We start from the raw sequence: 72,089 nt of genomic DNA on the forward strand, positions 1-72,089 counted from the left end.
CATTGCGGAAGGGTTGAGAGTAATGCAAGAACGAAGGAATTTGATTTAAGAACACTAAGTCAAGGTTACAGTGCAAAGTTAACAGTAAGGATTGCACGGCAAGTTCAATAAAAACATTTATTAGGTTTAGACCTGACACTCTGGTAGGGTTAGATTAAAGCAGGATTCGACTTTGAGAAAAATAAGCTTAAGATCATGGTCAGAGGAGAAGGTCAAAGGTCAAACTAACATACCAAGATCATCATAAACAGATCTGAGCTGACTCACTCTGAACTTGATGGAAGGGTTGAGGGTAAGGCAAGGATAAAGTGATTCGATTTCAAGGACAGTTGGATAAAGGTCAAGGTCTATAGGCAGCGTCAAAGCTTCGACTCTGTACCTCAAAGTTTTCATTCGATTTGAATAAAAACTGATCGAAGGGTTGAAGATCAGGCACGGTTCAGCAGATTCGGTTTGAGAATTGGCCTGATAATCAGAGGTTAAGGTCATGGGTCAAAGTCAACTCAGTCATTTTTTAGCCAATTTAGACCAAACTTCATAGATGGGTTGAGGACCAGGAAAAGGAGAAGTGCTTTGATTTTGAGGACAGTTGGTCGAACATCATTGGCACAGAGTAAAGTCAAATGTTCGGCCCTTCTGTCAATGTTCCTTCTTGTTTATATTGTATTCTTGTGCCACCACACGATCTTAATTAATTCAAGATGTACATCTATAGTAGTTATGAGCTATTTAAAGCTATTTCTAATTCCTCTAGTTTGTACGAAGCTGAATGCAGTTGTTTGATTTCAGCAATAACAAAATACGTAATATGTTGTAGGAGCGAAGTGGTAGATAAAAAGAAAAAATAGTACCGAGGAGACTACTGATGCTCTGCCAGGAGATTACCGAGCTGCATGAAGGGGACGAGTGAGGGAGAGGGAGTAGAGGAGACAAAAAGACGCGAGGATATGCAATATTTATGAGTTACTCCTTGTGCCTCTGTATGCTTTGAAAAGCACAATAATACCGGCACAACAACAATACTGAGGAATGCCTAGAGATTTCCGACAGCATGAAGGGATCAGGTGAGGGAGAGACAGGGTAAAGGTGGCAAAAAAGACAAGAGAACATACGGCAATTTAACAGTAGTACTTTGTGCTGCCCCTGTGATATGGTGCTCATATAATAGCAAAGCCGAGAAGCTGTACTACATTACCTCTTGCTTTGGATTACCGAACTTTAAGAAGGGTGGGGTCGGGTGAAGGAGGAGTAGAGTATACTGTAGGTGAAAAAAAAAATAAAATAAACATGCAACACTTATTATTATCAGACATAATTCTGAAACATCAGCAGCAACACAAAAGATTACTGATATCTTGCCTGGAGATTGTGGAGGTGCATGAAGGGGTGGAGTGAGGAAGAGAGGTAAAAGTGGCAAAAACAGACGCTTGGACTTGCTATATGTATGAGGTGCTTCTTGTGCCTCTGTGTGTTGTAGTTCCTACAAAACAGTTGTACTGAAGAAAACTACTGATATCTTTGGCTAGAGAGTTCAGTGCGTGAAGGGTTGGGGTCAAGTGAGGAAAGGAGGGAGAGGAAACAATGGCACAAAGACGCTTGGACATGCAATATTTATCATTTGCGTCTTATATAATACAGACGCAGCAACAGCGCAAAGATTAACTACTGATATCTTTGACTGGAGATTACCAAGGTGCATGAAGGGGTGGAATGAGGGAGAGAGCTGAGGAGGCAAAAAAAGACACGTGGACATGCAGTATTTATGAGGTGTTCCTTGTGCCTCTGTATGTTAAGCTGGCGGACCCCTGACGCATACTACTAAACTGCTGAATATTCCACTTGGGATAGTCCGGCTCCGGCCAGGAATATGCCACCGATTTATCGCCTTCTCTCATGCTAGCACCCGGCGATTTCACTTATATTAACCCCTTCATCACGATGACGGTATATATTTGCTCTGTTCTTGCTACTTCCAAATGATTTTATTAAGGTTGGGAGAACATGTTTGATTTTGTTCACCCTTCGCAACGATGACCGTTCTGTTTCGTATTTACTCTGCAAACACCTGTCGATTATATTTACCTTAACTCCTTCTGCCAGATTAGCGCCAGTTTTGCGTTGCCACAGTTAGATTTTTTTTTTTTTTTTCAGATTCCATTTTCCAGCTTTTTCTTCCTATTGCCAGACGATTTTGTTCAGCATGGAGGGGAATAAGCGAGCGAGATATCTCCTTTACTGCGACGACAGCTGTTATGTCTTTTAGACTTGTTGACACCTGGCGATTTTATCCATCTTAAACTTCAACCAGATTCTCTGTAGTTTATTAGTGCTATTCCCAGATGATTTTAAGATTAAGGGGATTCAAACTAAACTGGAACGGTTGCAGATTGTCTTCTTTGACCCGTTCGCTACTGGATATCCATCCCAAATTTACTAAACTTACCTAGTGGTGGCTTGATTAAAATTTAAAAAAGAGACACCATCTGATTGGAGAGAGAGAGAGAGAGAGAGAGAGAGAGAGAGAGAGAGAGAGAGAGAGAGAGAGACCTTCGTACTGACAGTTTGTCTCCTCTAATAAATAATCTCTATTAACCTCATCAGTACGAGGCGTCTTTTATATTATTATTACCCTAGAACGATTTTGTTCAATTAAGCGAGACCTGTCATCGTGAATGAGTTAGACCTTTTTTTTTTTTTTTTGTATTTTTGGTACCCTGTGTTGAAGTGGCAAACAACGATCTCCATCAGTCCAATCAGCATAAGGACGTAGTTCAGCTTTTTTCTTTTTACCTTCAGATGTTATATTCATATATGAGAGGCTTACTGATCTAGTGGGGATTGGATGAAGTCTTCTTTTGCTCCGCTGTCTTATTTGTGACCTTCCCTTTGTTGAGTAGAATCGACTGATGGTAACAGGATGTATGGTAGTATGAAAGACGTCCACATACTACAGGGGGCAGGCATACAGAGGCAGAAAAAGTTCCTAAGTAATGTTTCGCTCTCTAGCATCCGCCAACAGAGAGATATTTGTTATATTTTTGTCATGGAGGGGTTTCACCTGAGCTGAATATCATCGTCTAATAGCCAAAAGAAAGTTGGAAAGACTTTCTCAGGCTGAAAGGAAAAATTTACAGTAGCTGATGTATATATAAATTAAATAACCTGGCATGGGTCTCTAGGCCCCTCACTCAACTGACTCATTATTATCGGAGCAACGCATCGGTGCTATTCAGCACTGTCGTTGTGTTGGTATTACAGTAAAAAGCATAAGAAGCACCTGATAAATGTTGGATGCTTTCACGTCATTTTCTACTCTTGCTGTCTATCTCTCACTCGACCCCTGTTAATGGCTTAGTAATCTCCAAGCAGCTCTTGTTAGTAGCTATCTTCAGAAATGCTGTTATGTCGTATTATTTTGTCTTACGAACATAAAGGAAGCCCAAACAACAGCTAATAAGTACTGGACATTGTTGTGTCTGGCAACCTGTACTCTCTATCCTTCCCTCATCCTACCCCTTTTCTGAAGCTCGGTAATTTCTAAGCATGTCATTGGTTACTGTCGTTAGTACTGTTGTGTCTGAATCATATTAGAAACAGCTGGTAATAATGCATGTCGTCGTGTCTTGTACCCCAAAGAGTCACTCCTTCCGTAATTCACCCCGCTTCCTCCTGCAGCTCGGTCATCTATAAGTCTTCAGTACTGTTGCTGTGGCGGGAATGTTATGCCTCACTATGCAGGCCACAAAAGGGATACTTGATAAAAATTCATGTAGATGCTCTCGCATCATTTAGTACCACTGTTCTCACTTTCAGTTCACTCCCACCTGCACTTGCGTAACCGTCAGGCATGGTATCAGTAGTTCTTATCAGTTGTTTTTTCACGGGTGTGTTGGGATCGTTGACTCCCTTAAGCTTGATATACAGGCTGCAGAAGGACCATTTGGTTGACATTGATCTCTCGTCTTTTGTTATAAGGACTGTCTCCCATATCCAACATATTCCTACAGCTGCATAATTTCCAGCTATGGTATCAGTAATTCTTCTCAGTACTGTTGTTGTTTTGGTATCCAGCGACAGAAGGAGCGGTTGACAGATAACGTTAATATTTCCATTCTCTCTCTCTCTCTCTCTCTCTCTCTCTCTCTCTCTCTCTCAAGTATTCTTGAGGTTCTTGCATCTTTTTCACCTGGAGCTTTGATTCTGTCTCAGTTTCTCCTTGCACAACCACCTTTACCTCCGTCACATGCCGTAGTACTTTCCAAGAAAATACGGTACAGTAGCTCTCCTCTCTGCTGTATTACTTTGCCGGTATAATTATGGCAACCCATTCACTACGAGAAGACTTTCCTGACCTGAATATAATCACCAGTTCAGTAAGTTTTACTTATCTTTTGTTTTTGCCTCCATAGAGTGAAAGAGTTAGAAACATATCTCCATTACTCCTTTCGTAGATGAACTTCTGTTCTTTACAGTCATGCTAACTTTGAACGAGTTTATTCAGCCTTGGACACACTTTTTTTTTTTTTTTTTTTTTTTTTTTTTTTTTGTTACATACTATCTCCAGTACATCAGCAGGATAGTTAATGCATTACTTATGTCTAAGGATGGTGGTTTTCACCGTATATGACCTCTCCATTAACCCGTTCTGTACTATGGCGCTTTTTAATGTAATCTGAGTATTTAATTCAGTTTTGAGGAAACCCCTTTTATTGTGAAAGAATGATAAACAGCTTCCATGATCTCCTTTATCACGATGGCCATTTTTTTTTTCTTTTTTTCTCCTTGCTGCGGCCAGACGGTTTTATCCACAGACTTGTAGCAGTAAGGGTATTGGAAATTATACTGTTATTATGCAGTCGTTCTAAACCCTTCCAGTACGTTGACCATTGCTCTGTTTTAAAGTACCGCCGCCAGACTATTTTGCAGAGCTTAGAGAGAAATTTTACTGGGGGGGATGACTGCCTATGACAAATTCGGTCACCTGCCTTAGTCATGACATCGACATAATATTTTGCTTGGCTTAAGAGGGGCATCCCGCAGCGAAGAGACTAACGCACATATAATAATGAAGTCACTCAACACTGAGCCTTTTTATTGCATTCTTAAGGGTGATAATGACGGTGATGATAATTGTGAAGTTGACGAAGACGACGGTGATCATTATGAGTATGATGATGATGATGATTACAATAACGACTATGATGGTACTGATTAATCATGATAAGGATGATGTTACTGATGACGAATCTTACTACCGCCAGGTGATTTTACTGAGCCTATGTTTGGACCTCTCATGCTGAAAGGGTTTAACACACTGGTCCTGTTATAATGGTCTATCTGTATTACGTCAGTGGGGCTGTGATTGATGGCTGCTATAGGACGTCTGCCTTCACATCAGGCTTGGTTAACTACTCAATTATTCCTCACTCACAGCCAATATCAAATTGCATTTTGAATCATATATGGATGCAGATAAATATTTTTTTAGTGATATTTGGATACAGGGAATAGTCTTTTTATTCTTTTATGAAGTTTCAAGATGACATTTTCTCGTGTGTTTATATATATATATATATATATATATATATATATATATATATATATATATATATATATATATATATATACAGAGAGAGAGAGAGAGAGAGAGAGAGAGAGAGAGAGAGAGAGAGAGAAATTGATTGATTGATAGACTGATGAAAAGATAAATACAGGTACTATTGTTTTGTATGCAGAAGCAGAGAATAACGTTGATTCATGCGGATACAGAGAGAGAACATTTATACTTACACATGCAGAGGGATGTAACATTTTTACTCGTACACATCCAAGAACGAAGTATTTTACTCGCATTCATAGAAAGTTACATCTCATTTACTCGTACATGCACAGGATATATTTTTTTATACATAATATAGGGATGCATTATTTTTGCTCATACAGATACTAATAATATTGTTACTCGTATGGCAGATATATACAAGAAGCAGTACTTCTGTACAGAGAGAAATATTTATCGTATCCAGGTGCAGCATGGGCGTTACTGAGGACTGGGCTGAGGCTAGCAGCTTGCGCAAAATATAATCCCTGAAAGTAAATGAAACAGAGTATGTGCATCAGCTTAAGGTCTAGCGAGAGAGAGAGAGGAGTGGGGGAAGGCAGCAGCTCGGAGGCAGCAGCAGCAGCGCCGTATACCTCCACTCTGGAAGGCAGCGCGAACCAACTTGTGAACAAGATCGGATACGACGAAAACACAACGTCCCCCCTCCACTCTTCATTTTTGTTTACCTTTTGACGACAACCGTCCGTATGCCTGCCGGTCAAAGGATTAAGGTCCACGAGGGTCGGAGGAGGGTTCGGGCCGGCGGGGTCACATGGGGGAGGCTTTTTCTCCCCTGTTTGATCCTTTCCTTCCAACAAATATTTTCCTTCCAATATGACACCCTTGATAATCTGTCAGGGGAGCGACGGTGGAGGGCCCCCGGCGGCCAGTGAACATCCTGATCCCAACTTTTCTCTCTATAGTTTCAATTGTATTTAGAAAACGTCTGTCGATGCCTCTCTTTTGATGTATGTGTGATACCTGAGTTCTGCCTCTGCCTCTCTCTCTCTCTCTCTGTCTCTTCTCTCTCGCCGGCCTGCTTGCCTGTCTGCCTGCTTATGTGCTTGCCTACTTGGTTGCTGCCTGTCTGCTTACGCCTGCCTACCAGCATGCTTGCGTGCCTTCCTACCTACCAACGTATCTACAGTACTTCTCTGCTTGCTTAACTGCTTATACCTAACTGCATCTGTGTTTGTCTCCTAGCTTACTTATCTATTTGCCCTGTCTTCTTAGTAGTATGGCTTCAATGCGTAAAGAGTGAAAACAGATGTTTATGCTTAAGTTCTACGGTAGAATAAATCTCCTTTAATTTATTCAGCTCAGTGACGCCTTTAATATTTTTTTATTGCAAATAACAAATGATTTTAAGTAGCTTAGAAGAAGGCTGTTGTAGTGAAGGGGCTATAATCACATATCTTAGTTCTCTGTCTGATGTTTGAGTATGTATTTTATTATACTCCCTTGAAGTCAGTACCTCCTCTCGGTTAACTTCACTGTGTAAGTCTGGAGTGTGTGTGTGTGTGTGTGTGTGTGTGTGTGTGTGTGTGTGTGTGTGTGTGTGTGTGTGTGTGTGTGTGCTTTTTTTTTTTTAAGCCATATGGAGCGACTAGAGAGTGAGATATTGACCAGGAGAGTGTATGAGAGTCCAGGGGAGGGCGGTAGAGGGAGGAGAGGCAGACCCAGAAGAAAGTGGGAGTAGAAATAAACTGGATAGTTTAGGCTGTGTGAGGGAGGACGGAGTGGCGTGGGAGAAGGGGTCGTTGCTGAGTAAGAGCAGGTATCGGTACACGGAGATATATTTGTTAACCCAGTGAATTCGGTCATCTTTTTAAATTTGTTCTTGTCACTTCCGAACGCTTTTATTCATCTGGGAAAAGTCCTTTCGTACTGAAGAGGTAATGAAGGATGTGTTTGTTCCCTCCATTTCGAGAAGTCTCTCTTTGCTGGAAAAAAAAATAGTCTGGTAGCAAGAATAAAATGTAAACAAGTTCCTTACCAATGGGATTAAGGGATGTGGTATCATACAGTATTGTATATGCTTTAATAATTGTCAACAAAGTTATACGTTCCCTAGTTCACCTAATACCCAGTGGGATTATTGCGTTACCTTTGTCATTGTTCTTGTCTCTCGAGTTATCGTGACATCCTCAGCAATTTAAAGAATGAACATCGTTGCGGCTGCCATAGTCTGTCCAACTGTCTGGACGTCACATTCAGGGAGGCGTAATTTCGAAAATTTTTCCAGGTAAAGTATGTTAGTCCCGACACAGTAACATTCTTCTTCAACGGCAACCCACACCATTCCGTAAAAGCTAATCTCTTACCTTGTCTCGTCACCTTCTTGGTATACCTCTTCTTTCGCTAATCATCTCCTCCTAGGTAGTCTTTCACTTTCCTTTCGTTCCATATAGTCAAACCCCTTCAGTGCACTTCATTGTCTTTAACTCATTGACTGAAAAAAAGTTTCCATTGCTGAAAAAAGGCTGTTAGCTGTAAGGGAAAAAAAAATGTGACAGTAGATGAAAAGGCTAAAACAATTCCTTTGTATATCTTCCTTCACTTGATATTTACGGCAGCTTGTACATGAGAGTTAGTTTGCCATCATTCTTCAAGTCGTTTAGTGTGATATTCAAGACGATTAATATAATAGGATTAAATATATTCGGCTTAACCTCTCCAGTGCTGTGACGTCTGTCGTAAATTTATTCTTGCTACCACCAGACATTCATATTCAGCTTACAAGAAACGTCTGGTAGCGGAGGGAGTGTTTATTCAACCCCTTTGGTTCGAGACGCCTTTCCTTACCCGCGTGACAGCAGTGAGAGGTAAGTAAGGAAATCACTATTATTGTGGTGGAGATAAAAGACAAGTAGTATCTTTCCTTAGCCCGACGATTGTGCGAAGCATGCATGTCAGTACAGTTATTCCTCTCTTCAGCTTGTTAATTGAGGCTAGTTAGCATTACCCTAATATAAATCCTACTGTCAGCATATCTTGCATGATCTGTGAAATTATTCAGGCATTAACTTATTACAATGAAATCAATTTAATTTGCAACCTTAGATGTATTCATTACCTTTAACCAGATCTTGTCTCCTATTTTCACATTAATTTCCCTTCTTCTTCGTCAGCAGCATAGTTAATTCGTGAGTATATGAGGAGACTTAATTTACATGGTGTCTTAGCCTCGTCATTACGGGTTCCATTTTAATGCTGCTGCTTTTGGAAGATTATATTCAGCTCCTGAGAGATTTCTGAATGGGATGTATTTATAATTTACCATAACCTCGTCAGTACGAGAAATGATTCCAAAGTTAAACAAAACTGTCTGGGGATAGCAAGACTGAAATATAGCAAGACACCATTGTAACCATGTAGGTTGCACAGTATCATAAGTATCTTCTTAATGTTAAAACTATCGCCTCAACTTCTTCAAAAAACAGTGCCTTTTTTTTTTGGGGGGGGGGGATGGTGAGTATACGCATTAACCCCCTTCAACAAGATACTTTTTTTTTTCTACATTTTTCTTGTTACCTCCTGACGATTTTATCAGCTTAGGAGAGTCCTTTGGAATTGGTTGAGTTGTGAAGACTGTATCTCCTCCAATCCCAAATCTTTCACCAAATGCTGCCGTATGAAGAGAGGAAGAGAAAATTATAGAAGACATCTTCCTAGTTATGGGACACTTTACTTGGCATCTCCAGCCATTTTCTTATAAGCACCATTCCTGTTCACAGTTCGCTTCACATCATACATATACGAAGGGTGATCAGAAAGTAATGACAGTTCGTGCTATAACATGAAAACCTTGAATGATGGGTGGTAGGGGAGCAAGGAGAGTGCAGAGTTGCCTGTCCTTACGAGTTTGAACTTGTCGCCGTATGCCTGACTTTTCTTGTTTTATTGTTGTGAGTGAATGCTTCACTCTTGTTTTTGCGCTCTGGCCAGAAACATGGATTACTCGAAAGAAGGCTGCAGGTTCTACATTTTTACGAGGTGGAAACTGGGAAAGAAAGCAACAGAGATTCGAGGGGAATTATTACAAGTTTATCCAGACACTACTCCTTCCCTGGAAACTGTTTCCCGCTGGATTCGTGCTTTCACAGCAGGAAAAACTGAATTGAAAGATGAACAACGGTCTGGACGCCCTCGGACATCCGTGACCGAAGCAACAACTGTCCGTGCACGGTCCATCATTGAGGAGGATCCAACTGTAACTCTTAGGTTCTTAGCCTTGGAGCTTGATATCAGTTATGGGAGTGCATATGACATCGTGCATGAACAATTACACCTGAGGAAGAAGTGTTGTCGATGGATACCCCATTTGTTGACTGATGAGCAAAAGGCTGAACGGGTGAGGATTTGTCGTGTCTGGCTTGCTGAATTTGAACCAAATGGTCCAAAACGGTTCTCAGATGTTGCTACTGGAGATGAGTGTTGGATTTCATTCTTCACAACCCATGACAAGCAGTCAAACATGGTGTGGTTGGGCGATGAAGACCCTCGACCTCAGATTTTGAAGGAAGGATTTCGCAGCCGGAAGCGCCTTTTCACCATCTTCTTCAATTCTCAAGGACCAATATGCGTGGATGTGATGCCTGAAAAGTCCACTATCACAGCCCAATACTACACATACCAGGTCCTTCCACAAGTCTTGGAACACAAGGCCAACACCGCACCAACCCGCCGTCGGTCTCGCCTTTTGCTGCACCACGACAATGCTGCACCCCACAAAGCTCGCCTCACTATGCAGTACCTGGAACAACAAGGTATAACTCTGCTCCCCCACCCACCCTACTCCCCTGACCTGGCTCCCTGTGACTTTTGGTTGTTTCCAAAAATTAAATCTGCCATCGCTGGGAAGCAATTTCATCGCATCCAAGACTTGGCACGGACCGTCAATTCAGAACTCCGAAGTATACCGTCTTCAGAGTACCACGCTTGCTACATGAAGTGGAGAAAGAGAATGGAACACTGCATAGAGGTTGGAGGGGAGTACTTTGAAGGAATGTGAGTCATAGTTTGATAGTTATTCATGCTAATAAAAGTTTATGGACTCACTGTACCTCATCCTGTTCAGCCATCAACGCCACTGTTCCCCGAGTGAACTGTTTATCCCCTTCAGCACGATAATGTCTAGTTTATTAGTTCTTGATGTCGTCGGGCACTGATAATCACTTTAGGGGAGATGTCTTGAAGTGAATAGGTTAATGAAGACAATACTTTACCCTGCAGTTCGAAAAGAATTCACTGAGCTGAATAAAATCGCCTAGACGAAATACGGCTTAAGTAAATAATATATCAAAATAGAGTCGTAGTTAACAACCATCTCTTGCACCAGATAATTTTATATAGTTTGAAAATTCTCTCTGAAAAGCCGTCTGCAGAGGACACGAATAAAGTAAGAATGAAGTATTAGTAGTTAAGGAGTTGACGCCTTTCCATTCACCAAATAATTTACATTTTAACGTCGGCAACTCCATCATTATCACCAGTACCAGTCCTGTCTTAACATTACTTTCCAGTTTGATGAGTCTCTAAGGCTGAGTGAAATCGTCTGGCGAGGGCAAAGGTGGTTAATTTTTTATTATTTTCACTTGACCCCATTTCATCATCCAACTAATAATTTATTCTATCTTAAGCTACTTTTTCGTCATTACTAATACTAGCCTTACTTTCATGATTTGATTTTTACTCAACACACCATTATTCGGTGGTCGCACGTGTATCTGTGTATTATTTTTATGGATATACATTCATTCTGTCATGCTCGGAACAACCTTAATATCCTCTTTCAACAAACTCCATGCGATTTTATTCAGCTGAAAGAGAGGCATAAAATTTTGGGTATTTGGGCGTTGAGTTCTCCAGTATGACGCATTTTTTCATTTTGGTTTTTCTCTATTCAGACGATTTTATTCAGTTGTAGGGGACATTTGGAACTGTTGGAGTTAGAGATAGCCTGCAATAACGCTTTCACGTATAGAGACCCACCCCTAGTTGAGTCAAACCGCCTGGAGGTAAGATAATAATAATAATAATAATAATAATAATAATAATAATAATACGTCCTCGAACTGAAAGGGTTGACCACTTCTTCGAAACAAGCTGGATAATGTTTTAGACGATCGTGTTCATTACGTTCACCAGCGAAGTTGAGGGGAGGTTATGTATTCACAAGAGTTTGTCTATTTGTTTGTCCACACGATATCTCCAAAACTTCTCAATGAATTGGAATGAAATTTTGTTGAAGAGTAGGCCATGGGCGAAGAAAGAATTTGTTAAATTTGGGGGCGGATACAGATCCGGATCCTGTGTATGCCGCACAATATCTCTAAAAGTTCTCAGTGACTTTCAATTAAACTTCGTTGAAGAGTGGGCCATGGGTCAAGGAACAACTGATTAAATTTTAGGGCGGATCCAGATCCTATGTATTCCACGCACTATTTCCACGGATCCGGATCCTTTTTAATGGCAATGGCGGGGGTATGCACTTCCTGGGTGCTTTCTAGTTTATACTGACATCATCTTTGTTCCTAAGGCACTGCATGTTATATTTTTGTCCAGCATTTATTACATCTCACCATTAATTTTTGGTTATGCAGAATAACTCCTTATATATTATTTGTGCATTACCTTCGCCAACGATGTTGGTGGAGGTTATGTATTCAGCTATATTTGTCTGTTTGCCTGTTTGTCCACAGTATATCTCCAAAAATTTTCCATGAATTTCAATTATTTTTTTTGGAAAGGGGGGTCTTGGGCCAAGAAAGAGTTCATTAAGTTTTTGGGCGGATCCGGATCCGAATCCTACCGCACAATATCTCTAAAAGTTTTCAGTGAATTTCAGTGCATTTGTGTGGAAGGGTGGGCCATGAGTCAAGGAAGAATTGATTAAATTTGGGGGCGGATCCTATGTATTCCACGCATTATTTCTACGGGTCCGGATCCGCATCCGGATCCTTTTTAATGGCAGTGGCGTTGGCGGAGGTATGCACTCTCAAAGTGCTTTCTAGTTTATTTATGTACTTATTTGTCTGGACATTGCTACTCCTCACTCTGCCCTAGGGTGGGAAAGGAGGTCCGGATAGTGATGATTTATTAAATACTTACAAAACGCGTCTCGTAATGAAGGGGGTTTATGATGGCTGTATCAATTCCCTATTGATTTCAACGGCTTCCTTAAGATCAGTATAATTAAACTTGTGGTATTAAGAATTTGACGTAAAGACGCCAAAGTACCGAAGGAGTTAACAAATTCATTATCACTGACACCAGTCTTGGTCTGTGTTCATTTTTTTCATTTTCCATTTCCTTTTTTCTTTTTTTTGTGTGTGTGTGTGTGTGTGTGTGTGTGTGTGTGTGTGTGTGTGTGTGTGTGTGTGTGTGTCACGTCTTCATTCACTGACCACAGTATTAATTACTAGACTCTAGTCACTTTAGCTAGAAGCAAAATTGTCATCTTCTCATCCTGAATGTTGAGCCATAACAAGATTTTAACAGTAGAATCTGATGTCGGTCACGAACAAGCTCTGTAGAAAGCATGTTGGACCGTAATGTTGTCTGACTGTGTCTCTGAGTTAGGGGAAATACGATAAAAAATGACGAAAATCACTGCCTTGTTAAAATGAATTAACATGTTTATAGGTATAAACAGGCCTATACGGTAATCTCTTCACTCCAAGAACGCCGTTTTTTATTGTTTCTTCCTACAAAAGAATGTTATTTTGTAGGGTATACGTCAGATAGTGGAGGTTAATAAAAACTATAATGAACCCCTCCAGTTTGTAAAGTCTCTCTAAAACCGAATAAAGCCGTATGGTGGTAACAAGAATTTAGTATAAAAGACGAAATGTAATAGAAGAGGTCTGTTCATTCCGTCCAGTAACTATATCCTTATTAAACATCGTTCAGTATGATACCATGTTTGTTCCCAATCCCTATTATGGATCTACCCTCAGCCCCTCTCTCAGAATTATGCCCCATAATCCCAAGTATGGACCTCATCATTCACAGCCATCTTTATTTTCATGCTTACCTAGATGACTCTCCGAATTACCACTAACACCAACATTCCAGTCACTTATTTTTAGAGGTCTATTTCGTTATCACCATCATCACTATCGTTTTTCCCATCGAGGATGGGATGAGGTAGAATCCTGAAACAGAGAAAGAGAAAGTACTAGAGAGGTAACTTTCAGTAACATACCCAGGCAATCATCCATTCATCATCTGTTATTATTATTATTATTTCTTTGTAGTGTGTCTCTACCTTCAAATTTTCTCACCAAGAATGATTTAGGTCTCTGAGTATTAGTATGGGTTGCCTTGTGGTCTGTTGTTAGAACCCTCCAGTCATAGTGAGAGCCTTGCATACGTTCGATCAATGATCAGAGGGTGGAAGTATTTCGATAGGTAATGCTATCAAGGGAAGTGGGCTGATCATCTACCCATAAATGTATTGAGCCTGCATAGCTTAGCCTCGGGACCCTACACCTCGAGGGGGATAATATGGAATTGTGTGTTACCTATTACCGTTATGGAATTTGCGTGTACACTGTTCCACCTGGCCTTAGTCTGCACAGGTTAAGTTACTCTGTGATTACTAGCAGCGCCATTCCTGACCCCAGTTCCCTTCATTTTACATCTCCACCCTTACCTTTTTGCACCAACTATGCCATTAATTCTTGGGCAATAACTGTGCGTGCTCGAGGCGTCCATTAATCGGTAGCTAATACACTTAAGTCCTGATATGCGTCGTATTGTTCACAGTATCTTTTATTAACTCTCTCTCTCTCTCTCTCTCTCTCTCTCTCTCTCTCTCTCTCTCTCTCTCTCTCTCTCTCTCTCTCTCTCAGCAAGACTGTAAAATAAGTGTATTATTGATATCAACCTGTTCAGTTTCAGATCTCTTTCTCAGACTGAATGGCTCTGTGGCGTTAAACATAAAAACAGTAATTTATATGGTGGAATCAATGTAGATGGTTTCAGAACCATCCACAGAGGTCTGGAGCTGAATTAGGTTGTTAGGTATTAAAGTACTACCACCACCACTACTACTACTACTACTACTACTACTACTACTACTACTACTACTACTACTACTACTACTACCACTACCACTACTACTACTACTACTAATAATAACTTGAAAGCATTTAGAGAGCACACATCTCCTCAAGTGCCATTAAAAAGGATACGGATCCGGATCCTTTGAGATATTTTGGAATACATAAGATCCGGATCCGACCCCAAATTTAATCAGTTGTTCCTTGACCCATGGACTACTGTTCCACAAAATTTTATTGAAATTCATTGAGAGACTTTTAGAGATATACATAGGATCCGGATCCGCCCCCAAATTTATTAAGTTCTTACTTGGGCCATGGCCCACTCTTCCACCAAATTTCATTGAAATTCATTGAAAACTTTTGGAGATATCGCCTGGACAAGTAGACAGACAAACATAGGTGATAACTTCCTCCAACTTCGTTGACGGAGGCACAGGATTTTAATATTATGGCTGGATCACCTGGCTTGAACGGTAAGATTTGCTTGATCTAGGTACTCTCTCTCTCTCTCTCTCTCTCTCTCTCTCTCTCTCTCTCTCTCTCTCTCAGATGAAATATGTCGGTGCTTTCCATCAAAGGCGCAGCAGTGTCTTAATAATGCATGTGTGTGGCAGGTAATAATGACAGGAGCACGTGGCACTTTACCTGATTGCCGTGCGGCCGAGATCCCCGCTGGCACACCAAGATGCATGGCGGGGGAGCATGACACACTGGACGCTCTTTGATAGCTATTTTCAGGCTCTTATTCCCCGCCGCCTAAACGTTGAGGACATTGGTTTTCCTTTAGTACAGTTAGCTTTCGGGTTTAACTGGTTATTATTTCGAAGTTTTGGTTCTTTTTTGATTATATGACCAGCGTTTTCAGGAACATAAAGTAATGACTGTATGGGGGTTTTACTTTTCGTTGAGTTGTTTATAGGACACAAACAACCGTTATTATGCTGTTTTGTTTTGCAGTGCTTAAAATATTGCCTTCTTTACTTTGCGTCAAGGTAGTTTTACTGCATGACTTATGGTTATTTTGAATGTTTTGGGTATTTGGTGATATCTGGCCATCGTTTTGTTGTGCTTCTTTTCTGCTGTGCTTAGGATAATGCTTGTTGCAGCAGTTTGCTTGGTATGGCCTAGCGGAGGGTTATACTTGGTAGTTTGTATGCCGTTGCGCTTTTTTATTAAGATATTTGGCCTTGGTGTTGTTGTGCTCCTGTTTTGCTGTGCTAAGAGTAATGCTTGTTTTAAGGTTTTACTTCACCTTTGGCGCCGGAGAGGGGAGCCTTCGCGCGGTGGTAGTGACTTAAATGGACATGCCAGCTGCATGGAGAAGCACACGCTCCTTAACTCCTTCCGTACGCCCTGAAAGGCGGCTGGTATACTGAAGGAGGGGTAGGCAGCTTCAGCCTGCAGTATACTGGGTCACATTCCGATGAACCTGGGGTTACAGTAACTAGTGCTGTTCCCACTACCGCTACTATTACTGCTACTACTGCTGCTGGTGCTGCTGCTGCTGCTGCTGATAATGATGATACTACTACTACTACTGCTACTACTACTACTACTACTACTTACTACTACTGTTGCTGCTGCTGCAGCTGCTGCGGCTACTACCACTAGTACTACTACTACTACTGCTACTACTACTACTACTACTGCTGCTACTACTACTACTACTACTACTACTACTACTACTACTGATAAGCCTGATTTTTGTCGTAATTGTTCTTTTTCTTCATTTGTTTTGGCTGTGCTTGAGTTAGATAGTGGATGGCTGGGTTCACTTTGCTGTGCTCATGTTCTACTGGGCTAAGAATGATTACCTTAGAAGTTTGCTTTATTTTGAGTTAGTTTTAGAGTGCATAGATTTTAATCATTGTTTTTTGCATGTGCTTAATGGGTAGCCAACGGGTCTTGCCTAACGTTTTACTCCTGATTTGTTGCATTTAACGTTCTGCATTGATGGCAGTTTTAGAGCATTTCACTTTTTCTGCTACTGTGCTTGATTATAGGATGACAGTTTCCTACGATTTTTTTCTTTTGCACGCCACTCTGTCATGCTTTGGATGTTGCATGATTTTAAAAGTAACCAGCCAAAACTGTACTGCACAGCGGGTCTGTAATTACTTTTATTGATATTTATGCTTAGTTCTGAATACCCCCGATACGTTTTGTGTGTGTGTGTGTGTGTGTGTGTGTGTGTGTGTGTGTGTGTGTGTGTGTGTGTGTGTGTTTAATTAAACAGAAGCTGAAGTATATGTAAAAACTTAGGTCCTTTTCTTTTTAGGTTACTTTAATTATTGATCTGTGTCCGGATCTCACTCACCGTAGTAGTAATGGTAGGAAACAGTTATGATAATGGTGATGGTCATGAAATGGTGATCGTTTAGTGATAATCATGATGATCACTACCTTTTCCGTGTGTTGTGTGTAGCCATTCACAAGGGTATCTCACAGTCTTCGCTTTGTGGGTTGATGATGGTGATGGTGGTGGTGGTGCTAATAGTGTTGAATGTATTACAGGAAACTACAAGCGTACCGGTATCATTGTGTATTATTTGTATGAAATTTTGAAGATGGTTTTGGTGAGTAATGGTGATAATCAGTGTACTATTATGTAGCCAACACAACCATGTCCGCAGTTTCCTCTTTGTGATTTGATGATGATGATGATGATGATAAGTGACAGTTCTCTGTTAAGCAGCCAGACACAAATATGTATTGTGTGTGTGTGTGTGTGTGTGTGTGTGTGTGTGTGTGTGTGTGTGTGTGTCTTTGAGATGAATGTACTTATACTGTTTATATCACACTGTCCTGTCTTTATAGAATGATGATTCTTATTATAATAAATTGTACAGTGAGAATTATAAATGATGATTATGATTACTGTTATATGGCCAGGCACAAACATATCACTCATATCACATAAGCTTCTCTCTGCTTCTGTTTCCCTGGGATCATGATGGGAGTTTCTATTTCCGCTTACTCCTACCCGAGTCTTAAACCGATTACCGTGACCTATTCGCCTTTGCAATCCACCCTCCTCTCACACTCACTCAGGTTAATACGGATATAATCTTTCATATCGCCCATGTGTCTTAATGGTGTAAAGATGATTATGTCGTGCACTTGTGATTATGTAGTGCACTTACTGTAATGGATTGACTCGTTTACCTGCCTAACCCCATCAGTCAGATTACTTGTTATTCATTTTACTCTTTCTGCTTCCAGTGACTGATATGCAGCTTAAAGACCTCCTATACTGAATGGGTTAATTTGAGTTATATCTGTTCCATCTATGGCTCTGCCACCTATATTTTCACTGTATATATCTTCACCGACGCTATCGTACCGTCCCTCATTTGCTGAATATAGTCGACCAGAGATAACAAGACTAAAATATCACTGGCGTCCTTGGGCTGAACAAGTTAACTCCTTCAACCTGAGAACGTATTTTTCAAATTTACTTTCCTCAGGCGATTTTATTCATCCTGCTGTATATTTTTCAAACTGAAGAGATTACCTACAACCCTCGTTAACCCTGTTACTACTAGGGGCTCTCCCAGCTATGTACAGTCGTTTCAGTGATAGTATGACTAAACTTTGAAAGATATCATGTTATTGAAGGGGCTCATAAATAGTTTTAATATACATTCATTTCTCATTAACACTTTGACTACCAATGATATTACACATACAAATAAATCGCCCGTTGTTAACGTTATTTCAAGAACTTTAGTGAGTCCATAGAAATAAATAGATTAAGAAAACATTCTTTAACCGTTCATTGCTAAGGACTTTCATAACTGAGTAAAATCGTATGTCATTAACCATAATAAAGGTGGCCCTGAAAAGGTTAATGAGATTCTTCAGTAATTAACTCATTTATTGCCAAGAATGTTTCAGCTGATTAAATGCGTGTAGGATTAGCCCAAATAAAATATCTAAAATGCGTCCTCAGCAGTGAAGGGACTCAATCCAGAGAGGGGTATTAGGAAGGAAAGCGAAGATTACGCAAGGATTTAGTCAGATCTACCGTCACTATTAGCTGATAAAGATTTTGCTTGTCCTGCAAATTAAACAGTCCACTACGCATTAATGCATACCCATAGGACATGAAAACGTCCATGAGTGTCAATCCTTCGTGTTTTTAAGGTAATTTATGTCTGGCTATGCAGAGTAACTGATTATCTGGATTTTTTTTTTTTTACTTAGTGTCGCAGTAGAAGAGAATTTCCTACTGTTAAAATGGGGCATAAAATATTGGAAACTGTTTTATCGTTCAGAAAATATGGCAAAAATAAAGATACCCCCTTTTTTTTCACATTGAGTATAATACCATAAGACTAAAAGTATGAGGAAGTATGTACTCACATAATCAGCTTATACGAATAAATAATGCTTGAAGAAGCTCATATAAAGAATATTAATTATGTGAAAGATGTTTTGTGTGATTTTATTTTTCTGTAAGGTAGTAAGGAGGATTAGCATTTTCTGTTAGGAAAGTTTTTTCTTAAAACAGATGTGTAGCATTTGTGTTTTAAGTAAAAACAGTGTTGTGTAGTATATTTGCTTAACCGATCTGTGAGTTTTATTTCGCGAAAAGAGTATTTGTGTGTTTTCATCAGATTGATTAATATCTGTGTAAGTCAGAATCGTATGCCTGTGTAAGAAAGCTTTATGTGTTTGTAAGGCTTCTAATGTTTGTAAAACCGCGTGTGTGTGTGTGTGTGTGTGTGTGTGTGTGTGTGTGTGTGTGTGTGAAAACAGTATTATATCATGAGGTTCTGGGTGTACTGTAGATATAAGAAAGTTGTTTGCATATGTAAGGAAATTTTGTGCGTAAGTGCGTGTGCGTAAGATCCCGTTTCTTGCGTTTTTCCAGGAATGAAAAACCTTCAGACTTCTAATCTTTGTTTCTTTCTTCCTTGCGTTAAGTAAAGAAAAGTGTAATTAAGGATGTTGAGGTTTAGGCAAAAATTATGCTTTTGGTAAGGTGAGAAGGAGGGTCAAGATATCGATGAGGAAACGATAATTTTGTGCTTAGTTTAAAGGTTTTTGTTTAGTATAAGTTTTGAATTTTCTTGGATGGCGACATCAAGGAGCCTGATTTTTATTTATGTTTGTTTTTAGTTTTTGTAAGTTTGGAAAACGGGTCAGTATAACTAAGATGAGGTCAAGGATAAATTTTTATTGCATAAACTTTTAAGGTTTGTTTTACTTCTTTTTTATTTTGTTTTATAATTTTCCTTTTTTTTTTTTACTTTGCTTTATTTAAAGTTTAGAGCTTTGCTTAGATGTTCTTTTCATGAAACTTTTGCCTTTTTTGGAGGATATACATTTCGAGTAAAGGTCTTTGGGTGGCGACATTAAGGAATCTGAACAAAAGCGGTAACATTTATGGCGAACTCTGGAACCTTATACTGAGAGCCTGATCGCGTTTAAATACTTGAGTAGAAGGTTAGCCAGAGGAACTAACCGGGAGCGTTACCTCAAATCTGGGTAGATGGAGAAGGAGTGAAAAAGTAAGTATAACAAGGAAAAAAATATTAGTATTTTTTCTTTTTAGTTTTGTGGAATGAAGAAAACCATTACCTCACTGTTTTCTGTTATGTTTATGGAATGCAGATAAAAAGGTTTCTTCAATGTTTTTTTTTTATTTGGTTGGGTTTGCAAAATGTAGACAGCCCCAAAATAAAGAAAACTACAGGAATAAAGTTACGTGCTCGGTGATAGTCGCCTAAGAAGATGAAAAGTACGAAAACTGATAATTTGTAGAAAAATCGAGAGCTCATTATCTTTATGGGGTTTGTTTGTTGTTGGTGAAGAAACAGAAAAACAAGAAAAAAAAAAGCAAAAGGGAACCGACTAGAAAAACAAAATAAACCATGATGCCTCACTTTTGACTGACGCCAGATGTTAGCAGGAATATGCTACCAAAGTTGCCTGGACCATGCAAGGGTTGGTGTTACTTGGTGAATATAACCGAGAGAGGGAGGAGGGGGGGGGGTGTTAGCACAGTTATTTTCGAAGTTCAGCTCTGTGCTGATAACCGTAAAATTAAGAAAAAAAAAATATGAAAGGAAAACAAAACGCATTGAAGTATGGTTTTAGTGGTGATGTCCCAAAACGAAGAAAGACAAGAAAAAAGTAAGTAGAGAAACTGTCTTTTTAACCAAGTGGCTCCTATGACTCACATCCACTATATAAAAATTGTTTGGTGGGAGGACTTGCCCTAGACTGAATATAATCGTATAGTTCCAGTCCGAAACTGGGGGTGAGGCGACTATGAGAGGGTTTGTTAATTCTTCTTACTAGGAGGGTAAGCGAAAATAAATAATAAGGAAAATTAGTTATCAAGGCATCTCTCTCTCTCTCTCTCTCTCTCTCTCTCTCTCTCTCAGTTTGTTCACAGAAAGAAAAAAAGAGCAATTTTTTTTTCCAGCATGCCCCATTTAATTTTAGGTTCCTTCTTCACTGAAAACTGCACAAAGAAGCAGAAAAAGACAAGCACACATTTTTTTTTTTTTTCTGCCACGTAGGCCACGCAAACGGTAGAGAGGCTCACTATATGTTTGTTGGACGCTTAGGCTGTTCTGTCCTGCGTGGTGGAAACTACCGAAAAAGAAGAAGAAGAAGAAGAAGAAGAGGAGGAGGAGGAGGATTTGGAGGAGGAGGAGGGGGGGAAGGGGGTGGGGGTGGGGGAGGGGGAGGGGAAGGAGGGAGAAGAAGAAGAATTGCACCATCTTTTGTTTGTCCATTGAATGAAACAGCTATTTTTATTCATTTTTTCCGGACAATTTTATATAACACAGGGAATGTCTCTTTCATTTGAAGTTATTAATGTAGGCTGTATGTAACACCTCGAGTTTGAAAAGTCTCCGAAGCTGAAGGAAGTGATTTGTTGTTAGCAGGAACTGAACATGAATGACCATTGCAGATTGAAGATTTAAGGTCATTTCTCTGCGAAGAAAATGCCCAAAATGAGAAGAAAAGCTTTACGAACTCTTAGGCTGATTCTTCCCTGCATTGAGTAGACAGAAAAAAAAATTATTGATGAAGCTTATTGTTTTGTGCCGGAAAACCTGCGCAAAAGAAGAACATACATCATATTTTACCATACGATTCTTCTGCTCACCATGATCAAGAAAAAAAAAAAAGATACCTTTTTTTTTTTTTTTTTTTTTTTTTTTAGGTGCTTTCTTTCCTGTGTGGTGAGAAGCCGCCCTCTCCCTCACAAAAAAAGTAAAACACCATCTTCTCTTTGTCCTGCATCGTGGAAACAGCTCAAGGGGGGGGGGGGAAACAGCATTCATTTTTCCCTGAACAGTAAAGGTAACCCCCATTGGAAAATATTAAATACCTTTTTTATTTTCTACTGGTTAAAAAAATCACTTAAGGTATATTATGGCCTGTGCAGTGACGACCTAAAGTGAACGTTGCAATAAAAAAAAAAAAAAAAAAAGGTAACACCGTTTTTTGTGGAGTTGGTTTTGTTGGTTTTAACACCCTAAAAAGATGAGGGGACAAATCTGGCCACCCTGAACTAGAATCAAATTTATTTATCTGTTTTTTGGTGTGTGCCCATCATTTTATCCGTATCTTTATATCCGTGTCTATCTGTGTTTCTTATTTGCTTCCTATTTCAATATAATTCATCTTTGCGTATATCGGTTTCCATATTTTTCTGTCTATAGTCCAATCCATATTCCTGAATGGTATCTATTTACCTGCATCTCTCTCTCTCCTTCTCTCTCTCTCTCTCTCTCTCTCTCTCTCTCTCTGTATATACTGTATATATACTCTAGTTATGTAATCTGCATCTGTCTGTATGAGTATTTGTCTAATCTATCAACCTTCTATCCATGTATCTATTTTCTGACCAGGCTACCAGTTCAGATCTTCCTCGGCTGAAATTTCCATGAAGCAGAGCAAGATCGTATTAAGGTCTTTATACCGCGGCCGTGGCTGGCGGACGATGATGGTGCCTTTAAAACATTCACCCACGCCCCGAAGCCGAAAATCCAGTAACAGCTAAGAAAACCTTTTAAGCTCTTGAGTAATTCAGCCGCGGGTATTAAGTAATGAAACGCTTGGCTGATTTGGCCATAAAGGAGAAACAGGCATTATGGAGGAGGTGATTATCGAATTGCGGTGCATCATCGACTCCACTAGCCCGTTCGCGGCATAAATAAGTGAATCCGGATCACCCACTCGTTTTCGGATCTCCCCCCGCAATAAATCGTTCTCTGGCCGACCCCAAGGATGATTGGAAGACTCATTCTCTATTAAGACGGGCTGCACCGCGCGGCATTCAGGAATCACACTACATGCATAAAGTGATTCCCTCCGCCCGGCCCTGCACGAGGCCGGGCGAACCCCCCACCGGATCTCAGGAGCTGCATAATTAAGAGAGGAATTTAATCGGTGGCCTCAACACGACTCCGGCGCCCCGCTAGTTGGGATGAATTGAGGAGGCTGTGGTGGTGGTGGTGATGATGATGAGGCTGATGGAGCGCCGGTATTCAGGTGATGACAGCCACTACCAGCTTTCCCAATAATTTGATTATATCTTAAAGATTTACCAGCATTTATCGTATTTAATTAATTCTTATGAGAGGAGTGGCTCAGTGAGTTAATATATGAGTGTGCTGCCAAAATTCAGACCTTTATATTCAGCACACGGAAGCCCCTGCCTCCTTAATTGTCCAGAACACTTAACTGCTGTCTTTTGAGGGCAGTGGCCATAACTGGATGATTTATTTTGGTAATCATCTGACAATTTTAATGGTAACATTAGACGATCCTGAAATTGGAGATTTTTTGCTTTTTTCAAGAAAGATTACGGTGTCTTTTATTACTACGGGTACAAGTAATTTTTTCAGTTCCTCCAGGATTATCAGGTAATTATACAATTGCCACAAGTTATTTAACTTTATTAGTGAAGCTTTATAAGTATTTGGTCGTTTTCTTACTGCACTATAAGTAATTTTTCGCGGATGAGTGCTAGCTTATGTGTGTGCGTGTGTTTCTTGTTCGACAATCAAACATTAGTGTAAATCTTGTGAAGGCTGCTTGGCGTGATCCTATTTGTCTCTCAAAGCAGCATTAGTCTCGTCAACCTCTGTGAATAGAACATCATTGACACCTGGCTCAGTATTAGTGGATGGGAAATGTGTGAATGTAGTACATAAGTATTTTGTTTTTACTCTTCATCATCATCATCATCGTCATCACCATCAACATCTCATTCCCATGACTTCACATCTAAGGTATGAGATGTGGTATGGGATGCGGTAGGATCCAGAGAGAGAGAGAGAGAGAAAGAAAGAAAGAGAGAGAAAGTTTAAAATACCTAACAATGCACTGAGTGATATGGGTCAAGTAATAATTCATGCATCATTCAGGCCTTCAGTATCTTATCTCCATCCCACAAGCAAAACTAATGATGTCAGTGCAACAGTTCTGGCACCTCTGTGCGCACAGGTTTATATAAAATGCTGCGTAAATATGGCACGTGATAATTGCCTTGTCTGTTTTGTTTTTGACTATGTATCATATTGGGTGAAAATTGGTATGAAATCCATTGCCATTATTAAAAAAAAAATAATAATAATAATAGCCCTTCGAAATGTATAAGTGATTCTGGACATTTTCTTTTTTTTAGTACGTCTTACAATTATTTACAGTACTATTGCGCCTTTTAGTGTGTGGCATACTTTATCCATTCCTTGTTGTGAACACATATATCACATTCTGGCTGACGCCCGGCTATGTTATGACTCCTAGCGAAATATTACCAGTAAGTGGAGTTAGAGGGTAACCATTAGCCCGCTGGACACACGAATGTATGTTTGGGCTGACAACTGGCGCTTTTATTCAGCTGAGCGAAGTCCCAGCAGTGAAGGTGTTAAATAAGTTACTATGTTCACAGGGCTGCATATCCTTGTTATATTTTTTGAGTCCCGGCCTTCTTTCTTGTTATATATTTTGCTCTTTGATGTTTTCTTTGTCCACCATTTCTGTCATTTATTCTTATTCTTATGGAGTTTTATTTTTTAATATATTATTCTTTGCACTGGTATCTTGTTCGTTGTGACCGCCTTTTATTTATGGTCAAGCTTACTCTAGTAGGTATTCTTATTTTTATCTTTTAATAATTTATCAGTTTTCATCTGTTGTTAGCCCAGTCGTTCTGTATCATTTATTTCTTATGTGCCATTTCTTTTTTCTTTGTATCTGTATCTTTTGTTTACTCTTCCACTGACTTTATCTTTCATTTATTCGTTATCTTTTCTTTATCTTCCAGCGTAGTTCTCCCTTGTATCCCCTCCTCTGGTATGTGCATGCAGGGTGTGTGTGTGTGGTGGGGAGGTGCTGCTTGTATGAGTGCGTATGAACGAAGTGTAGTGTGTATGAGGTGCAGTGTGTATTAGTGTGTGTATGAGATGCGGTGTGTGTGAGTATGTATGCGTGATCTGCGATTTGCACAAGTGGGCATGTGCGAGGTTCAGTGCGCATGAGTGTATGTACATGGTGCAGTGTGTGTGTGTGTGTGTGTGTGTGTGTGTGTGTGTGTGTGTGTGTGTGTGTGTGTGTGAGGTGAAGTGTGTATGTGAGATTTAGTGTGTATGAGATGCAGTGCGTATGAGGAGCAGTGTGTGTGAGGTGCAGTGTGTATGAGGTGCAGTGTGTATGAGCTGCAGTGTGTGTGAGGTGCAGTGTGTATGAGAAGCAGTGCGTATGAGGAGCAGTGTATGTGAGGAGCAGTGTATATGAGGTGCAGTGTGTATGAGGAGCAGTGTGTATGAGATGCAGTGTGCATGAAGTTTAGTGTGTATGAGGTGCAGTGTGTATGAGGTACAATGTGTATGAAGTGCAGTGTGTATGAAGTGTTGTGTGTATGAGGTGCAGTGTGTATGAGTTGCAGTGTGTATGAGATGCAGCGTGTATGAGATGCAGTGCGTATCAAGTGCAGTGTGTATGAGGTACAGTGTGTATGAGGTGCATTGTGAATAAGATGCAGTATATATGAAGTGCAGTGTGTATGATTGCTTTATTTTTTTGTTGTAGAAAAAGTGGTCAAAGGGTAATAGCCGGCAAAAGAGCTCCTTTATGACACTCTCGAGGTAAAGAATCCTAAAATCAAGACCCATTCATTTCGAGATACCTACAGTATACCTTGACAGTGTGCATCAAACACTGAGTCGATGGCAGGGGGAATGATCCACTGTTAGGAGCATTGTACTGATATAGTATCAGGGATGTTGAAGTGAGAAATAGAGACAGAAAGGCTTGAGAGAACAGAAGAAGGAAGGGATAGAAAAAATGAAGTAGGAAGGAGAGTAGACAAGGCAGGAGAGAAGTGTGAGTGTTTGAGCTGTGTGTGGCTAAGTACTTGTAGTAGAGGAGGAGGAGGAGGGAGCGCTAAGGTGGTGGAGTGTGAGAATGTGATTAAGTCATGTGGGAAGTTAAGATAGTAATGTGGGGGCAGTGGTGGAGCTTAATCTTCTCATTTCAATGGCGTTTTATATATATATATATATATATATATATATATATATATATATATATATATATATATATATATATATATCTGACTGACACCAGACGATTTTGCTCAGCTTAGAGGAGGCTTCTTACGCTAGAAGTGTTAATCAGGGATGTATTTTTATTTGTTTTAATTTAAAAAAATTAAGGAGCCCAAAACTGAAAACAGCTACTATCCCTTCCAAAGAAAACTGACAAGAAACCCCTCCATTAGGAAAATTCTCTCTGAAGCAGAATAATATTGTATGGGGATAACAAACATGTAATTTAAGAGAATGCATTTGAAAAGACATGGTTTTAGGAGAGGACGTTCAGAATTGAGGTAAGACGACTTTTACAGTCCCTGCTGTTTGGTAGCATATTAATCAGCGAACATTTCATTCCTTTATTTTCCCATCCACTGTTACCTTTGGCGGTGATGTTGGCCAGCACAGGAACCATTAACATGAACATTATAAGTACAGTTACCATGGATTAATTGCGAACTTCATATCTCCCCAGTGGCGCTTAACACTCTGGGGATTCATGTTGTTGATATGCGAACAAATCTACTGTGGAAATAATTTTAAAGGATGTCAACGTGCGTTAACCACCTCCAGAATGACATCTCTTGGAAATGTCATTCATGCTGCGAATTGGCTTTTTTTTTTTTTTTTTTTTTTTATCAAACACCGATCCTCTCTGACTGAAGGGATTAAAAACACATTCCGTCGATCCCTTTCATACAGAGGTGATTTTCTTGCCACCACCAGCTAATTTTGCGAAGTTCGAGAAGGACCTTCCTTAGCAGAGAGGTGAAGAGGGCATGAGAGTATGTGTAGGTGAGGTCAGCGAGCGTTTTCACCTTGGCAGGACGATGTCTTATTATTATTTATTTATTTATTTATTTATTTATTTTACTTTTTGCCTGGTCCACATGATTTTATTCAGCTCGTACAGAAGTTGTTGAACATGATACTGGTGTTTAATCTTAACGAATTCATGGTTAAAGATCCTTCCTGAGGTTATATAAAATCGTTTGCAGGTAGCATGATTATTGTAAAAATACGTCATCTTATCTACTGTGGTAAAGATAAACACCATTTGTTAGTCTCAAGAGAAGCTCAGAGCACACAAAAAATGAGAACTATCACGATTATCATATTAGGCCGAAAACAGAGAAGTTCGCATATTCTTCTTCTTTCAGACGAATGATTTTATTCATCTCATAGTAGTAGCCCAGTCAAAGAGTTACCTTCTTCAACAAGAGATACTTTATTTCTCCATCCAAACGATTTTATTCCACACAGGAAACACTGGAAGAAAAACAGGGAATTTGAAGGCTGTATCTTACTTCCACCATTTCGATATTTTTACTGTGGTAAAATAGTCTCTCTCTCTCTCTCTCTCTCTCTCTGTATATTTAATGTATGTATGCACATTATACAGGGTGTCCTGGGACTTGACGCACCAAACTACAGGTGAGTTTAGGGCTAATATTTAGTAAGAAAAAAAAAAAAGTTTATAACAACACGGGTCTTCTTCTTGACCATAATGGAGCTACAGTTAATGATAACCTTGTGTTTATGAGGGAGACCATTTTCACCCATAAGATCATCAGTAATTGTAGCTGCGTAACGATTGAGATCTGTACCTAGGCCTATGTTTATATAGCTTTTTTTTTTTTTTTAACTCATTATTAGCCCTAAAATCACCACCAAAATTAGCAGGACAAGGTCCGGGATACCCTCTAAAAGACGTCCTCCGGTTAAGAAGATTCTTCATTACGATGACCTACTTTTGTGTTATCTCTGGACAGATTCATTTTTTGGAGAAGCTTTTCGAACTAGAGTTATCCCTTCGCCTTTACGATATTCTTAGAATATGAATAAAACCCTCTGTTAGTAGCAATAATTTGAAGACGTCGTTGTTAGGAGAAAGCATTTTATTAAGAGGATGTCAGCGTGTTGAGTCATCAGTGCTCAGTGTTTTACTAAGAGGTTGTCAGCGTGTTGTCATCAGTGTTTTTTAAGAGGATGTCAGCGTGTATTGCTAGGACATCAGTATGTTAGTAGAAAGCTGAAGTAATTTATTACGAGGACGTCAGCGTGTTAGGAGAAAGAGAATTTTATTACAAAGACGTCAGCGTGTTGTCATCAGGTGGTAAATAGCTGATATTTTATTGGTACGATGTCAACGTGTATTACCAGTACGACGTCATTGTATGAGACAAAGGACATGTCCCAAACATGACATTATAGCTCTCGTGTGTGTGTGTGTGTACCTGACGCGAGGCGAATATAATATTTTAAGAGAACGACTGCGTACTTCCAGTGTTATATGACGACGTCAGGGTGTGTGATAGAAAATATCAGCGTTTTTTATTATATCGGCGTGTTTTTAAAAGAACGTCAGTATCTTGATGCCGTCAGGATATGTCTTTAAGAGGACGTTAACATATAAAGGACGTCAGCTTATCCTTTTAGGTGGACGTTATTAAGATGTAACCTTGTGATTTTAAGAGGACGTTAACGTGCCTTTTTAGGGGACGCAGGGTGTTTCAAGAGGACATCAGCTTGTGTTCTTAAGAGAGTCAGCTTACGTTGTTTAACACGTCGGCCAGGTTACGTCTCTTAGTTGAGTCGATTATGTTTAATTTTCGGAGAGACTGATAGTAGTCAGTGGGTTAGTAAAGATTATAACTCTTCCATCCAGAAAGTCTCCCCTAATCCCAAAAAAAGTATAAAAAAAAATAGTAGTAGTTGCAAGAATATACTGTAGTGAACTAGATCGCCTTATTGAAGAGATTAAGAGGATAGTTTTTTTTTTTTTTTTTTTTTTCATGAAGACGTCAGCGTGCATTTTTTAAGGTCGTTAGTGCAGCGTATTATAAGAGACCGTTAGCGTACGTTGAGAGTCGGTGTGTGTGTGTGTGTGTGTGTGTGTGTGGAGGCGGCGTCATGCGGGGGGTCCCTCGGTCGGCGGCAGGCAGCTCCGTGCCTGTCGGTCGGCGAGGGTGTCATGCGCGCTCGGGGGGGAGGGGGGGCAGGGGGAGCTGAGAGAAGGGTAGGTGGAGCGTTGGGGCGGCACACACACACACACACACACACACACACACACACACACACGAGGGAGCCGCTGTTTTAAAGTTATACTAGTGTCATGCACGACCGGGGTCCTGTTGTACGCGCTTTAATTGTCTGCGTCAGCTCATGTCCGGGGATGTTCAAGTAGCTCCCTGTCAGACGCTCGGCTGTGCATCACGGTCAGACACAGGCACGGGCACGAAAGGGCGTCGTCTGCGCATGCCTGCTCCTGACGTCATGATGGCTCCTGGTTGCAAAAGACGAATGCCGTAAAAAGGAAAAAAAGGAAAAAAGAGGGGGTTGATAACGATTCATCCAGCGTTAAGAGACGTCAGGCAGGAGCTGATATTAGGGAGGAGGGTGTCAGGCGGTGTCAGGGAGCAGGCTAGCGACACGTTCCCCCAGCCCCCTTTCGCTCTCTCTCTCTCTCTCTCTCTCTGCGAGTCAGTCAGCTGGTTCTTTTATCATTTTTACATTTTGCCTGCTACTGCGAATATCCGGATTCTGGCCCCCCAAAACTGAAAATTGAAAATACATCATATAAAAGCCGGGAGGGGGGCCGTGGCTTGATTAAAGAGGAGTGAATGGCAACTGCCCTTTTATATAAATATGCAATTGACCTGTGAGGCATTTAGACCATTAGATAAAGCAAAGAACGTAGGGGAATTAGTGAGAAAGCGGCTGATTGCCAGTGAAAAATGCGCTCAACAGATTTGCCTCTGACTGACAGGTAGTAATCCACACCAGAGAGCGAAACGGGGGAAGTAATAAAATTCATGAAAAAATGTGTAAAAGCAGAAGGATTGGGAATATTGGAATGGTGGGAATAGGCAGAAAGAAATAATATTGCTTTGTGATTGATTTCCAAAGGGGGTTTCCCTGCGCAGGCGCCGACAAGGGTGGCATGACAATAAAATACGGCTGCGTGTGTGTATAAAAATTTATCATGTTAATGGGTTGGGGGCGATAAATAGGGGGTCGTTAGTTATCCCCTCTGGCGACTGGCGGCACTGCGACGGATACAAGTGCCACCCTCTCCTGGCACTCTGTTGGGGCGGCTTAGTGCTCCTCCTCTGGCCGGCTGGGGAAGGAGGGAGAGAGAGGGAGAGAAGGGGAGGGAGAGGGGAAGAAGGGAGGGAGGGAAGGGATGAGCGGAGGGAGCATGGGAAGCAGGGAGAGAGGAAGATAGACCCAGAGGAAGGGAGAAAGGGAGAGAGGAAAGGTGAAAGAGGGAGAGGGAGAAATGGAAAGAGGGAGACAGCAAGAGAGATCCAGAGAGAGGGGATGGAGAGGGAGGGAGGGATCCAGAGGGAGGCGTTGATGGTGGGCCTTGGTGGCGGTGATGGAAGGGGAGATTGTGGTGGTTGGAGGAGCTGTGATGTAGGTTGTAGTGGTGGTGGTTGTGGTGGTGCTCTGGAATGATGATGGTTGTGGTGGAGCTCTGGGATGGTGATGGTTGTGATGGAGGTTGAACTGGTTGCATTGGTGATGGCTGTGCAGTAGAATAATATTAGATTTGACTGAAGTGGCTGTGAATGACTGTGGTTGGATTATTGGCAGGGATGATAGTGATTGTGGTATGCAGTGATGGCGATGGCTGCAGTTCCGTTGTTGTTTGTGGCGATTGTGGTTTTAAGGTGATAGGTGATCATGGCAGGGATGGTAGTGGATGTAATCGTGCTAATGAGCTAATGATGGGGATGCTTATAGTTCTGCTGTCGATTGAAGCGGTTGGGATTTTTACGGTTATTGTGGGTATATATATATATATATATATATATATATATATATATATATATATATATGTGTCATCATCATCGTCATCATCATCATCATCCAACCCCCACATCGTCCCACGAGGAGCGCAGGAGCCCGGGGCGAGGCAGAGTGGTCCTGATAATTAAGATGAGAGTGACCAGCCTCACTCATCCCTGAGTGGCATTACGTGAGCAGTATACCCCAGCCACTCCTTGGATATAAACCTTCACCGGCTCAATCTGATGGGAGCGCCGTAAATACTCACTAAACCATCGGGCACCAAAATTTGGTTATATGGTTACCACCCAGCGTAGTAAATGGTTTCCTGGTGTATAGGAAACCATTTGGCTTGTTACTCAGTGTAGAGTCACCCACAGGCAGAAGGAAGAGTAAATAATGTAGGAAAGAAAGGCAAAAGAGGGAATGTAAAGTCACCCGTAGGCAGAAGGACGAGGAAAGAATGAAGGAAAGAAAGAAGATGATGGAAGGAAAGAAGGATGGAGGAGAGGAAAGGGCAGACACCCGAGAACAGCACTACATCGAGTGAGTGGACGGTGAGCGCCCCCACCTACCACATTATATATATATATATATATATATATATATATATATATATATATATATATATATATATATATAAAGGGATGGCGGTCAGTAGATCCTTTACTGTCTCAAAATCGTGTAAGATCCTACACAGACATTTGCAAAATCAGTAAGTATTAATGATGGATTTGCATCTCACTTCATAAGCTCGAACTCCACAAATGTCAAGGAATAACTGACCAGAACTTTTGATATGCTGAATGGTGGTTGCAGTTTATGTGTCCGACTTTTTTTCCTTTGTCTCTTTTTTTTTTTTTTTTTTTTTTATATATATATATTCTGTAAGGGACTATGCGATTCTTGCACAGTGGATGCATTAAGATAACCACCGACACCTTCATCCGTCTTTTTCCGCTTCCACAGTCACCTTTTGGCAGTGGTTTTGATGATCTCACGTCCAGTTGATATGATTATTATAATAATTACCATAGAATATTTAGCTTCATACCTTCCCACACAAGCTGACCATGTTGGGAAATTTTTTCAATAACTTGAACAGGCCAACTGCGTAAGTGGCCCACAAAGTGTGCAGTAAGATATAAAAGCCCGTGCACCTCCCCTTCCTCTTTCTCATCGCTGGATTCGTACAAGCAGATGCATCAAAAAGTCGTAGTGGACAAATGTTCATATTATCACCCACAGGTGAATAATATGCACATGAATCCAGTGTGTCATATTCAAGGGTCTTTGAATTCAGCAATGGGATAGAGGCAGAAGAGGCGAAAGAACCTTAGCAACTGATTATAAGTCCATAAAACTGTTATTTTGGAAAGAAAGAAATCAAGGATGGGGTGGGAAGGGATACAGTATTCTGGTGATGATGCCAGAATAGAGCTACCTACATATAAGTACAGTAAAATGAAATTACTAACATTTTCAGTGCAGCGATACCTATTGATTATTATGATTACCAAATGACATAGTTAGCCCTGGAGAGTGATGTGTTAGCAAAGGAGTTAATAGAAAGTGTCATCTAAGAACAGAATCAAATAAACCCGCGTAGTGAAGGGGTTAAGAAATTCCTCACGTTTAATCTTCCCACTTGAAGAAAGTCTAACAGAGGCAGAACAGAGTGGCCATGAGGTAATCAGAATACAATAATATGACAATGTACTTAAGAGGTAAAGAAACTCCGTGCACGACTAGGCATACCAACCATTCTTAAATGACCGAAGCCATATCCGTCGCACCGTACCCAGATGTTCGCTTAACTTTGTGTTGACTACCATTATTTTTTCTTTTATTAATTACTTGAAGGGACCTTTCTGTTTGACTTGAATGTGTTAATGGTGCTCATGTGACTTACTTAGTACCATGACGTAAGCACTGCGAATGGTAATGATCATGATATCCAGGAGGGATATTGAAGATTATTATTTGTGTTAATGCACTGTGCGACGTTGTGTGTGTGTGTGTGAGGGAGAGAGTAGGGTTTGCGCATTTTTACATTCTGTGCGCCTACTGTTTGTCTGTTTGCGTTCTCTGCGTCGGATGTGCGTCTGTTTATGTATTGTGTGTCGGATGTGTGTGTGTGTGTGTGTGTGTGTGTGTGTGTGTGTGTGTGTGTGTGTGTGTGTTTTGAGTCGGATGTTCTTCTGTTTGTGTGATGTGAGTTGCGTGTGTGTTAGTTTTGTGGGGCGGGTGTGATTATGTTCTGTGCGTCTGGTGTGCGTTTGTTTTTGAGCTGTGTGCGCGTCTTTTGTGTGCATCTGTTTGCGTCGTCTGTGAGAGGTATGTGTCTGTTCCCGTTCTCTGCGTCAGGTGTGTTTTTGTTTACATATTTTTTTGCGTTGATTGTGCATGTCTTGAGTTCTCCACGCTGTCGGAGTGCCCGTTGTTTATGCATTTAATTGTAACTGAATATTTCAATAATTTTCTGTTGTTTTGGGCTTACAGCCACTGTTTATAACAGTTAAAATATAATGATGATGATGATGATGATGGTGATAATCTGTACTTTTATTATATAACGAAAACTAAAAGTGGAAGTCAGCGACATTATAATAATAATAATAATAATAATAATAACAACCAAGGAAGCCAAAATATCAAATTTTCTTTTATTAGGAGATGCCTGAATGTATTTCGTTTAAAAGGCTTAGATACTCTTCATTTTCTTTGTGGACAAATTATAATTCGTCCACAAAGAAAATGACAGAGTGGGGAAGCTAGCTCCAAAATTGAGAAGTAATGTACACATGAGCGACTGAGAGTTGATGGTATGTATATTGATTCTAGAATGAAAGCTTGACGAAGGAAAAACAAATTGGAAGGCGACCACCGATATATATGGTGATAGCTTCAGAGATATTGTAAAAAGGATCCTGACTGAATTGACTCTAAAGGGTTACAAAAATGCCTTTGTGGGTTTGACATATGTTGCAGCTATGATGGTGGCTCTAGTAGGTGTTTGTGAACTGGTGTTAACACGAGATGTCATCATTATTACCCGTCTCCGCCCCGGAGTGTCTCGAGGACGGGTATTGTTTTCTCCCGGTTTGTCTGTCTGTCTGTCTGTTCACAACTTTACGCGAAAACTACTGGTGCGATTTTGACAAAAATTGCAGGGATGGTGGGCTGTGGCCTGATCACCTGATTAAATTTTGGGCCAAATTGGGCCAAGGCCCAGGCTATAGGCCCAAAAAATGTAAAAACACATTGTTATTTCGCCATATCTCCTTTTAAATTCGTCATATCGACATGAAACCAAAACCTAAAGGTGCATCTTTTAAATATGCATCACACTGAATGCCTCATTTCATCATGGGGGTCACCCCCTAGTTAGCAGTAGGGGGGTCAGTGTTAGGTGGGTTGGGCCTGAAATTTCAAATGGGCATAAAGTCATCAGTTTTCACCCGATTTACTCCAAATTTGATATGTGACATCTTTGACTTGATAGCCGCTTGTGTTTATACGTCAGCACTAAAATGACTGCCGGGGACGGGTTTGCTGTGCCCGGCATCGCTTCTTGATCCTTGGTGTTTTGATCATCCTCCCTCCCTTCCCTCTTCTCTCTCTCTCTCTCTCTCTCTCTCTCTCTCTCTCTAGTTTGTGCTAGGTTTCTTACCTATCTACATTCGTCTTCCTTCCTTCCTTCCATTGTTATTTGTACGTGAGTGAATATAACTACGGTAGCCTACGTGACTTTTGTGTGAATTTTTCTTGGTTGAGTTAGTGGCCATAGCAGGTTATATGATGGTAAATAGGACATAGGCTAATACATATTTGTTTGTGATTTTGCAAGTTTCCTTTTACTAGTTGTTTTTAACTCGTTCCAGCGATGATTTTTTTAAATTTTGGCTTCCGTATTGACGACATTATCCTGCGTACTTGAATACCATGGACTGAAGGGATTACTGAGGACTATAATTAACCTCAGCTCCAGCTCAGAAAGTATCTCCTAAGCTGGGTGAGAGTGTCCAGAGATAGCATTAGTATGGTAAAGAGAAGTCATCGTGGTGAAGGATTCAAGGCGCTGGTATTTGGTTTTATTTTCTTAGTTGAGTTTGTGATTAATGTGAATACTTTAGGGAGAACAGTACTATCGTGTCATTGCCAGTTCCTACCTCAGTCACAGTGAATATGAGATATGGATCAAGGTTACTGTTTGTGTACTAAGAGCTTGGTAATGCTATTTGTTTTATATCAGCGCCACGTAGTGCGGAAGGTGCATTGTATTGTCGCAGTATGCGTTTTCGTCTGTCTGAAGTTAACAGCAAAACTCAAACACTTTTCTTCGTTTTATTCAGACTTGGTTAAAATGTTGTGGATTAAAGCCCAGGATCACATGGCAAGGTCAGCTTTACAATTTTGATCTGATTTAGACGAAATATGGTGGAAGAACTGATGGTAATGCAAGAACGAAGGAATATGATTATTGAACAATCGTAAGTCAAGGTAAGAAGGCAAAGTCAGAGTTTGGCACATGTGTGTCTGTGTGAGAACAAAATAACTAAAGCTGTTTTTATCTGATTTCCATCATAGTATAGCCTACAGAGATGGAGGGTTAGCCAAGAAGTTGATAAAATGTTTTCGAGAAGAAATGGTTAATGGTCACGATCACGTGGCGTGGTAAACATAGACAGCTTTTTCTGATTTGGAACAAACCAGGCAGAATGGCGCAGGGTATGATAAGGATGAAGGGATTCAATTTTGAGAACAATCAGTCGAAGGCCAACGTCACGGCAAAGTCATATTCCGAACCCTTTAATAGGGCTTGTTGCATTCTTCGAGTACCGGTACTCCTTCATGCCTTATTGGTATTTCTGATTTAACGTGGACACTGTGGAGAGAACAACACTTGTATGTATGATTTTTCTTACATGTGTTTGTGACGCAGATTAACAAAAAATGAGTCACAGCCGTTAATTGTGATTCTTTATATTTCACTTGATGAACATTGTATAGAGGTCAGCAGTTTAGTCAGTGATTTCTAAACTCTGGTCGAGAATAAACAAGAGACAGGGATATGATTGTATGTATATACCGTATATTATTTTAGAAGCCAGCTTTGTTATTTGTTTATGATTTTCTCAGTTGTGTTTCTGACTTGTAGTGAACATGGTAATGTGAATATCATTAATATTTGATTTCCATACTTATCGTCTGATGAACAAGAGAGAGAGAATAGCACTAAAAAGTTTTTTTTTTTTTTTTTTTTTTTTTTTTTTTTTTTTACGATGATCATGGTAGAGAAGACAGCACTTTTATTTGCATGTGATTTTCTTAGATGTGCTTTTGACTTGCAGTGAACAAGGACTAATCAGGATTGTTGTTTGTAATTTTCCTAGTTGCGCGTCCGCCGTAAATATGGTAGATAAGACAGCACTTGTTATTTGTTTGTGATTTTCTTACTTGTGTTTCCGATTTACAGTGAACAAGAGAAAGGGATAAGAATCTTTGTGATCCAAGTTGATTTTGTGGATGCGAAAGTAGATCACCGCTGTTGTTTCTTATTAATAGGTCAGCAATATTATGACTGAAAAAGTTGCTGCATGGAAGTGAAAAAAGTTACTGCATGACAGTATTGTGATGCCAACACTAACGTATGGAAGTGAAGCTTGGACCTTGTTGGAGGGACACAGGTCAAGAGTGAGAGCAATGGAGATGAGTTATTTGAGAGGAGCATGTGGACTCACACGGAGAGACAGACTGACAAATGAGGAAGTGAAGGAACGTTGTGGTGTGGAGGTGGATGTGATAGGAAATGTTAGGAGAAACACACTGAGGTGATTTGACCATGTGGAGAGGATGGAGAGTGAGAGACTGACGAGGAGAGTGTATGTGAGTGAGTTGGAAGGGGGGAGAGGGAGAGAGAGGCCAAGGATGAGATGGAGGGATGGAGTGGGGAGGTATATGAGAGGGGGTTGTGAGCTGGGAGCAGGACAGTGATATGGCGGGGGACAGGGCGACATGGAAGCGATTTATTTCTGGCCACCCCTTACGGGATTAAGGCGTCTGGCAATAGATAGTTAGATAGTATTGTGATAGTGAAACTAAAATTAGTCAGCACTTGTCGGTGAAGATTGGTTAGCACCGTTGTTGGTGATAAAAAGGTCAGCAATAGTAGTAAAAACAGGTCAGCACTGTTCTAGGTGAAAACAGGCCAGAACTTAAATGAAATGAAGTTATCACTTTTGCTTAGAGAAAATAAGTCAGCTCTGATGAAAAAGGACATCACTGTTGTTTGGTTAAAAGATGCCTGCATTCTTGTGACATCCGGTCAGCACTGAGAAGAGATCAGTTAAACAGGTCAGAACCGTTTGTGAAGGTGAAAGTAGGTCTCACTGGTGCTTGTGGTTTTCTGAACTGTGGGTATGACTTACTCGTAAGTGGAGAGAGAGAGAAAGATCATTATTTTGTTTGTGATATAAGTACAACTTTTGATGGTTAACATGGTGAAGGAGGGGACCTTTTTCTTTTAAAAATTAAGTTACTTGTCATAGTAAAACTGTTCATTGCATAAGTTTAGGGATATTGGCACTATTAAGAGAGATCTTATTTATTTGTCTTTAATACTTTATGCCGGTGAAGACAAGGTTTAAACTAACAGTAAAAGGAAATATTTCTAAATTGTAATGGATTTGAGCACTTTTTCTCCTTTCCAGGAAAGTGTAGGGCAAGCTAGTCAGTGTTAGGTTAGGATAGCCTATTAGGTTTAGGTTAGATTAGTCAGTTAGGGTTGATTGGTTGGGTTAGAGTACATTAGAACAGATCAGATAAAATTAGGTTAGATTCGGTTAGATTAGATTAGTTTAGTCTGTTAGGGTTAGTCGAGGTTAGGTTAGGCTTGATTAATGTTACCGCCAGATATAGTAAGGTAGATCATCAAGGGAAGAGAAAACTTAGCGCTCTGTGTTGGAATGATTCACAATAAGAAAATACGCGATTAGTGAAAGAAGACGAGTTTGGGGTGAATAGAATAACCTAGTTTAGATTTCTCAAGTCCTGAAAGAATTCAGGTATTGTATTATTCATGCACGAAATTATCTGTTTTATTTTGAGTTCATGACTACAAGAAAAACAAGGCCTTTACCTGGAATACAACTAGATAAAATATAAGATCTAGTGGGACCGAAAACTAAGATAGAAAAATATATACGGTGTAGGATTACGACAACGCAAAACTTTGAACAAAAGGAAATACAACAAAATACCTAAAACCATAAATTGGGAGAACTAGAAAATCATACGGAAAAAGAAGTATAGCAAAATAGAAACCAAAATTAATATATGTACATTCTACACTTCTGCCACATGTAATATTGTCTTAGTAGGTTGTATGAATTTCCAGTTTGGGACAGTATAATATTTTTATGATCAAAGATACGCTGCTTGTCACTTAGATTTATAACTTAAATAGGGTTAGGTTAGTTCAGGGTATGTTAAGTATCCCGATTATTTTAACGGCATGGAGCTACTTCTGATTCAGATCGCGTATTGCTGGTCCAGTGGAAAGGTACCCTGTTCTGTGGCGCACACACTGCAGAGGGGTTTCTATGGTACTGGCTTACTTTTTACTATATCTTAATTGCAAGCTGCTATATCTGTTTTCATCGGCTTCACTGCTTCGTTTTCCTGAGGACAGAAGGTACTGCGACCCAGCATAGACTGCATGCAATCCTTTTTTTTTTTTTTTTTTCATATTTCATGTGACCTTTTTTTTTTTTTTTTTTTTTTCACGTATCAGAGTTTTAACAGTTAAAGATATTTTTCAGTTAAATGACTTTCACTTTGATTAACTCTTTCACCCCGAGGACGTCGTGTTTGGGATTATTCTTGCGACCCTCAGACGAATTAAGATTATCAGCGTTTCCATTATTCAGTCCATTTGACAGAATTCTTCAACAACTTATTGATTACATTATTTACCTAGCCATAATGCTTGCAGCTTGAGTTAAATGTTACGCGAATTAGTCCGGTAGCGCTCTCTCTCTCTCTCTTTCTCTCTCTCTCTTTCTCTCTCTCTCTTTCTCTCTCTCTCTCTCTCTCTCTCTCTCTCTCTCATTTTTTCTCGCCCATTTTCCTCGGCCACTGTTCTTTCTCACTGCTCTCCTCCCACACCTGTTATACTTTACCCATTCCTACCCACACAATTTTTCCCTCTCTCCCCTCCCATCTCCTCTTTCACACTCTCCCCTCTCTTGTCCTCTCCCTCTGTCTCTTGCCTCCCCTTCCCTCTTCTCTGCGTTCCATCATTCTCTTCCATTCCTTTTCCTCTCCCTCCCTTCACATATTTCGCCTCCCTTTCTGCATCTCTTTCCTTTCCGTCCCTTCTTTCCTCCCACTTTATTTTTCTCATCTCCATTTCTCCAACCACCAATTCATTCCTCTCCCTCACCTCTTCCCTCTTATCCTTTTCCTTCCACTCTTCCTCTCTCCCACCTCCCGTCTTCTCTCCATTTCTCCTTCCTCTACCTGTTATATCATTTTCTTTCCTTCCCTCTGTCATCCTCCATCCATTCCATATCTTTACTTCCCTTTCTTCACCCCGTACCATTTCTCTCCTCTAACCTCCACCTCCCTACCCCTCCTTCTACTTATTATCCATTCACTCTCTCTTCCTATTTACTCTCCCTCCCCTTCCTTCTTCCTCCCCATTCCTCACCCTCTGTTTCCGTACATTATTTTTTCTTCTCAGTCTCCCCTCCATTTTTCTCTTTTCCCTCCCTACCCTCTATTTTCCTCCCACCTTTCCTCTCTGTGCCTCACTCCTTTCCATTATCCTTCACTCCCTCACATTGTTTTTCGCACCTTTCGTCCTTCTCACTTCCTCTCCCTTTCCAATCTTCTCACTCTCTCCATCTCACCCCCCCCCCCTTTTACTGTCCCGCTCCCTCTCCCTCCTTCATTGTACCCCCTTTTTCTCCTCCCTCCATCTCACCCTTTCGGTTCCCCTCCCACAATCTCTCCCTCCCTCGTTCCTTCCCTCCCATTGGCCCTACCTTCCTATCCCTTCCCTCCACCCTCTTCATCCCCTTACGCCCCACCCACCTCCTGCCCCTCCCTCATACCAACGCAGCGAGAGAGTAAACAGCATTGTGTCCAAGCAGATAAGCTGACATCACACCGGCACCAACAACATCTGAGGGGCCCAAACAATGGACATTATAATAGGCTTCTTTATGGGACCCCCGCCCGGTGTCGGATGGCCGCTTCTGGCTAATTAACCGGCTTTGTTGATTGCCGGACTCATTACTGATCCACACCCGGGGCTCCATTAGTGCTCATTTAAGGGTCGCATAGACCGGCATGCAAGGGATGGGGGGCAGCAGATTTGATGCGAGGGCGTAAATGAGCGTGCTGATTTAGAGCTGGATGGATACGTTGAGCGTGTTAATATTAGGAATGGATTTGATGAGCTTAATGCCAGGTAGCTGTTTATTTAGTTTGAAGGGATTCAAGGTGACGAATGTACTATGAGGCTGATTGGATATATCCGAGGTTGTATGCCAGTGTGGAGGAATTCAGATTTCAATAGCGTATGAACTGTAAAAATAATTAGATGATTGTTGTATATGTAATTCAGAAGTATTCATACTTGCGTATGAACTTTGAGTAGATGAGGCTGAAAAATCTTTGAGGACGGCGATGACAATTTTATTGTTGTTGTTTTTTTTTTGTGAGTATTGCTTTCACTAACGCACTAACGTTAAACTGTTTATTGAACTTAGGAGAACCTGTAACCTTAAGGGAGTTACTGAAAACTACATCTTATCATCCTGGTAAAAATTCTCTTCAAAGATGAATGAGATCGTTTGGTAATAACAGTGGCTATATAATATGTACAGTATAAAACTCTCAAGGGTTATAAGGTTAAATTCAGTGTAGATTATATGAGTATTTTTGTTTATAACCAGACTTATTTTTCAAGGAAAACAGTGGAACTAGATATTTTAACTTACTTCCATTACAGGTGTGAGAGGTGAACTAATTATACAATCAAGCTTTAGACGAGCCAGGCTAATAAGTGACAGGTGAGCTTATTGTTTCCAGCGACACACAGATGAGCACAATAATTAGAAGGCTATTTGTGTCTGTTCCATGGATGTTAGTTTATTCTTTTACTACAATATTTACGTGCTGTTATCTTGTTTTGCTTTCATGACCTATGACCCATTCTTAATTATTCCTAGATCGTACCTATGAATGACCAAACAAGTTCCTATATCACCTTTAATTTCTATGTTTGGAGTAATCCATGTATTTCCATTAAATCCATTAATACTCACTGTGCTTGCAAATAACCAAAAAGAAATCCCAGTTCATTTTTTATGTATGTATTTTTAGTCATTTGTCTTTAGCTTTGTATTAAATTTCACCCGGCTGTAATTTTTCCCACCTCGTATTTGCAAAATATCTAACATATTGAACTCATTTGCGTCATCAGCTGGCAAGTTAGCCTTTTGTTAGAATGATGATGTGGTGCTAATGGGGTGGAAGTGGATAGTGGCCTGTTTGGTTGAGGTGTATTAACAAATAATGTACTGTCTGCACCAAAAGTTATGTCGTCTTTCCTGCTTTTCTCTCCATGGGCTTTGAAAATCAGTAAATTGAATCCACGGCAACCTACACTGATCATTATATTTGGCCACAGATCCGTGTCGTCAGTGTCAGCTGCTGCTGATTCACCACATTAATTTCCATAAATCATAGAAAAAGAAGCAGAAGAGGCGACAGAACTTGTAATGCAGACGGTACTTGTAAGGTCAGTGATTCCGTTATGCCGTCTTGAAACTGGGGGCTGTGTACTAAGTGGCTCTGGAGATTTTGCAACTCCTTTTCGTCAGCGAGAACTGGTCTGTACATTGCACATCAGCATCCTGTATGTTGTTAATGCAAACTATGTTGATGTCAAAATGATATGAATAACATGACATCAGGACAGTATAGTGCAATATGCAAAATAAATCTATTGGAAAAATGTGCTTCGAAGCCTTCTGTACCACGAATATGAGCCTGTGTCAGAACCTAATAAAGCCTCCCTACACTGATTATGATGCAGCTTAACGTCATGTACTCCACTCTTTGAGGAACCAAAACATTGTCCCAGTGCAGAGGACTTGTGTCAGAGCGTGTACAAACAAATACTATCGTCCGTTCTCCTCCCGTCCTTTTTATCATCGCTGGATTCATAGATGCCTGAATGAGATGTAGTAGTTGCATATTGCCACCCACAATTGAAGGATAATGCACCCTGGCCCTCTACCCTACATTCAAGCGTCCGTGTATCCAACGATCAAACCCTTTACCACCAGGGGACTCTCCCAAGCTGGATATGAATACCCAGAACCAGCAAGAATACGCTGCAAAAGAGGTCACCATACGGTATGGAAAGGGTTAATGTAATGGACTAAGGAAGTCTAGTATCGGGTTCCTATACTGCGAAGGCTGTAATATTGTACTGCCCATTACCCTTTTATACGTATGGTTAGAATGATTTATAATATCACGCACAGTTTCGAACAGTTATCAGACTCTTATATCCTTGAAAGTTCTATTGAGTTTCGAAAACCGTATTATGAGTTTTGAAAGTCATTGCTTACTATCTCGTAGATTTGTTGTAGTGAAGTGAATCAGTATTAATGCCCCAGCTCTACAATCTTGATACCCGTGGCGGAGCAATGTTTTACTCAGCGCACGCATGGTATTAAAAAAAAAAAAAAAATTATAACTCAGTTTTGATACCGTATGATTTATACTTAACTTTATGGAAAGGTTGATGATAACCAAGGAATTTTACGATTATTCTTTGTTAATAATAGCTCAAAGGTAAATATCATATGGAAAGGTGAGCTTAAGCAGTTTTCATCCGATAACAAAACTTGGTGAAAGCGTTGAGGGTAAGGCAAGGGTGATGCTGTTCGATTTTCAGAGCAATCAGTCAGATATTACTGTCCAAGGTCAGGGTGAAAGTTTTGACAACATATTTCAAAATTTTGATCCAACTTCGAGAATCTAAATGAACAGGTTGAGAGTTAGCCAGATATTTATTAAAGTAATTATAGGTCAAAGGTAGAGGTCACTGAACAAGGTCAACTTAAGTAGTTTTATCCAGTTTAGGTCAGCCAAGGCTGAAGGGCTGAGGGTAAACAAGGATGCAGTGACAACGGAAAAAGTCAGTCAGTCAGTCAGAGGGGAAGATAATACATCACTGTCAATTATTCTGCCTTATAGCCCAAACTGTCTTTGATTCGATTTGGACTAGTCTTGATGGAAGGGTCTGAGGCTTAACCAAAAGAGGTGTCGATTATGAGAACAGTAAATCAAAGGTCAGGGTCACATGGCAAGGTCAACTCATACAGCTTTTATCCAATTTTGTCCAAACTTCGTGGATGGTTTGAGAGTTAGACAACGATAATGTAGTTTATTTTGAAAACTTGTCCAAGGTCAACGTCACGGGGCACGCGCAAGTGTTCGACCCTTACGAACAGTAGGTCGCGTGTGTTGCACTCTCTGAGTGTTCCTTAACCTCTCATCCTTCTTGGATGGTTGGAAGGCGAGGTAAACTGTGAGCGAAAGGTCTTCACTTGGCTGAGTATTACCACCTTTCGGTAGCAAGAGTAGATTCCAAAAGACAATTTTACCGAACGAATTACAAGACATTAAGCCTTTTACCACGAACAGTCACTTAAACATATTACAGTCATCAGGCAGTAATAAAAAAGTATGTAAAATAAAAAACAATAAATAAAACTTCCGTCTGGAAGAGGTAAGTCTTCCTTAATGACAAATAGATACGTACAGTTATTAGTAACTGTTGGGAAAATACTATGATCACAATTCAATAGATCTATATATTGATCTTGAAGTGGAGTATGCGAGTAAAGGTAATATCTCCCAACTTTTTGCTTGTAGTGAAAGCGATAGGAATCTCCTGTGCCGTATAGGTGGATGATATTGTAATTGTTATGGTGTGGTCGTACTCTCTGCGGCGGGGGTCGTTACTGAGGTTCTGTTAATAGTCGTTACCGTGGCTTTGTTAGTAGTAGTTGTTACTATACCGTGGTTGTGGTAGTATCGTTTACCGTGAGAGTAACTCGATTGTTCTCAACGCCTTCAGTGCCATGGCGGCGTTTTTTTTTTTTTTTTTTTTTTTTTTTTTTTTTGTTACCAGATGCGTTCACTGTTCATCCTAGTGAAGACATGATCACTCAATAATACTTTTACACATCTGTGGTTCCGTACTAAAAAAGTGACATGACAACCCTTCCAACCCCCTTGAATATTACTGTTTGGTTTAGCCAGGTATCACCAAGTTTTGACATGGATACGTGTTGGTGCATGCCAACTATTGACTGCAACTAAATCTATGGCACGACAAAGGCTTCTTGTGTAAGACTCAGCAAAACACCTCAGTGGCTTTCATCCACGACAGGAAGAGTTAAAATCATGTTTACTTAAACCACTGTCAATGGACTTATCTAGGTACGAGCACGAGCTGTGAAAGTTTTTGTACATTAAAAGCTATTGAAATATTTATCTCCCAAGGAAACAAACAAGCAACAAACAGAGGAGCTAAGTACCCCTCCCCTTTTGGATGGTAGCAGGGAGGGGAGTACTGCTAAAGAAAGAATCCTATTTGTTTTAATAATTTTTTAAAGAAAAAACGAACTGAATGGTAGCAGTGTTCTTGAATTATTCATCTTTGCCATTGTGTTCACCTGACCTTAAGAAGATGGTTATTTCTTGGACTGTACAGTACAATCTTCATGGCACCTCAATATCCATATTCATTTTCCAGATTTTCGACGACATGAAAACGAACTCAGGATTATGGTTTCGTTTCCATGTTGTTTACTGTACTGGCAGCGGCCAGACTAGTTTTGAATCGTTGGTACTTCTAGGGAGGAATCTTTGGCTGTGTGAATGCGAAGACCAGTGGTACAATGCCCAGCAGTTTCTGTGTTTCTGACGGGCCTCGGGGAACTGTCTGACTAGTGATGTTCGGAGTCAGACTCATAAATTTAAAAGAGTACATATTTAACATGGAAATCCAAATCCACGCTCTGAATCCACGATTTTGGATGCTCGAACACTCTAGCGTCACACCTTCAAGTTATAAAATTACTAAAAGCTCAAAGTCTCTCTGTTTTGCATGAGGCCCACTTGAATATGATTACTGCTGAATCATGGATCTATAAGTGTGAACATTGAACCGTCTCCCCAAGTCAAATACGGATATATATTGTGCAAAACCATTGTCGATGCTTCGAATCCGTCACGTTCTCCGAAACGTGATGAATTTTTGAACTACGGCTACAACTCTCGGGGATAAAACTGTAGCTTCAAAAAATAATGTAAATGCAGGGACAGTTATTTATATCTAGTTATTAATCCATTGGTCGCCAGAATATCTCCCGACTAAATAAACTCATGTGCTGTCTGCCTAAATAAACTCCCAAAATGGGCCTGTAGCGGGAAAGTGTGAGGAGTATAGAACCCCAAGGGATTATTCCGTAGTTTCGTGTGATGTACGTACAGTTATTTTCAGCCAGCTTTAAATCCTATAACTGCTTGGATTTCTGTCGTCTGAGCAAAAATGTGTCAGTCTGTGGCAAAGAAACGTACTGTTCGAAATTGGAAGAGTATGGTGAACAAAAGTAAAGTAATCCACTCATTACAAGTAGGTCATCGGTACCTTATCTCGTTATTGTTCCTGCACTACGATTTTTTTTTTTTTCAGCGTAGGAGAAAGTTGTCGAACCGTAGAGATATGCACAAGCTTCATTAACCCTTTCAACACAAGAAGCCTTCATTTGATAAATTAAGTTGCCTAAGTTAGCAAGCACAAAATATAAACATGAATTTAAAAATACAGTCGTCGTAGGGAAGGGGTTAATGTATACCTCGTAATGGGAGTATTTCATTATTTGCCTTATTATTAATTACATTTACCATACAGTAATTTTTTCTTCATTATTCCATTCAGTCCAAAGTGTCTCTTCAGAGGTGAATAAAATTTTCGTGTGGTAACAGCAAAAATATGAAAAAACGCCATCCTTGAACTGAAGGGACCAAGTATTAATTCACCTTATCAGTAACCCTTTCAGGATGAGTATTTCTGTTTCAATATGGTCGTAGTACCACAAGACGATTTATTTACCTAGGAATGACCTTTCACTGGGGTAGTTACCAGAGTTTTAAGCGTCATCACCACTCCTCAGAGATATCTTACCATTATTGCATGAAAATCATCTAGGACGGCAAGAATCTTCACAAACCTTGGAAGAAATCAAATTGTGGGTTTCGGCCGTCAGAATTTTTAAAAATAAATAGAGGAAGTGACGAAAGTTTAGGTTGTTACCAAAAAAATCTTTACAGTATTTAGAGGAAATGAGATATGCATAATAAGAATTGCCACAAAATTCACAAGAATTAAGGGGAGGGTGTAATAAGAATCTCCACGTATCTGGTAGGAAATGGAAAAGATTTGATATTTTGCCGTATGAATCTTGACAGACTTTTAGAGGAAATGGGTAAGGTGTGGTGTGGAATGCATGGATGAGAATGGGAGCGTGCACGGAAGAGTCAAAGGGCCACTGTCTTTTAAGGTGATTTGAACCCTTCTGTCCCCTGAGCCGAAATAATACCCTTGAGCTGCGCCGAAGTGGTGATTGGGGCCGAAAGTGTGTGATTCTTCTGACGCGAGGTAAAACAGAAACTCTTTGTCATTCATTTACACGCATAGAGAATTATAGATGAACTGATTTGCTGCGAGCATGGAAAGGCGTAGGGACAGGCAAGCTATACAAACGACGGTGGGAGAGCAAGCTTGTTATGAGGGACGATGGTTTGGCATGGAATGAAGGTAGATGAAGGAAAGCATTACCCCTTAACCCGTTTCAGAAATTTGATGTGAATTGAGAGAGAGAGAGAGAGAGAGAGAGAGAGAGAGGTTTGACGTAGGGTGAAGGGTCGTCAGACAAGACACTGCCTAATATTTTTTGTTTTTACAGAAACATAAGAACACATGCAACACACCACAGCACACACACACACACACACACACACACACACACACACACACACACACACACACACACACACACACACACACACACACGTACCATATAAAAGTACACACACAAAAAAAAACAGCAACAACAGCGCAACACGCAAACAAACAAAAAACCAAACACCGTCAAAACCAGGGTTAGAGCTCTCTCTCTCTCTCTCTCTCTCTCTCTCTCTCTCTCTCTGAAAACAAAATTATTCAAAGCCCAATTACCCCTCCCCAAACCAGCCGTATCGTCATTAATCACTCCCCGCGCGATTATCATATGCTTAGCGAATTATCCGGTATTAATTAGCCCGAATTAGGTGTGGTTGGAATAGCCCTAATGACTCTGTGACGGACGGGCGGCCTAGCAATCTTCTTAGCATTCATAATTAACCAATGAACTCCAGTGACTTAAGTGAATTCTACATATGCTTCCCTCAGACGAATTTATGGAAGCTGTTTGTAATTTCGGATTGTCTCTTCTTCTTTCCTTTTTCTCCTGTTGGAAGTTCATGTTTTCTTTATGGCTGGGATTAATATACGTTTTTTAAAATATAGTTTTACTTTTTCATACACATTTTTTTTTTTTTAGTGTCGTATAGTTTGGATGTAGCGTGTTGTATATTAAATGTGTGTGTGTGTGTGTGTGTGTGTGTGTGTGTGTGTGTGTGTGTGTGTGTGTTTTATTGTGACATTTTATCTGTTTTCATATTTTTCAGCAATAGTACAGTGGGCTTTGGTATGTTAGTGTTCTGCATATTGTGTGTGACATTTCTTGCCTCAGTGATGGATGAATGGAGGTCTGCCCCGTTTTCCCCAGGTATTTTGTCGATACTTTTCATAATTTTCTGTGTGTGTGTGTGTGTGTGTGTGTGTGTGTGTGTGTGTGTGTGTGTGTGTGTGTAAATATCTTCTTAAAAGTTTCCGAGTCCTTCTCACATCATTCGTAATACAGTACAGGAAATTGGATTATGATGATGATGATGATGATGGTTAAACACCTGATTTTCCATATGGCTAGGAATATGAAGCACTTTCATATTCATTACGCTTTATTTGAGGAATATTACATTGTTCTGTGCTAGTTTAACTTTTTTAAAAATTAAGTGTGGCCCTTTTTTCCTCTCCCCATTTTGCCTGTGGTGGAAGCCCTGTTTTTCAATATGAATGGGATTATTGTACATTATTTTTACTTTTTATTAAATTTTTTTTTTAGTGAGTTTACACTCGTTTTGGTAATATAGTATTTTATATTAACGGTATTTTTAATTTTGTGTCCCCCCTTTTGCATATGTTGGTGGCTGTGCTTTTCAATATGAGCTGGATAATTGTTCATTATATTTTGTGCATTTTATTAATATTTTTATCGGTGTTGCACTGTGCCATGGTAAATCAGAATTTCATATTTATTTACTCTTATTATCATGTCGTCTGTTTTTGTATTTAATTGGAAGACCTATTTGGCAGTGTTATTGGGCCTATTATACCTTATAATTTTATTTGACTGCAAACAGTTTGCGATATCACACTGATTTGGTAATTTAGTATTGCCTACTAGCAACTTATACTCCCCCTCCCCTTTTTTGGCATTGGCATATGATGGTTGTCTGTTTTGTTATATGAAATTAATTATTGTTCTTTTTTTAAAATTATATTGCAGCCTACCATAATAAGTGAATGTTTTGTACTGAGTGTTTTTAATTTTAGCTCTTCTCATTACATATGACGGAAGTCGTGGTTTTTAAAGGGTGGCATTATCTTACATTGTATATATATATATATATATATATATATATATATATATATATATATATATATATATATATATATATATATACACACCCACACCCACACATACACAGAATTTTTGCTGGTATTTTTCACTTTAGGAAATTTAGCTTTTTATGAAGTACCTATATTTTCGTCTTTTCCATTTCGCATATGATGGGAGTCGTGTTTTTCAATATGAGTGGCATTATTGTTACATTATGCGCTACGTTTTATTTATATATTTTTTGGCGATATTACACATTTTTTTGCGCGTTTTATTTTGTTTTCCACCCCCCAAGCAATATATCAGGCGCTAATGTTCATTCGTTATGTTTTATGCATCGTTCCATAATGGCCGCTCGTTATCTGTGCTTTCGCTTTTCACCAATTATTTTTGTGTTCCGTGTTTTTTATATTATTTTTTATGATTCATTATTTTTGGTGCGTACACAATCAACAACTTTTCGGCGGGTGATTAGGTCTTATTAATTCATTTGTTGATGGCGGTGTGTGTTTGCTTTTGTGTTTATGTTGTGTGTGGGGTTGTTTGTGTGTGTGTGTGTGTGTGTGTGTGTATGTGTGTGTGTGTGTGTGTGTGTGTGTGTGTGTGTGTGTGTGTGTGTGTGTGTGTGTGTGTGTGTGTGTGTGTGTGTGTGTCGAAATTAATATTCTTACTACACACAGATGATTTTATTGAGTTTGAGGGACCTGTTGTAATGATAATGTTAATAATGAAATCCACGTCTAATCCAACCACTTGATAATATAAGCTGAGGAAAATCGTCAGTAGTTCGCAAGAATGAAATTAAAATCAATGTCATCTTAATCAAGCTTAATATTGTGTTTTGTCTCGGGTATTTCTTTGAGTTAGTTGTTGGATTATGCTTTTTTTTTTTTTTTTTTTTTTTTTTTTTTTTTAAGGTTTAGTGTTCCTTTCTTGCCATGTACGATTTACTTATTTTTATTTGGGGGGGGGAAGGGATCTGTTTGCTTTAACTTCTACTGCGGGAGTACGACATTTTTGTCATCACACACACACACACACACACACACACACACACACACACACACACACACACACACACACACACACACACACACACACAAATCGACATTGGAAGGCCACCGGGTAGTGCGGGGGTTAAAGAATGCTGTATGCAATTCCCTCAATTCCAGAATATCTCCTAAACTTCATATAGTAGCAAAATGGCAGCAAGAATTAAATGAGAAATACACCATCTGGTTGAAGGGGTTGACGTAAGATTGCTAGTTGTATGTTATTATATTGACATCTATGGTTTATGCGATTGTGTTGTTTTAGTTGTGATTAGTTATCGTGTATTTTAATGTATTTCCCTTTTTTTTCTGTATATTTCGTTTTTGCCTAAATCTGGGGTGTTCCTAGTCCTTCAGATTTTGTTTCGATGCACTCTTGTACGTGTTGATTTTTTGCTTTTATTTATCTTGTTAGTTTTTGGTTGACAGCAGGTTATTGAATTCATGATTGTGACTTTTTTTTTTGTTATTTTTTTCGTTAATTCATACAGTGTTTCCATATATCTGCTTTTTTTCTTTTGTTTATATATCTATTTGCTGTCTCGTTATCCTGTATTTTTTCTCTCTCCAATTAATTTTGTTGTGCCATGATTTTTAGCATTATTTTTGATTTGTACACAATTAACTACGGGGTGAGTTGGTCCAGTTGATATTATTGTTAACGTTATTCATTTTGCTTCTTTTTTATTAATCCATTTGTTGACGGAGCATCTTTGTTTTGTGATTTTGTTTCTTTTTCTTTCTTTTTCTTTTTTCTTTTTTCTTTTTTTTTCTTACTATTTCCCTTTGCTGTCTCTGAGGCACCTATGATGCACTCTACTACAAAAAAATAAAAAAAAATAAATAAAATCTGGTTTTAGCTGGAGTAGAATCATAGAGTTATCCCGACTTTGAGACGAGTATTGGTGATATTATCAATACACTCAGGTTTATGTACTTTATCTCAGCTGTATAAAATCGTCTGTCTTTACCTGGAATAGAATCGTTCCAACCATGAGTGGTATCTTTAATCAACTATGTTATTTTTTATTTTCAATTTTTTTTTCCGCATAGTGATGATATTAATGTAGCTTTGTAACTGCCAAGGGTATCACCCAAATATTGATCCATAATACAGTAAGTAACCGTTTTTGTACATCCAGGTCCCTTTTTTTCAATTCCAGGTAAGTGACAGACTGGGGAGAAAGGAGACCTTGTCCGAAGGCAACGTGGTCGACATCGTAAAGTAAGTCAGACCATTTAATAGGCAGTTAGCACAGCAGTGACAGTATTCCTAAAATTATGTTTCTGTTTATTCATGTCTTTTTTTAATGAAAAGAATAAGGAACCAAAGGCCAGGACCCTGCAAATTGTTCCCTCCAAGAAGAAACAAAAACAAGATAGCAGAGAGCCAAATTCAAAATCATTGAAACCTTTCTATACTTTATAACAACAGTCCAGGTCTTAATAAATAGGATGGTTATAAGGAAATTGTGCTAACCGGGAAATATTAAGTAACTGGTTGATAAATCGCTGCTGTTCTAAAGGTCTCATGAAGTTACAAGTGAGTGTATGTACTGTATCTTTGATTTTATTTTTAAATTCTGCCTTTTGTATTATACTCTCTAGCAATATCCTCTTTTTTTTATGTCGTCAGTGTTCATGTTCTTTGGTTTTTAGTCTTTACAATTTCTTGTTTTCTTTCTTTTTGTTTTCACATCGAAGAAATATTTTCGTTTTCCTTTTGCTTTTACTAGATGTTATTTTATTTCTGATGGGACAAGTTATTTAGTTGGGGATAATTTCTGGTTTTAAATTTAGTTTTGCATATCACCGCTGTTTATGTTTTTATTTTGTCTCTTCACTTTTGGATTTTTCTTTATACAATATTTTTCCATTCAGCAAGGTCCTTATGTAATTTGCGTCTAATTTTAATGCATCTGAATGGCCTCATGTACTTAATTTATGTCTTTATTGCGATTTATGCGTTGTGCAATGTTATTGTTGCCACCAATTCCTTTGTTTGTCATTCATGCTTAATTCAAACACATGGGTAGATTCGGTAGATTCCCCCCCTTTTTCTTTACAATTCGTGCGTGATGCCGTACACTAGAAAGACTTTTTTTTTTTTTTTAGTTCTAAAAGTTATTCCATGTATCAGTAGATGACGCCAGGCATTTCATCGTGTTTCTTTGGTGACAGTACCGAGTTGTCTGAAACTTAAATAAGCTTAGAAGTCAAGCAAGGATTATCTCATTCAAGTATTGGTTCCAGCTGGGGGGAGGGGAGAAATTGCATGTAATGTCGATGAGTCTTGTAGAGAACATTAGCCTACTAATTCCTGGAAATTCGTTTATACCATCATATCGTTCCCAACCAAAGTTGGGATCGAATCCTCAGCACATGATCAACGGTCTACCCCTCGAACCAAGTACAAGCCTGTGTAATACTTTCTGTGCTTGTAGTTATTATCCCACTACCTCGAATTGGAAACCCAGTGTTTTATGTATTTTTGGTCTCTCTCTCTCTCTCTCTCTCTCTCTCTCTCTCTCTCTCTCTCTCTCTCTCTCTCTCTCTCTCAACTCCCCTCCTGTCCACTCTCCCTCCCTTCTCCTTTCCGTCCGTCCACTGACAGCTTCTGATATGTGTTGAGGGAGGGAGGGGCTGGGAGGGTGAGTATTGAAGGCTGAGTGCGTTGGAGGGTGAAGTAGAGTGTGAAGGGGTGAGGTAGTGTTGGAGGGTGAGGGAGGGTGGGTGAGGGAGTGTGTTGGATGATGAAGGAAGGAGTTAGTTGGTGAGGGAAAATATAAGAGGGTGTTGGAGAGTGAGGGAGAGTTTTGTAAGGTGAGAGAGAGTGTTGCAGGGTGAGGGAGTTTGGTAGAGGGAAAGGGAGGGTTGTAGAGGCTGAAGGAAAGTGTCGCAGGGTGAGGAAGTGTGTTGCAGGCTGAGGCAGTGTTGGAGAGTGTCATGAATGATGGAGAGAAGAGGGTGAGTGTTGGAGGTGTGTCCGTGTCGCGTAAGCCCGAGGACGGTTTTTATATTTCATTGTCAAGCTTGCAGTCATATTCAGCTTCTTTTTCGAACTGAACGAGTTAGTTGTGGATTTTACGAGCCCCTTCAGTACGAGAAGTGGCTGTGTTGGATATACTCGCTTGGAGGGTGACAAATTAACTGAAATATAACTTCATCAAGGTAAGAAGGTTAAGAGATTTTCGGATGGTGTGTATGTCCCGTGTGTAAGTTTGAAAATTTGTCTGTGTTTCTTGATTGCATGTTTTAGAGTGGCAGAGTTTTTTCCAGAGTGTGATAGTGTGTTAAAGATTGTGTGCTATCGTTATAGTGTCAGAGTGATAGATAACGTTAGTGTGTGCCGGACTGTGTGTGTGTGTGTGTGTGTGTGTGTGTGTGTGTGTGAGAATGCATGCTAATATATGGTAAAATATCTGTGCTAGAGTAATGCGCTGGAGTACTAGTGTGTTGTAGAGAGTATCAGTATTTCAGAATGAGTTTTGTAGTGTCATAGAGTCTCATTGTCCTCATTTTGTGTTTTAGAGTGCAAGAATGTGTTTTAGAAAGTCCAAGTGTGTGTTTTGAAGGTGTTGAAGTGTGTTTTAGGAAGTCCCAGTGTGTATTTCAGAATGCTGTAGTGCGCTTTGGAGTGTGCTAGAGTGGATGGTAACGTGCCAGAGTGCTTTTAGAGTGTTCAGGAGTGTGTGTAGAGTGCCATTGTGTGTTTTAGAGTGACTGTGTGTGTGTGTCAGAGTGCGGCAGTAGTCCGTGTGCGCCCGAAGTCTGGAGTCACAAGTTGCATTAGGGGCGGGCAGGCCGTAATAGCCAGCACAGATACCATCACTCCCTGGGACGCGGGATGGGGTGGGGTGGGGGGAATGGTGAGGGGAGAGAGGCTGAGAGATGAGGAAGTGAGGGGGAGAAGGGAGGAGTGGTAAGGGGTGAGGGGATGAGAGATGAGGAAATGAGGGGGAGGAAGCTAAATGGGAGATGGCTAAGGGTGAGTGAAGGTGAATGAATGAGAGATGACGGAGGGTGAAAGTAGGGTTGTGGGAGTGAGGGGAAGGGTGGCGAGGAAACTAAAGGGAGGAGGAATAAGGAAGAGTGATGTTTGGGGAATGAGAGATGAGGGAATGTGAGGGAGTGAGAGAGAGAGAGGGTAAGAGTGAGGGGTAGGGGGAGTGATGAGTGAGAGAGGAAGAAGAAAGGGAATGAGAGTTGCGAAAGGATGAGGGTTGAGGGGTGAGGGAGTGTAGGGACAAGGGATGGTGGAGCAAGGGGGTGAGGGAGATGAGAAGTAAAGGAGTTACAGGGAGCGAAAAGAGTGAGGAGGTATAGGGAGTCTGGTGGCGTTGGGTAAGGGTGAGGGTGCCAGGGGGACGAGGGGTAGGGGAGATCGAGGGGTAAGTGCGAAAGAGCGGTGAGGGAGAGTGAGGGATGACGAAGGTAAGATAGTTTGTTGGGTAGGGGACGGTGGGAGAATGAGGGGGTGAGGGAGATTGAAGGGAGGACGAAAGTGAGCAAAAGGCAAGGGAGAGTGAAGTGAGGGTGATGGAGACAAGAGGAGAATGGTACTGAGGGAGGGTGAGGGACAAGGGAAATGAGAGAAGAGTAAGGGGTTTAGGGATACTGACATGAGCCGGTGAGGGATGAGGGGAAGGGGCGGGGTGATGGGGAGTGTTGTAAGAGATGAGGGACAGTAAGGGATGAGGAAGAGTGCAAGGGGAAGTGGGATGGGGGAGAGAGGGAATGGATGCCTGAGAGAGTGAGTGTAGAGTGACAGGTAAGGACGCTTGAGGGAAAGTGAAGGATGAGGGAGAGTGAGTGATGAGAAAGATAAGAGAATGTGAGGAGAAGGGGGAAGGGGGAAGATGAGGGGACGAAAGTGAGGTATGTAGAAGATGAGTAAGAGGAAAAACGAAAGGTTAGACAGGAATGAGGGGAATGAGGAAAGGAGCAAGGGGTGATAAGCGGAGAGAGAGAGAGAGAGAGAGAGAGAGAATGAAGACTAAGGGAGAGTGTAGTTGAGGGATGAGGGAGACTGAAGGAGAGTAAGAGATGACGAAAAGTGAGGTGTAAAAAGACAACAGTATGAGGGGTAGAGGGACGAGGAGAGAGGTACAAGGGAGAGTGAGGAATGAGGAAAGTGAGAGGCAAGGAAGAGTGAGGAGTGAGGGAGAGCGGGGGATGAAGATGAATGAAGGAAGGATGAGGAAGAATAAATTTATGGTGATGGTGATGCAAAGTAACGGGTAAAGGAGATCAAAGACGGGGAGGGAGTATTGAGAATGGAGGGGGAGAGCCAGGAAGAAGAGGTGAGGGAGAGTGAAGGGTGCTGGAAATGAGGGAGTGAATGATGGTGGAGATAAGGGAGAATTAAGGGTGAGGAGGCGAGGGAGAGAGAAGGGTGGTGAAGATGAGAGTGAAGGGTGGTGAAGTTGAGAGAGAGTGAATAGTGGTGGAGATGAGGAAGAGTGAAGGGTGCTGGAGATGAGGGAGAGTGAAGCGGAAAGGAAAAGAGGGAGAGACAGAGATAAGGCAATAAGTAGTGTGTGGTGTAAGGAAGAAGGATGGAGGTGTCGAGGGAGGGAAGGAAGGAATGATAAAGAACTCGAGTGTAAGAAGGTAAAGGGAGAAATGGAGAAGGGAAGAGGAGAAACGGAGAATGGAAAGCTAGGGAAAGTGAAGGAATCGGATGGAAGCAGAAGGGAAAGGAAGGGAATAGAGGAAAAAAAATAATAGGAAAAAGGAAAGGAGAAAAGAAAAAAAAAGAAAGGGAGAGAGACGAAAAGAAGTTGGGGTTGGTAGGGAATGCTAAAAAAAAAGATCAAGGAATGTGGGAGAACGTAAGGTTACTGTAAGAAAGGGAGGCTAAGGGAAAGCATAAGAGAAAGGGAAAATGATAAAGGAGTAAGGAAGAGAGGAAATCGGGAAAAGTAGGAAAGTAAGCGAGCGTAAGAAGGGATAATTGGATTAAAAGGAAGGAATAGGGAAGAGAGAAAACATGGTGAAGAAAGAAGAGGGAAGGAAAGGAAATGAAGAACAGAAAATGGAAGGAAGAAGAACGAAAAGAAATGAAGGAAATAAGATATAAAATGAACTAAGAGGGAGAGGTAACGAAGAAAGAAAATGTGGGAAGGGATAAAATGAATATATGAATAAAAGAAAAAAATGAATGGAGGGAGGAAGGCAATTCAGGGAGAAGAAAATTAAGAGCATATGTGAGGGAGGGAGGCAAAGGTCGAGATAGGGGAGGGAAAGAGAGATGGAGGGAAAGGGAGAACGGAGAGATGAAGGAAGCCTGAGAGGAGAGGGAGGGAAAGTGAATGGGCAGATAGTATTGGAGAAGCGGAAAGGAGCGAACGATGGATATAGTAAATGTATATTGGAAAAATAGGTTTGGACCACAGTGATTTTAAAGGGGATGGAAAGCGAATATCATAGAAAAGTAAAAAAAAAAAAAATGTTAGGGATAGAAGTGATAATATAATTAGTGAAAAAAGAGAAGTATTATGGAGCTGGTTCTAAAGAGCTTGGAGAGGCCTCTAGAGGAAAAAAGCCAGAAGGATGGAACAGAAATTTATAGGAACGGAAAAAGTAGTAATACATGAGTGAAAAAAATAATATTGGTGCAAAGTTGGAAGAAATCACTGGCGGAAAATGAATGAGAAGACGTCATAGAACTGGATAAGAATAAAGGTGACGACTGTGAATTACAAAAGATACGGCAAAAACATGGTAGATAAGGTGCTGATCGTGAAGTGGATAGGAAGGTCTGAATTAGAAAGACGGAAGATACGTGTAGTAGAACTGGGTAGGAATGGAGGGGACAAAAGATAACGAATACATTTAAGGAAGGAAAGAGATAGGAATGATGTTTCTGAAGAGGATGAGAAGGGCTCGAGGAGAAAATGGGTGGAATGGCAATAAAAACTGCGTAGGAATGGAAATGATAGAAGTAGATAGGGAATAGAAAAAAAGACAGATTGGTCTTGGTACCGAAGGAGATAGGAAGGTCTGGAGTGGACAGACGAAAGGGGAACATAAAAGAATCTGATAGGGATGGAGGGAATAACGAATTGGGTGGATTAAAAAACATTCATCAGAGCGTTAGTTTTCAAGAGGATGGGAAGGTTTCGGTGTGGAAGACGGATGAAAATAGGTGGATGGGTTTAATAAATTTGGAGAGGGACAGAGAGAAGGGAGAGAATCGCAAATGGATATGAGAAAAAGATGGACGACATTGACTGTAAATAGGAGTGGAAGATTTAACTCTGAAGTGGGATGGACAGGAAACGACTGAATGAGGAGAAAAAAAATACTGTAGGTCTGTTGGTTTTGAAGAGAATGGGACGTTCTAAATTGAGCAGAAGACAGGGAGAGAGAAATGGAAATTGGATAAGAAAATAGATAAGAAAGGGAAATGTGATATAATGCTTTTGAAGAGGATGGAAGGAAGTGGATCGGAAAAAGGATTGGAGAAGGGAATGGACTGTTTTTTTCACAGTGCCGTGAATTATTCGGATTGAAGAAGTATACCCTCGTGGTGATATTTTGAGGATACAGCAGCCCACAGTAAGGACAGTTTCAGTGTGTGGGTATAAGTTTCCCGTACTGAATAGTACTGGAGAAGAATGCAAAAAATAATAACAGTTAACCCCTTCAGTCAGAGGTCGTCTGTCATGTATAATTCTTGCCACTTTCAACCAGTCTTATTCATCTTATAAACATCAGGTTGTGAACGGGGTAATGGAGTCTGTTTCTAACCTTGTCAGTTCTAATGTTTCTCCAAAAGCCTAACAAAATCGTGTTAACAAAAAAATCATCGTGCTGCAGGGGTTCAGGAAGGGGAAAACATAGAATTTGATTTCGAAGACGACAGGAAGGTCTGAAATGGAGAGAGGATAGAAAGATGTAAAACTGAAGAGGATGGGAGAGTCTTAGCCGGGCAAGAGGATGGGAGGAAGAGGAGGAGGGGTGTGGGAGTGTATAAAAGAGGATGGTGGGGGGAAGGGGAGGCTCTGGAAAAATGAAGATGGGAGGATGTGAGGTGGAAAGATGATGGGGGAAGATCAGGGGGAAGATATCTGCATCCGGAGGAGAGAGCAGACGATAGAAAAGATGAAGGAATGATGCTGAGAAAAAGGAGCAGCTGGAAGAGTATGTGCATCTCGTTATCTTTATCTCTTATCCATCTTTATGCTCATCTGTGAATAGTTTCTATCTATTGCATATATTTAACTCCATCTACTTATTCATGTCTCCCTACTCTTTATTCATTTCGCCTGTGTGTGTGTGTGTGTGTGTGTGTGTGTGTGTGTGTGTGTGTGTGAGAGAGAGAGAGAGAGAGAGAGAGAGAGAGTAATGTCCTCTGAGGAGTTGTTTTGGTCACTTTCGTGCTTCCATGACAAAGCGCACAGCAGGGCAAGTGCTTTCCCGAGCTCAGCGACAGGCTGTTTATCTCGATCCATCTGCATCTATCCAACGTTCCTTGTACGTGTCTGTCTTTTACTGATAGAAATATAGAAACGAAAGAAAATATAGGAAAGGTGATGAAGGGTAGAAGTAAGGAAATAAGTTGAATTAAGAGCATGTCAGAGAAAGACTGAGAGAAGGATAAATGAGGTAAGAACCTTTGAGGGAAGGAAGGACGGAAGGAAGGAATGAAGGATTGAAGGATGGATGGATGGATGAATTGATGGATGGATTGATGGATGGAAGGATGGATGGATGGAAGGATGGATGTAAAGAATGAATGAATGAAGGAAGGAAGAGATATAGAATCGACGGATGGGTTAATGAAGTTGGGCAAAACAGAGGAATTAAAAAATGGACAAAATGATGTAACGAGGCTAATGCCTTGTCAGAGAATGGAAAAAAAAGAAATTTGGGCATATCAGAGAAGTAATTAAGAAAAAGGATAAAGTGAGAGCTTGTCTCAAAAATGTTAAAGAACGGAAAGGAGGAATAAGAGAAGGAAGGAAGGGCATATCAAAGAAGGATGGAGAGATGAGTTAAATTGGAGCACGCCAGAGAAAGAAGGAAGAAATGCAGTGAGGAAACAAATCACACAGGAAGGTGAGAAAATCGGAGGGAAATTTTGACGATGGGTATATTTCTTATCTCTACGATAGTGTGTGTGTGTGTGTTTTTTTTTTTTTTTCATTCGTGTCACAGCCAGACGGATCGTAATCAGCTTGAGGGAGGAACTTTTCGAACTGAAGGATTTTACTTTCAGCCTTCCTGAACCACTTTGCTACGCGAGGCCACTTCTTATTTGAAGAAAATCGTCTCGTGGAAGAAACAGTTTCATATAGAATGTCATCGGAGGGATAGGGTTAAACACTTCACCCTGAGGACATTTTTGTTGATGTCTTGCAACCACCAGATTATTTTTTCGTCTAAGTTTGAGGAAAGCTTTCACAGTGAAGGAGTTATAAATTATTTCCTTTGAACTCCTGCACACAAATAAAGTCTACTCAACGTTCAATTTGATTATCTCTTGAAAGCAATAATAAAGCAAACAAGACGTCCTCCGGGTGAAGAGGATAGTGAGACTTCACCTTTTAGCTCCCAGTCATTCGCCATTTTCGTGTATCGACCTCGAATATGTGGAAGAAAGACAAAAAGAAAGATGTGAGAGGGGAAGAAGTGTGCGAAGGGAGAGAAAAGAGGAAGAAGAGGAGGAGGGGGGTAGGACGCTGAAATGTTATCGCTTTTTGCCTTCTTTTGTCTGGATCGTTCCCACTCCCTTTGTAATACTGAGGACCAGGACGATGATGATTATTATTATTAAGAGCATTTTGCGTGATTCTGATGTTGATTAAGGTAGTTTTGTGTAGTTGCATTTCTTGACCTCTCTTACACCACCATTCCTCGTCACACAACTTCTTTCTGCTAAACACTCCTCTTGCATCACACAGCTTTCAGTTACACAGCTCATCTCCGTAACAGCCCTTCCAGAACACCATCATCACTCCTTCACATTCAACCGTTTTTTCCATCTCACAGCCCTTTCTCCGTTTCATATTCCATTTTACAACACACATCCCGTTCTTCATCACACACACATACGCTATTCTCCACCCCATGGTCGCTGCTTTCTCCATCACACACCCTTTTCTCCATCACACATCCCTTTCTCCATGCAACAAACAGCCTCAAAATGGCCATTAAGTCTGGCGCTGTTTGCCGTCCCGTTTACTCCTTTGTACTTTGAACACACTCATCCCTTTCTTCCATCACACACTCACCTATATCTCCATTCACATACACATCTCTTTCTTCATTAATACACTCACACTTCTCTCCATCACACATACACATACACATTCCGTTCTTCATCACTTAGCCCTTTCTCTGTCACACACATATTCATGTTTGCATAACACATTCTCTACTCTGTCACACGCCTCATTTTCCATCACACATCTCTTTCTTAATCCCACATTCCTATGACACACTACATTGTCCGTCACATACATCTTTTTACATCAGATACCATTTGTCCATCACACACCCCATTCTTCATTATAAACCTCTTTCTCAGTCGCACACCTTTCTCAGTCACTCTTCCATTTCTCCATCACACATCTTTCTCAATAACACACCTCATTCTCATTTGCACATCCCGTCCTCCATCACATCTTTCTCCATCACACACTCCTTTCTCCATCCCACACAGTCCTGTGCCCATTACCTACCCCATTCTAAATTACACCTTATTATCTCCATCACACACTCTATTCTTCTTCACACACCTCTATCTCCATTACACAGCCTTCCTTCCATTACACCACCCTCCTTTCTCCATCAGTCACCCCTTCCTTCGCCACACATTCCTTCCTTCCTCTCTCTCTCTCTCTCTCTCACACACACACACACACACACACACACACACACACACACACACACACACACACACACACACACACACACACACACACACACACACACACACACACACACACACACACACACACACACACACACACACACACACACACACACACACACACACACCTCTCATCATCCGTCAAACACTCCCCCTCAGAGGTAAGGTATATGGAGAACCTAACTGACCACTGCCCTACCCACTCTCCCTCACCCTCTGTCTCCGTCCACCCCTTCTCATCCCTCAGTCTTAACAACCCAGCTAAGACGTTGGTTGATACGCCTCCACCCCGTCACAGCAACCCACCCAGGCCATCCATAAGCAAAATCCAGAACTCCAACCTTCCTACGCATTATTGGAGATTGTTGCGCAGGTAGGATTAGGATTCTTGGTTAAGTTGCATGCGTAAGACGGTTTTTAGGGCTTAAGGAGTTCAAGGTATCGGGTTTATGGTTCCAAGGAGCGGCCGAGGAAGGGGAAATGTAGATGAAGGAACCGTCTGAATGGGGAGCAAATTAGACGCTTGTGTACCTGGCCTGATAAAGAGAATTGGGGGGACAGATGGGGACGCGTGAGTGGATCGTAACCGAGAGAGAGAGAGGTCTCCCCATAGGGCCATTCATACACACACATACACTCATTCATTCACTCACACGAACTAACAGAAGCTCACAGATACACATACACACACACAAAAGGTCACAGTTGTATACACTCATTCATACACATGCACACATATCGAAAATGCATGCACACAGAGAATGTCAGTGATACATGCACATGCGCAGGACTCATAGTTACATAATCATAAACATGCGAACTCACATGTAAGAACCAAGTCTCATATATTCACACTCAGTTCATTCCTGTGACGCTTTGCCTTACAGTCATATTCACTGGCATGTACTGTACACATTAATATGCAGTTTTTGTCGTATAGACCGAAGTTTTCATGTATATATACCTCACAATAAGAGGTATGCATACACGGAAACGCACATTTAGATAACCTTAAAGACAGCACTGCGTGTGTGTGTGTGTGTGTGTGTGTGTCTTGTACACACACACACACACACACACACACACACACACACACACACACACACACACACACACACACACACACACACACACACACACACACACACACACACACAACTCCCCTTCTTTCTCCCCTCCTATTCCTCAACACACAGAAACAAAAGAATCAGTCCACTCTCACTCCGAGAAGGCAGCCGATCCCTCAAGGAGTTCATCTGACCTTACACCACCAACCAAAGGAAATAAAACACCAGAAAAAAAATAAAACCCAGATAAAACAGAGAAATCCCTCTCACCTTCGCCTCCCACGACACAAAACTGGCGACCCCCTCATATAGGCGTGTGTGATTGACAGACCTCAGACCGAAGTTTTATCCTGGCGAAAAATCATTGGCGTTTGCGACCACCTGCGAGAAACGGCGTGTTTTTTTCAGGACGTATTTAAGGATCCGGTTCACGTCAGCGGGGAGGAGGGGCAGCAGCGTGTCCGGGAAGGGAAAAATAGTAAAACAGGGACTGAGCAATGAAGATAGGGGCGGACAGGAGGAGGACCAGGAGGAAGAGGGGCAGAGAGGAAGAGGAAATGGTGGGGAAATGGTGGAACGTGTAATGATGACAGTGGAGCTGGAGAGTTTGACAGAAAAGGGTTAGAAGCAGGTACATCGATCGATAGATGGATAGATAGATCACACACACACACACACACACACACACACACACACACACACACACACACACACACACACACACACACACACACAAAGAATGGCACTCAGTAGAAAACCTAGTCCGCCGCGTAGGTCTGAGCTGATACCGAGATAAACTTTACCACTATGCCTTTTTCCTTCGATGTACCGTTCACCTAAATTTAATCATCGTACCCCTGGATGAAGAACAATATACCCACAAAGATTCAGCATGATCATCTCATTAGTTGTTATGTAATATGGAGAACAGATAGACAAAGAGATAAACAGGGGTGAAAACATAGCATCCCAAATATGTTGTAAAAGACAATCCTGGAAAAGAAAAACAGGAATTTAGAAAAAGAAAGGAGGAGAGGAATGGGAGAATGCGGTTAAGTAGGGGTGCTTACATTGATGTTCATGAGAGAAATAAAATGCGAAAGCAACGGAGGTGGAAAGAAGAAATATGAGGAAGTGATGGACAAAAGAATGAAGATAGAGAGGGGAAGAAGATGGAGAAGAGGAAGAGGAAAATGCGGGGATGTTGGGGGACGTGTACTGATGATAATAACAGGAGGTAACACAGAGGAAGATAGGAGAGGGAAGAAGGAAGAGGAAAAGGGGAGAAAAGAATTGGACTGATGCCGATGATAATGGTGAGACAGGTGAGGGAATATAGAAGCCTGAAGGCGGAAGAGGCAGGTGGTGGTAAGTGAGGAATATGCAAGAAGTAAAGTAAGAAAAGAAATGTAAACTGGAAGTATGTGAATTGTAAGGAAGTGTAGCAGATACCGATTATTTTGTTAGATGTCAGATTAGTGAAGTAACGATAGTAACAGGAAGAATATGTTTAGGGAAATAGTATGAGTTTTATTTGTTGCGCTGATGAATATGCAGAATATATTAATATAACTGAAATGGGAGGAAGGTAATAAAAAGTATGTGATTAGACCGACGCTGACAATAATGGTAGATGATAGTACGATGGAATATAAATAGGTGATACCGAGCAAAATGAGGAACATATTTATAGCACGACAAAGGACACCTTCAATAGCTGCACACACCCTTGCAGTATTCTAAGGGGAAAGAAATAATTATTTGCTGGTTAAATACTTGAGTGACACACATCTGACCCACAGGCCGTCCCAGTACAGTTAACTGCCAGTGCTCTGCCCTGCCCCTTTCTGTCATATTTTTAGGTGTTACGGCACGACGCAGGTACGAGTTCAACTAGGTTTACGCCATAAGCATCTCCGATACACCCCAGACGCACACCCCAGTGCTCTGCCCTGCCCTTCTGTGTCATATTTCATCTGTTCCGGCACGACACAAGTATGCGATCAACTAGCAGCACAACACAAGGCCCTTGGACTTCCCCTAGAGGCACACCAAACACACCACCAGTACCCCCCTCCCCCTACTCCGAAAAACACCGCCCATATGTCCTGGACCCATCCTTCAGAACAGTACAGGAAATCAGTGAATGAATGAGTGACACAGGGACACAGTGGGTTTAGCTCCCCACTCCCTTATGTCGATGAGGCAAAAATAGTGATTTGTACTGATGGACATAAAACAAAAAACGCAGAACAGTGGGAAAGGAGCAAGATAAAGAAGAAAGAAGAAAGTGCTTAGCCAGATACCGATGATAATAGTTAATGTTAAATAAATAGATGGAAGATGGGAACTAATTAGAGGAAAAACACAGCTTATAGGGAAATGATGATGCGTGCAGGCCTATGTAAGAAATAAAAGGAAAACAGTGAAATGGAAATAAGATGAAAAGGAATGACGCTGGACCGATACCGATGATAATGGTGGATGGTAGAGCAGTGAATTAAATATATATGGTAGGAAGGGGGTGAAAGAGCATCTGCAGGAAAATTATGGTACCTCTGCTGACGAATATGAAAGAATTAAAAAAAAAATGTATAAAAAATAAAATGGGAAGAAGATAGTACTGGTAATTAGTCCAGCATCGTTAATAATGATCGCTGATCAAGCGGTGAAATGAATATAGTAGCTAGGAAGATGAATAACATTTGTTAGTTAATGGTGATATTGAGACAATGATATTAGAAAATGAGAAAAATTCGTACAGTGAAACAAGGTTGACAGGAACATTAGAAAAAATTATCTGTATTCATATCAAAAGTAATGGTAGAATATTGGAAAGAAGAGATTAGCAAGAGCGTGGAAGAGAATGGTGTAGGAAAATGATGCTTATGAAAGAAAGGAATGAGAGAAATAAGATGTGATGAGGAGGAAGATGATAGACACTGGATGAGGTCGGAGAATAATAGAAAACAGATAGTAGCTGGCAGGTGAAAGAATAAATGTAAGAAAATGGTATTGTTTGTTTTGGTAGCTATATTAGGGGAGAAACATCCGAAATCAAACGGGGTCAAGAGGAATTGTTGGATTGGTATCGATAATAATGCCAAACAGAGGAGTAGGAAGTCAACAGCTGGGCCTGTTGGGGTCCCTCCTGTTGTTCTCAAGAACTGTGCTTCTGTGCTTACACCCTGCCTAGGCAAACTATTTCGCCTTTGTCTGTCAACTTGTACCTTTCCTTCTTGCTGGAAGTTTGCTCTCATTCAGCCAGTCCCAAAGAAGGGTGACCACTCCCAACCCTCCAACTATCGTCCAATTGCTTTAACGTCCTGTATTTCAAAAGTTTTCGAGTCAATTCTTAATAGAAAAATTTTAAGGCATCTTTCCCATCACAACCTTCTTTCCGATCGTCAGTATGGGTTCCGTCAGGGACGCTCCACTGGCGATCTTCTCACTTACCTTTCAGACTCCTGGTCATCCTCCTTTCGGGACTTTGGCGAAAGCTTTGCCATTGCACTTGACATCTCAAAGGCTTTCGATCGAGTCTGGTATAAATCTTTAATTTCCAAACTGCCCTCCTACGGTTTCTATCCCTCTATCTGTGCCTTCATCGCTAGCTTCCTTTCTGGTCGTTCTTTAGCCGCTGTTGTAGACGGCCATCGTTCTTCTCCTAGATCTATCAACAGTGGTGTTCCTCAGGGCTCTGTCCTATCACCAACTCTCTTCCTTTTATTCATCAATGATCTTCTAAGCTGTACATCTAACCCTATCCACTCATACGCTGATGACTCCACCCTTCACCTTTCCATTCGGTTCCCGCAACGCCCATCTCAACAGTTACTTCAAGAAACAAGGGATGAGGCTATGGCACACCTAATGTCTGACTTGGCTCATATCTCTGACTGGGGTAAAAATAATATGGTTGTCTTTAAAGCATCTAAGACTCAGTTCTTACACCTATCAACCCGACAAAATCTTCCACAGGTATACCCACTAATGTTTAATAATATTCAGCTTAATCCTGCATCATCCTTGAACATGCTTGGGGTTTCATTTACTCGGGACTTATCTTGGAAAGATCATATTACATCTCTTGTAAAATCTGCTTCCAAGAGATTGGGTGTGCTAAGCCGACTCCGCTCTTTCTTTACCCCTGCACAATTGTTGACTCTATACAGGGGTTTTATCCGCCCCTGTGTGGAGTACAACTCTCATGTGTGGGGAGGCTCCCCACATACAGCTCTTCTCAATAGGGTGGAGTCAAAGGCTTTTCGTCTCATTAACTCTCCTCCTCTTACTGACTCCCTTCAACCTCTGTCTCTTCGCCGCACTGTTGCATCTTTATCTCTTTTCTATCGCTACTTTAATGGTCACTGCTCCTCTGAACTGTCTGCTTGCATTCCTCCACCTCTACGACGGGCGCGTAGCACCCTCATCCCTTTTCTGTCCAACTCTCTAATGCAAGAGTTAACCGTTACTCCCAGTCTTTCATTTATGCAACAGGTCAGCTCTGGAACTGTCTCCCTCTGTCTGTATTTCCTGCTGCCTATGATCTCCAGTCTTTCAAACGTAGTGTGTCCAGGCATCTCAAAATGATCGGATCTTGAATTTGGCTCTCTATTGTATTTTGTTTTTCTCTTGGAGGGAACTGTTACTTCGGGCTCATGGCCTTTGGTTCCTTCTTCCTCGCATAAAAAAAAAAAAAAAAAAAAAAAGATGAAAGAGTAGAGAGAAAAAACAGTGAATGAAAATTATAATGAAGAGGGAATGATTTGATGAAAATAGTTGGGTCTATTTTCCCTCCGTTAGAATTATGAGTGGAATGAAGTAGGAGAATGAGCCCTAAACTAAAAGGAAAGATTAGAGATAGAAGACATTTGAAAAATAGAAGTTGTGGTGAAAGTAAGCTCGAAGCACTGAGAGAAGAAAAAGGAAAAAAGGAAGAGAAAATAAACTGTATTGATATAGTGGAAGGTGTGTATGTGCCTGATGATGATAGGTAGGTAAAGCACTGAAATTACGATAGACCGCGAGGAGAAGAGGAGGGGAGAGTCTGCGGAATTGGAGCCTATAGAGGTGATATATAATAGGCTTCGATGAGAAAGTGGAAAAGAAAACAACCTCTTCGTCGTATTACGTCCCCAAGAATTAGCAGTAGCGTTCTTCAGCTAAGATGGGCGAAGGGAAGGGTCAGAAATTGGTGGGTTGTAGGGACACGGGTGTGGAAGACAGGTGGGCTGTAGGTGGCTAGTAGGGCAGGGCGAGGAATATACATCCTAAGAGGGCATTATAGGTGGGCCGGTCTTGAAGGTTCGAGTCGAAGCTTTCTCCAAGAAGAACATTAAAGCAGCACCCGTTACTCTGATGTAAAGTCGGCAGCAGATATCCTTTCGCCTCTCCCGCTTTTCTCCTCATGGACATCAAAAATCAGTGTGGCAAACCCTCATCAAGCAACACTGATGACTACGATCCGTGCCCAAGTAATATCATATGTGTCGGTTGCTGGGGATTCACAACACAGACTTTCAGAGTCCACGGAGAGAAATACAGGAGAGGCGACAGGAATTTTGATGCCGACTGTACCTTAAGTCTTGTGCACATTGGGAAGATATATATATATTTTTTTTTTGGTGGGAATCATTGGCGGTGTGAAAGTTTACATCAGAGTTTTCTCCAGGAATAATAACAACAATGTAGCTCGCATTAATCTAGTATTTCTGCCGTCTTGCAGCACAAATTAAAATCCCTAACGATACACGACCTTCCCTCATCTGTTCCCCCACCTTGCCCTCGGTCTGCCTCTTCCTCTTCTTCCACTAATTCCAGCAACAATACCCCAGCAATTAGTGACAATTAGAGGGACAGGTGGACCAATAAGCAACCCTGGCCAAGCCGATAGCGCAACCCGTAATTAAGCTGCTCTCCAGCCCTCATATGTAAGAGATTAGCCTCCCTTGTTACCGATGCCCCTCTTGGATTCCAGTTTTTTCTCCGGAGCTTCCTTTTTTCGCCATGAACTGTCCTTCCTTCCATCTTTCCTTCTTTCCTTTCTTCCTTCTTTTTCTTACTATCTTTACGTTCTTCCCTCCTTCCTTCCTTCTCTCATTTTCATTGCTCTGCGTTCTTCTTTCTTTCCATCCTTCCCTTCTTACGTCTTTCCTTCCTTCCTTCTCTTATCTCATTCCTCTTTACGTTCTTCCTTCCTTCCTTGGTTTCTTCATTCTCTTGTATCCGACATTTCCTCCTTTCCTTACTTCCCACGTATCTCATTTCCTTCTCATAACTCCATCCTTACTTCCCCATTTCTCCCTCCACTCATATCCCTCCCTCCCCACTTCCCTTCCTTCGTTACATCTTCCTCCTTCTGTCCATCCTCCTGTCCTCTTTCCATTTGCAGTTCTGCGTGTTTTCTTCCTTTCTTCCTTATGCTTCCCTTGTTCCTTCCTCCCTGCCAGCTTTCTTCCATCTTCCTTCTCCTCCTTCCTTCTGCTTCTGTTGTTCCCTTCATCCTTTCCCATTCTAACTCATCTTCCAAGTTTCCCTCTTCTTTCCTTCTTCCTAACTGATTTTCTTGAGTTCTTTCTTCCTCCTTTCCAGCTTTCTTCCTCCCCAAGTTTTCTTCCTGACCATATTTCTTCCTTCCCAGTCTTCCTTCACATCTGTCATCTTCTTTATTATTTCGCCTCCTTGATATTCCTCCCCACTGATCCTCCTTCTGGTCGTTTTCTCTCTTTTTAACTGTCTCAGGCTCGTATGTCTTACTATCAGATGAATATAATAATCCCTCTTTAGCTACAGCAGAAGACTAGAGTTGTTCCAGCATTGAGAAGGTTAATGGTGACCGTAAACTCTCAAACTTTTAATACTGTCAGATGGGTTAAGTCGTTTGGTGCTATCTAGAACGGTCTTTCTCCCTTCCTGATCGTCTGTTCTTTTTTCTCCTCAGGCTTCCATCCACCTCTGTCTTCCTTCCTCCAAAGCCTTCCACCCTGCCCTGTCTTCCTTCTTCTCAACAATGCCCTTCCCTGCCTTCCACCCTGCCCTGTCTTCCGTCTTCTCAATGCCCTTCCCTGTCTTCCACTCTCCCTAGTTTTCCTCCTCCTTAGTCTTATCCTTCTCTGTCGTCCACTCTCAGTTGTATTCCTCCTCTCAAGTCTTACCTGCATCGTGTTCCTCCTCCCCATTCTTTCACCCTCTTCTGTCTTCTGCCTCCTCAGTCTTCCATCCTTCCCTGTCCTGTTCCTGTCTTGTTCCTCCTAAGTCTTCCATCTTCTTTCATCTTCCTTCTCTTCCTGTCTAACCTCTTCCTGTCTTCCACCTTCCTGTCGTCCTCATCCCTTCCTCCACAATATGCACTCTCTTCCAGTCTTCCTCCTCCTCCTCCTCCTCCTCCTTTTCCCAATTCGTCCTTCAGATCTTTTTTTCTTCAGTTTCCGTGTCTCCTCAGTTTTCTTCCCTAATATTTCGTCTTCTCTCTGTCTTCTTCCGTAGTCTTTCTCCTCTGTCTTCCACCCCAGTTCTTCTCTTCTCCATTATCTTCTTCCCCGATATTTTGCTGCCTCCTTATCCTCATCTTCAGTTTTTCTCTTTGTCATTGACTTCTGTTCTCTACTCTTCCTTCTCTCTGTCTTCTTCCACAGTCTTTCTCTTTCTCCCTCAGACTTCTTCCTAAGTCTGTCTCCTCCCTACGTTTTCTTCAACAGGCTTTCTCTTTATACCTGTCTTTCCTCCTAGTCTTTCTTCTCTTTCCTCTTCTTCAGTCGTCCTCCTTCTCCTGTCTGTTTCTTCTCCAGTCTTCCTCCTCCCCTGTCTTTTTCACCGGTCTTTCTCCTTCTCAGTCTTCCTTTTAAATATTCCTCCTCCAGTTTTTTATTTTTTCCAACGCTCTGATTCTTTGGCTTCTGCAGTCGTCCTCTCCCCCCCAGTCTTTCCTATCACCAGTCGAAATTTTCTCCCCGATCTTCCTCTTTTCCAGTCTTCCTCATCAGTCTTCCTTCTTCTCCAGTCTTCTTTATTTCACATTGTCACTCCCCAGTCTTTCGTCTCTCAAATTTTCCTTCTCCCAAGTCTTTCTCTCTAACCTTTCTCGACCCCAAATCTTCCACCTCTCCAGTCTTCCTCCTCCTCCATCATCCTTTCTCAATCTTCCTCCTCCTCTCAAGATCATCCTTCTTCCCAGTGATCCTATCCAATCTTCTCCCTGCATAATCTTCCTCCTCATTCTTGCCTCTCCTCAATCCTATTCCCTTGTCATCGACCTCTCTCTCTCTCTCCCTTTTCTTCCTCCCTCGCTAGTCTCCTCCTTCTCGATCTTTCCGTCTCGCCTGATCTTACGGAGGAGGCTGATCAGGCGTAATCCATCCCTTCCTCGCTCCGTAAGAAAGAAAGCAAATAAAGAAGAGAGAGCGTCCGAAGTCGAGGCGTCCGCAAAGTAGAAAATTACGGACAGACACGGACCAAGTACGGCCACACGGGAAGCCGGGCCGTGTTATCCAGATTTTTGCCGGACGTGGGTGAGAATGGGAGTGAGGGAGTGAAGAATGGGAGAGGATGGAGGGTGAGGGAGATGAGGGAAGGAGATGAGGGACGGAGGAAGGGATCTGGGAATGAGGGAGTGGGAAGGAGTGGGAAACTGGATAGGAGTGATGAGGCAGGGAGAGGAAGATGTAAGGGATAGGAAGAAGGGAGGGATAGGAAGGAGGGAGGGAGGGGTATGGGTGTGAGAGAGAGGGATGAGAAGGGGATTTCGATAGGAGTGATGAGGGAGGGAGAGGAAGGAGGGAGGTGGGGGTCTGGGAGTGCAAGAGTAGGGGGGAATTGAATGAGAGTAAAAGGGGAGGAGGGCATGGGAGTAATTGGAGGGAGGGGGAGGGTAACGGGTGGAGGAAATGAGGAGGGGAGGGGCATGCGAAATGACAGAGGGAAAGGGGAGGGAATGGGAAAGTGGGAGATGGATTGAGGGACGGAGAGAGGGAAGAGAGGGATCGATAGGAAGGGATATGAAACGTGGGGGAGGGACTGGAATGGTGAGGGATGGGAAAGGGAGGTAAACATAAGAGATGAGGCGGAGTGGGAGGTGGCAGAAGGATGAGAATGGGAGTGAGGAATAGGAGAGGGATAAGCTGGAGGAGTGGAAGATGGGGGAGAAATGATGCAGGGGAAGGAAAACGATGGGGAGGGGTGACAGTGGGAGGGTTAATGGGTGAATGAGGCATTGGATGGAGGAAAGGAGACATAGAAGAAATGGGAGACGAAGGCAGATGATGAGGGAGAAACAAATTGGAGAGGGATTGTGGAGGAGAGGTAGACAGTAGGAGAGGGGGAACGAGGAGGGGGCTGAAGGCCCTCAGTGCAGGTGAGGAGAGTATAGGAGGGAGTGGATGAGCGAGACATGGGGCGTGAAAGGTTAGGATGGAATGGGGTGAAATGAGGTGAAGGAAGAAGTATTGAAGGGAAGAAAATGGAAAGGGATGAGTGAGACTTAGGGAGGGGGAAGGATGGGTGTGCATTGGAGGGTGAGGCACTGGGGGGAGTGGAAGGAGGAGAGGGGAGGAGTGAAGGGAGAGTATGGGTGTGGATGGGTAGCCTATCACGAAGGATGGGGTAAAGTCAGGGAGGGTAGGAGAGGGTAGGGGGAAGGGGGAACGGATGAGTGAGATACTGGGAGGGATAAGGTGAAGGGAGGGGAATAGGAGTAGAAGCTGAAGTGGGTGATGGGGATTGAGAATGGCTGAGTGAAACATGGGAGGGGAGTGAGGGTAAAGTAGGGTGAATGAGTGGAAGGAAGACAAAGGGAGGGAAGAGAGGGGAAGAATGGAAGGGGATGAATGAATCAGGGGATGGGTAGGGAAAGAGAAAAGAGAGAGAACGGGAACTCCTTGGTGATGTGAGGAGAGAGGGAGGGAGGAGTTGGGGAGGGGGGAGGGGGAGATGATAAGCGTGTAAGGGGGAAGGTAAAGGAGTGGGATTGGGAAGAGTGAGAGGCGATTATTGAGACTGGGTGAGACATAGGTAGAGGAAGGAAGAAAGAGGAGGAGAGAGGAGAGGAGGGAAGGCGAGAAAAGGAGAGGAGAGGAGGGGATAGGAGGAGGGAAAGAGAGGACAGGAGAAGAAAAAGTGAGCTGGTGGATAAGACACTGTGCGTGGGAAAAATGGTTATGGATGGGAGAAAGGAA

The sequence above is a fragment of the Coenobita brevimanus genome, chromosome 93, assembly GCF_032717465.1.
Source record: "Coenobita brevimanus isolate Jiangsu-jjx chromosome 93, ASM3271746v2, whole genome shotgun sequence".
NCBI classification, from domain to species: domain Eukaryota; kingdom Metazoa; phylum Arthropoda; class Malacostraca; order Decapoda; family Coenobitidae; genus Coenobita; species Coenobita brevimanus.